The 72,089-nt window shown below is 37.9% G+C and overlaps 3 protein-coding genes across 3 annotated transcripts; 2 read left to right on the plus strand and 1 right to left on the minus strand.

Annotated features, from left to right (window-relative positions):
• Window positions 1-8,892: 8,892 nt before the first annotated feature.
• Window positions 8,893-17,294, plus strand: LOC114286727 (TLR4 regulator/MIR-interacting MSAP protein). Its single transcript, XM_028229952.2, has 9 exons — window positions 8,893-9,162; window positions 9,531-9,557; window positions 9,818-9,897; window positions 12,041-12,113; window positions 12,746-12,803; window positions 15,368-15,419; window positions 15,576-15,600; window positions 15,700-15,788; window positions 17,072-17,294. The coding sequence occupies exons 1-9, from the start codon at window positions 9,067-9,069 to the stop codon at window positions 17,121-17,123; spliced, it is 552 nt and encodes a 183-aa protein (XP_028085753.1). The 5' UTR covers window positions 8,893-9,066; the 3' UTR covers window positions 17,124-17,294.
• Window positions 17,295-24,919: 7,625 nt separating this feature from the next.
• Window positions 24,920-28,050, plus strand: LOC114286726 (F-box/kelch-repeat protein At5g42350). Its single transcript, XM_028229950.2, has 2 exons — window positions 24,920-25,376; window positions 26,047-28,050. The coding sequence occupies exon 2, from the start codon at window positions 26,122-26,124 to the stop codon at window positions 27,841-27,843; it is 1,722 nt and encodes a 573-aa protein (XP_028085751.2). The 5' UTR covers window positions 24,920-25,376; window positions 26,047-26,121; the 3' UTR covers window positions 27,844-28,050.
• Window positions 28,051-29,872: 1,822 nt separating this feature from the next.
• On the minus strand, window positions 29,873-39,193 carry LOC114286724 (U-box domain-containing protein 44). Its single transcript, XM_028229949.2, has 4 exons — window positions 38,822-39,193; window positions 37,102-37,670; window positions 36,702-37,011; window positions 29,873-31,822 (listed from the first exon to the last, which is right to left on the minus strand). The coding sequence occupies exons 2-4, from the start codon at window positions 37,654-37,656 to the stop codon at window positions 30,243-30,245; spliced, it is 2,445 nt and encodes an 814-aa protein (XP_028085750.1). The 5' UTR covers window positions 37,657-37,670; window positions 38,822-39,193; the 3' UTR covers window positions 29,873-30,242.
• Between the last annotated feature and the right edge of the window lie 32,896 nt (window positions 39,194-72,089).

The following is a 72,089-nucleotide window of genomic DNA, read 5'->3' on the forward strand; positions in this document are numbered from 1 at the left end:
GTGCATTGCACGGGGACTTTCTTCGGAAGAACTGGTGGTTTCGTGTCGTCCCTTCTTCCTAGGCTCTGGGGATAATGAGTCGGAGTCGCTGTCAGTGTCTTGTCGTGCTCGAGGTTGTCGACCACCTACCTTCGGAGGTTGTTCTGGATTTGGGCGCGCAGCTTGCTTGGACTTTGCCATTTCCAAGGCCAAATCTTCACGAAGACGTTCGTTCTCAAGGATCATGTTTTCTAACCTCTGTTCATTTTGCTTTGCTTGTTCCATGATTGCCTGCATTGTCTCGTGCTCCGAAGTCGAGGGTAAGGCGAAATTCAAGGCACGTCTTGCGGTGATAGTCTCTGTTCCAAGCAAGTTTGTTGGAGTGGTTTACTCTTGCAGTATAGGGTCGATAGGGACTGTCGAAGGATCTTCCGTCATGCTCGCCATGGATGTGCTTGAGTATTCCCACAGACGGCGCCAATTGTGAAGAGGTGGTTTGGAAATACTTTTCTGATACTGAGGAACGCTCGTGATCCTCTTCCGGTCACCTGAAAAGGAATATACACTCCGGCGGGGGTGCCGGAATTAGCACTCCGACGGACAAGTAAGTAACCACACTCAGGAATACTTATATTCTAAGTTAAGCACTACAATTCTCACATACCTTTCTTAGTCTGTTGTTCCTTTATTTATACTTGTTTCCTGGGCCTCATGGCCAGGCCCATTTGTGGCTCATTGTCCTCTTATTTACTCGGCTCCATGGTTCAGTATCTGTTCGGCCTATCTATTATGTTCAGCATCCTTATCGTGCAGAGTAAAGTCGTGTAATATATGTCTTCTAGAGTATGCTTCTGATTATTCAAATTATTCGGCTCCCACAACCACTGATTTACATATATATATATGTGCATAACAATTTCAGATTTTTTTATTTTTTTAAGTTGTTAATGATTGTTGTTGATGATGATTGTTAATGATGATAACGATGAAATATATTGAAAACAGATTAAATTTATTTGTTGTTCTCGTGTTGAACAAAATTCAAAAAAAAAAAAAAGGGGTCGGGGATTTTTTAGGGTCAGGAAAACTTGATCCCTATTAGGGGTAAAGGGCGGGGGCGAGGGGATTGATGGGTTCCCCGTCGAGATCGGGGGCGGGGATGAGGACGGGGATTTTTTTACCTTCAAGGATCGAGGATGGGGAGTGTAATCCCTGGCCCCACCTCGCCTTGCCCCGGCCTGTTGTCATTCATATTTTTTAGTAGCATAGTCTCCATTGGTCTACTTGACCACCAGATTAAAGTCGCCTTTGATACATAAGAGACTTACTCCTAGATGGAGTGCCTCCATAAGCCCTAGTATTAGGGCTTTATACTCTACCTCATTGTTAGAGCATCTAAAATCCAATTTATATGACAAATTGACTTCGATTTAGTATGGAGAAGTGAGGACTATTCCAGCTCCTCCCCCTTTGGAGGTGGATGATCCATCAAAACTCAAACTCTATTTTCCTTCAGTGTTTACTTCAGTGGCTTGGAATTCATCTCCCGACAGTTCATCCGAGAGAGACTCATATTCTCTGCTGGGGAAGTGAGCTAAGAGGTTGGCTAGAACTTGGCTCGTAATGGTCTTCGAAGCTTTACAAGTGATATCATATTCTACTAACGAAAGGAGACAGCGAGCCGACCTGCTAGCGAGAGCTGGTCTAGTGAGGAGGAATCGGATGGGATCACTCTTGGTCATGAGATGAATAAGGTAAGAGAGGAGGTAATGTCGGAGCTTTTTGGCGGCGAAGACTAAGGTGTGGCAATGTTGCTAGATAGGGGAATATCAGACTTTAGCCCCTTGGATAACTCTATTTATGTGGGTGTTTGGGAAGTTACTATTTTAGTAGGCTATTTTAATTTTTAGGTATTTTAGTAGACTAAAATTTTTGTGTTCAGAAAGATAGTTGGATTTTTTTATAGCTGGATGTGATGTTTGTGAGAGAAAAAGTGAAATGATTATGAGTTTGATGTGACATTTTATTTTATTGGTTATTTTAGCCTGTTTTGTCTTTCTGTGAATTTTAACCTAAAAAGCCAAAAAAAGGCCTTTACTAAACACCCCCGATGTAGTAAACATGTCATTCTAGTCTATAGATTTCCTAGGCGAGCAGAGCTTCGACTGACTTTAGTGTGGAAGTGATGTAGAGGAGTAAAGGCCTCATTAGTTGAGGAGGATTCATAGAGAGAGGGGAAATTAAAGTTGACTTCACCCCTTCTAACGCTTGGTGGTGCTCTTCATTCTATATGAACTTGACATCCTTTTTATTCAATGAGTTGAAGGGTTATGTTATTTCAGCCATAGTAAGGATAAACCGTCTCAAATAAGATGCCCTACCGAGGAAGGTTCTCAGCTCATCTATATTTGTTGGTCGTGGCATATTTCTGATGGCGGCGACCTTTGCTAGATCAGGTTCTATCCCGTGGCGGTGAACAATACGGCCATGAAACTTGTTAGCAGTGACTCCAAATGCACACTTAATCAGCTTCATTCAAAGTCTGTACTTCTTACAACGTTTAAAGACTTTTTAGAGGTCTTTGAGATGACTAGTTTCTTCTTTGGATTTTACCACCAAATCATCAATGTAACACTCCAAGGTTTTATGCAACATATCGTGGAAGATGACTGTCATAACTCTTTGGTATGTCGTTCCTACTTTTTTTAATCCAAAAGACATTACGGTATAGAAAAAGTTACCTATGAGAGTGCGAAATGTCATCTTGGGGCCATCCTCTGGAGATATCTTGATTTGGTTGTAGCCACTGAAACCATCCATGAATAAGAACATATGGTGCCCAGTTGCTGAATCAATCAAGGTGTCTATGTTTGGGAGTGGGAACTCATATTTGGGGCAAGATTTGTTCAGATCTCTAAAGTTGACGCACACTCTGATTTGTCCATTCTTTTTTATCACTGGGACGATACTAAAGAGCCATATGGGGTGTTGGATAGGTTTGATGAATCCCACTCCAAATAGCTTCACTACTTCATCTTTGATGTTGAGCTCTACCTTAGGCTTATAAAATCTTTCACCTTGCTTGATTGGGCGAGCCGGGGGGATGACATTCAAGCAGTGCATGGTAACGTCTTTGTCAAAGCCTGGCATTTTATCATATGTCCATGCAAAAACTTCCGAATATTTCTTGATTAACTCGACAAGGGGCCCACTCTGTTTTTCTGGAAAATCTTTGCAAATGAAGATAGGACGTCTGGGTTCTCCTTTAGGGGCTATATTGATTTCTTCCAGTTCTTGCTTTTGGGGCCGAGAGTCGTCTTGTAAGCATTCTAAAGCAAGCCTAACCTCTTGTAATCCATATTTCTTTGGGATTACAAGGCGGGGGGCTTGGTTAGGAGATGAAGTGGCTGCCTTAGTGAGGGATTCAACATTTGAGCCCTTAGCTCTATCCAAGTGACTTGTTGAAGGACCATTGGATTTGTCAAAATGTTTTTCTATTACTGAAAGAGCCATGGATTTCTTTTCCTTTCTACTTCTCTTGTCCTTGATTTTTTTATTGTTTGCCCTTGGAGGGCGTTGGGCCAGTGTAGACATAACACAGCAAATGTGATCTTTTTTATTTGGTTCGTGGCAGGCGATTGCTACTTCGTCTAGTTGGGGGTTGCCATTGGTGGCATTTGCCAACCCTAGGGACCGTCATAAACGGTACACTACTCTGCCATCCTCTGTTTGAATCCTGGTCACTTTAGGGAGCTTTTTTTAGGGCTCTGACCTAGTGAAGGTCTTTCTATTAGGTGGTGATGCATCTTCTTCAGAGAGGTCATCCCAATTTGGTATAGGAGTTCCTCGAAGCTACAAGAGGGGTTCGTCCTCATGCACGTGATTGTAAAACACTGTGTCAGCCATGTGAGCTTCATTTACCCGAAAGGATTTTTGAGAGACAGCTATGGCTACTACCTCATTGTTGTAAATTGCTTTGATACATTAATGGTAGGTGGAGGGGATTGCGGCATATCTGTGGAGCCAAATTCTCTCTAAGAGAGCCTAATAGGTTGTCTCAGCTTCTATGACATGAAAATTAGTGGTGGAGCGGATTGGCTCTACTACTAAGTCTAACTAGACATGCCCTATGGTTTTGATTTTTTGATTTCCAAAACTGGTGATGGAAATGGGTTGTCTGACTAGGTGTTTTTGTAAGATCCGGCTACTTGGAAAGTAGAATAAGGCATTCCATTGAGTGAAGCCCCTCCATCCATGAATCCTCTTTGAAACTCCATCTCATTGATGAACATTGGGACGTAGAGGAGACGGTTATGTGGGAACGATACTTGCTTGTTTACCTCGATAAAGGTTATTGCCAAGGAGTTATCTCGAAACACTTTCCTAACCGATTTGTTTACACTCATGCATGCCTCACTATTTTGTTTTACAAGTCTTAAAAAGACCTTGGTAGCTTCAAAACATGTTACTTTAGACAAGCCAAATTGGTCGAAGAACCACTTGAACTTTCTCAATTTCTTAAGCGCTATCGCACGCCTAGTCTCGAAGTCTGGACAAGTAGGAGCTGCGAGCTCAGAGAGCTCACACATCATCAGTTCTTCTATCTCGTCATAATGTGAAAGCATCATGACCGTCTTGTCATTATCTTTGTGACGGGGGAGAGGATCTTTCAAGATATCTTCTGCCTAGCGACCAGGTAGCTCCAAAGCATTTGGAACTGGGGATATGAGCTCCCAACATTCAGTGGTAGGATGCTTAACAGAACGGTGGTATATGCAATAGTCTGCCCGTGCTTGATCCTTCTTGGTGGCGAGTCACCTTGGTTTAGAGAGATGAACTTTTCCATCTTCTACCCAGGCATTGAGGAGTGCTTGTGCCTCATCCACCGAGATGAGTAGCGGTGGGAGAACTTGATCAAATTTTCTCTTTTTTGCTTGGAGATTTGTTCTTCTTCTAGAGGAACCTTTCGCTGCATATACGACATGGTTGCATCAGTTGGGCCTCCATGAGCAATGTGGAGGTGCCGTTGCTTGCCATAATGAGGCTATGGAGCTTTCCTTCATACCCCCGATATTACTTTTCACTTATGTTTCGAGCTGCAGCGCATAAGGCAAAAAAGTCAAGAAGGTGGTGGTTGACCAATTGGAGCTTGTAAGTCGTGAGCATCCCTTCGATGCACATTGACACCAATTGATGTTCCTCTATCGGGTCTTGAATGTCTTTTTTTCTAAAGCGGTGGACATAAACAAGGATGTCCTCCCCAAGTCGTTGTGTTTCCCTCATAAGATGAAGGGTGGTTAGCCTTTCTTCGACGTAAAAGAACTTGATATAGAACTTTTTCACCAAGTCCTCCCACAAAGAGATAGAGCTAGGGTCGAGGTTGGCATACCATGAGAATGCCCAATCTATGAGGGGCTTGGAGAACTCTCTTATGCGAACATTTCAATCTTCTCGGTGGGCACCAAGGACATTGAGAAAGCACGAAACGTGCTCCCTAGCGTTCCCTTTTCATCCGTCAAAACGGACAAACTTTGGTACAGTGTACCCTGCTGGATATGGGAGATTTGTGATATGAATAGAGTAAGGGAGATGAAGGTCTAGTTCTGGAAAGGTAGGGATGTGACCTTTGTTTGTCTGGAGTAGGTTGTATATGTGTTCTTTCACTATATCCAATGTCAAGGGTTAGACTGAAAGAACCAGGTCTGGTGGGAGAGTCGAAGAGCAAGTTGAAGCCACTGTGGCAAGGGTTTCGTCGACCAAACCGACTTGTGGCGAGGGTGCTTGGCTTAGAGCTGATGGGAGGTGCGAATGGTTGTTTGTCCTCTTGCTTGGTTTTGCAAGTTGTTTCGAGGAGCGAGGTTAGCCTCTAAGCCATTTTGAGCTGATGGTGGAACATCATTCTGTGATGATGAAAGAGAGTTAAATGATAATGGAAGTGTGAATGCCTTTTGTAAGGCTAGTAGGGCATCCATCAAGAGTTTTTGGTTCTGTTGGAGGGAGGTGACACCCTCAGCTAATGTACGAAGTTATTCCGCTATGACTGGTTGAGAGGATTATTCCTCTGGAAAGCCGTCGGGGTTGTGTTCTGAGGTCTCTACCAGAGTCTCTCTACCGCCGCCTTGGGATGTCGCTGTATCAGTTCCAGTGTTCTTTTTGGGTGCCATGTGAAATGGGCACCACTCTTCCCCAATGAAGTATAATTTGGGAGACAGAGATTTGAGGCGATCAGTCATTAACCTCTGGGAAGATAGTAGGGACTTCAATGGCTTGAGATCACCGGAGATGGATGAGAAGAAAACCAAGGCAAGCTTAGAGAGGGAAATGGTGGCAGTAAGAGACCTTGAACACTTAGTATATGTTACATGATTCTTGTTGCTCTTGTTGTGTTATTATGGCTGCACTTATGATGCCGTTATGTAGACTCTAGGAGTATTAGAGCCCAAGTAACCTCAAGACAGGTGGCGAGTCCTATGATTCAGGTCCTTGGGAAGGTTGCATCATAGGAGCTGCAGCTGTAAGTATGATATCTTGAGAGGCGTATCATATGTGCATCAGATATAAGTGTAAGGTCAACGTCCCTTTCTCCAAGCCAGGTCAAAGGGAGAGCTATCTCTGTAGGGAGACAGCTACACAACCTTGACAATCTCGAGGTCTTAGCCTCCAATCCACAATCCTCCAATGATCCCAAAGGGAAGTGCCTAGGTCCTGCTCCCAACCTAGGCAACCAAAAGAGGGCTCATCCTAAGAAACAAGGTAAACATAGGTGAGCCAAGAGTCTAATTATGTTGTAATGGAGTTGGAGTGAGTGGGTAGAGAATATATTTCTTGAGTTATGAAGGGCCATGGAGAGCTCTAGGTGAGCCAGCTTTATCAAAGTGAGTTGTGGCCTTATTTTCATACTTGGTGGTGTGCATACCCTCGCTTAGGCTAGGCATATGACCCCGACTCATTGTGGTGCCTTATGAGTCTGCCACGTGGATGTATGGTGGTGATGACGTGACACCCGTAGGGCTTGCCACATGCTAAGCATAATATAGATACCCACATAAGTTCAATGTGAATTTAGAGTGTATAGATCAAATTGTTTAATTAAAAAAAAAATCAAATTTTAGAGTTAAAAATAATTAACCCAAAAAAAAAAAAAAATAGAACGTAGCGAACCCATGGGTAATTTTATTTATGCACATCAACTCCTCATAGTTTACATACTTAATGAAATTTTTTTAATACAATTTTGTCTTAGAATAAAAATATCATAATACCCTTATCTTTGTCAACTCAAACCTTCATTTTAAAACACCACAGCCATCCTCCATCGCCAACACCATTTTTCTTCTCTGTCATCTCCTTCCGTTACCTCTTTTCCTTTCCACTTACGACCATCTTTCGCTATGAACCATACACTCTCACAAACCATCTGCAGTGAACCATCCACTTTTGAGATTGACTGTGGAGGTCTAGGATGGAAAATGATGAGTTAGGGAGTGACGGTGGTTGGCGATGAAGGGTTAAGAGTGGCAATAATGACAGCGAATGAGGAGTGGATGATTGGAAGAAAAATTAAGATTTTGAAATTGAAAATAAGGATATTATTAGAAATCTGGGTTCATCTATGGCATGTAGTTGAACTCTGTTGGTGCCTCAGTGGTGGATCCCTTCCTTTGGGTTATGTTAAATCAAGCCGACAGCTAGCTATCCCAGGGTTTGGGCTTACGGATGCAGTGATAACACCTCAGAGTATCCTTTTTTTTTTGTTCAAAAAAAAAGAAAAAAAAAGAATAAGGAGATGTATATTAAGAATTTTTATTTTTTATATGAAATAATATTGGAGAACCATATTTTAGACTTACAAATTCACCCATAATAATATGATAAGAAATATAAACCTTATATTATTGGGTGTGTAAATCATACTACGTTATTATGGCTCAAACTATAATATAAAGGCCTTTTTTGACAACCAAGTTAAAAGTCAACTTATTGACTTTTTGATTTTTTTTGAGTCACAACACCTCTTAACTTTTTTACATGTTTTTTTTTTTTAAAAATCAGAAATTTATTTTTTAACCTACTTTCAAAATAAGGGCTAGTTTGGCATAGTCTAAAAAAGATAAAAAGTCAAAAAGTTACTCAAAAAGTTAAAAAGTTATCACTATTCACTAAAAAAAAAAAAATCAATTTTCTAAACAAAAGTACAATTTTGGTTTGAGTTTTGTGCAGCTATTTGCTGCGTTTGTTGACAAAAATGAAATGATTTGGTGTAATTTTAGATGGTTGTCGTTCGGCCTGTGGGAGCCATCACGGGTCCTGTTTTGATAATCTGAACCGTTCAATGTGTAGAACTCATCGAGTACTATATGTTCGTAAAAAATCACATTGATCGGATATCGATAACGCCATGATCAAATCCGTTATGTACAACAAATGGATGGTGTTATAATTAACGATTGAAAAAAAATAAATCTGATCAGATAACTATCGATATTCGATCAACGTAATTTTTTATAAACATATAGTACTCGACGAGTTCTATACATTGAACGGTTCAGATTATCAAAATGGGACCCGTGATGACCCCATGGGCCGAACAAAACCGTCCAGTGCAATGTCCAAAAAATAGCCAATAATTTCTTACTCCCATTTCCCTCGTGCAGATTGTACGGCTGTGGCTCACACTTCTCAAATCTTCTCCTACACACTTCTTTATACAATTTTTTAATACACATTTTTTCATAAAAAGTCAAAAAATTAATCCAAACATCTATATTTTTTTCTCAATTTTTTAATCTAAAAAGACAAAAAAATACACTTATTTAAGACATCCAAACAACCCCTAAGCCAAACTAGGGTTTTTTTTTTTTTTTTTTTTTGTATAGGTCAAACATTTTTGGAAATACAATTACCCCGAACCCATGAAATGAAATGGGGCAATGGACCTACCGCGGGTAAACCCACCTGGGTCCAACGGAGGTTTAAGCGCAACAAAGGACTGCGGCGGTCTACGCCACAAACAGAGAGAGAGAGAGAGAGAGAGAGAGAGAGGGGGAGAGAGGATCGTTGGAGGAGGATCACGGAAAAAAGAGGAAGATGAGAAAATCGGTGTTGTGCATATTCACAATTCTGGCCATTTTCTCAGTCGCTTCTTGCATTGATGATAAATGTTCTGCCTGCAACGCCGTTGCGGTAAAGCCAACCTCTCTCTCATTTCCCCTCCTAATATTCAATCCATTATGTGCTTAGATCGACAACTCTAGATCTTTTAATTCTTCCCCTAAACTCTTTTTTTTTTTTTTTTTTTTTTTTAAATTTTTTTTTATGTTAAAGTCTTCTCCTTGTGTTAAAGTCAATTTAGTTGTGATCGATTAAGCCATTGAAATTCTTTAATAAAAAATCAGTTTTTTTTTTTTTTGGGGGGGGCGGGGGGGCCTGATATAGTAGCAGAAATTGTCTCAGAATTGAAGTTTTTAATGACTTTCTGCAGAGCTAATTTGCATGATTTTATGGGTAGGTAAAAAACCCTGGTTCTGATTTTTATATTGAATGATTTGCAGGAAGAGATAGAGCTTGGACTTTCCAATGTAAGAGTTCAATCATTTTCTATATCATTCACTTCTCCTCCAATTTTATTAGTGTTTCTAAAGATGCAAGCACAAGAACCTTATTCTTGTTTTGTAGATATATTAAATATCATGTCATTGCAACAGTCCCTTGCACTAAACTACATTCCATAAAATGTAGTCTTAGGAGCATCTGATAGAGCTGTTGAAATATGTATATATATATACATTTACATTCTTCTCTAGGTGAATAGTCCTACTATAATTCTATATTTATCCAGGAAAAACCAAGGAATCATCTGGATATGAGGCATCGACTGGACTCTAAAGGTCAGCGTAAAGGAAAGGTGATCGATTACAGGTATATCTTAGAAAATTTCTTTATCTACAGAGAAAATTGAAGTAAAAAATAAGTGGTTTTCATGACCTGTGAATGAACTTATATAGTATGTATGTTATTTTGGTACATTCATTTATCAAATATGATGTCTTATTTTTCCGTCAATTGGTACCAAGCCTAGAGATAGAAAAAGACCGGCTGCATTAGGTAGACAAGCTGGTCAAAATATATACCTAGATCTTTATGAACCTGAACTCTGTGAAATATACTTGATTTCCTGCCTGAACTAGTTGGGATAGACTTTGTTGAGTTGCTGAGTTAATTTAACTTGGGAACCACTTCGACATCATATGGTATGCGTAGATTGTAAAGTTTAGAATGTCACAGTGCAGATACTTTTACGCACCATGGTGTTACATTCTGATTTATTTCATACAGAAATGAACTGTCACTGGTAGCATTGACCTGAGTTACCCAGAAAAAGTGAATAATATAAATTATATACTGTGCATATTAGATAAAGTCATTTGAATAACAACCATTTTTCTTTTTCTTTTTCTTTTTCTTTTTTTGTTTTCCCTTTTTGTTTCGCTCAATAACCACCAGTTTTCTGGATATACCATAAATGTTGGCCCAATTCAACAAAACATTGATGATTCATATTAAAGTCATTTTTTCACAGTGGGGACTCCTGTGGCTGATCACATATTATCTTTAGTGCAAGTGCTAATGTTTCAGTTTGGAAGTAGGCCCTTGGATTTTGCAGCAATTTAAAAATAATATTGGTTTTCCTATTGTGATGCTCTAACAAGGATAGAGGATGGTGAAGATTGGATGTTAAAATTTTAAGGGCTAGTGCAGTAGGGCTGGTAAAAGGACGTACGATGAAGAAAAATCTTGTCTTGTAAAGCTTTGTATTTTTAGCATGTAAAAGGCTGTTTCGGTGTAATCGGACATATTTAATTGTGGGTTTGCTTTCTCATATAGTGGTATACAAAGTGCTACTCTGAATGTGTATGCACTCCCATATTTGTGTGTATGTATGTATGTATGTATGGGTGGGTGTTTGTGCATGCCTAGTGGATAGGCAGCTCCGTAAAAACATAGGTGGGTGCCTAGTACAATTAGCACTTGGATAGTTGTTCACCTAGTTATACTTACTGAGTGCCTCTTTGTCCAGGCGATGACCCATAACAACACTGGAATCAGTTTCTGACTTGATTGCTGCACTTTATTGAGATTTTAGTAATCATTCTTATGTTGATCCAAATTGAAGGTACTGAAATGATAAGAGGAAGGTTAAAAAAAAGGAACTGAGGCAGTGAGCGAGCAAAAGATTTACAAAAAGCTGACTAAAGAAGGTGGATCCATGTATAGCAAGTAATAGGGATTAAGGCTTATTTGGTTATTCATTTGTCATTGCATTGAGTTTTAGGTTTACATTTATCTAGGGATTTCTATTGATATTACTTTATTGCTAACCTTAATGATCTGAAATGCTCTGGTGTTGCTTTATGAATTGAGAACTGAGTTATATGAACAAATCTCTTAATCTTTCTCTTTTTTCCCCTTTATTTAATTGTCTTCTCTTGTTTAAGGTGTTATCAAGAGCATGACTCAAAGTAAACTAAGAAGAAACCTTAGAATACAACACTGAAGTTAGTAGCACTTTGTACAATAGAGTTTTGAAAAACCGTGAATCGACATTTATTTAAAAATAGAAATGTAGGCATTCAGGAAGAAATGGGACTTGCCTGATAGAACGATCCATCTAGGTAACACTGGTTTAGGTATTGGTATTATGTGAGTAAGATTATTTGGAAAAGATACTTAAATAGAATATTCTTGTTGCTGGAACCAAATAAATGAGTCAAGGACTTGATGGCTGATTGAAATTAATTTCATTACTACCAAAGGACACCTCTCTCTCTCTCTCTCTCTCTCTATGTATTTTTTTATTTAGTTTTTGGGTTAATACTACTGTCTGATGACTGCGTCCTGTGTAATTACTTAAGCTAGACTCAGAGAGCTGAGAGTTGTTGAACTCCTGGATGAGCTGTCCTCTGTGAAAAGATGCAAGTGTCTTCTTCTTCTTCCTGTTGTTTTTGTTTTTCTGCTGTTATAAGTTTCTAACGACTGCATCCTGTGCAATTGCTGAAAGTAGAGTCAGTGAGCTGAGAGTTGTTGAACTTCTGGATGGGCTCTGTGAAAAGATGCAAGACTACACTCTTACAAAGGTAAGTCTCTCTTTATATGGGTCTCCCTTTTCCCTCCTTAGATGGTGACACATCTTCCGCAAAATCAATTTCTTTGCATTGCCTGCCTTGGAAAATATTGTGGCAACTGATTTAAATAATGCATATAAAATCTCTCCGAGATAATTAGTGACTTTCATGAATGAATGTTTCAATGTAGCGACAGCTGCAAATAAACTTTCCATTCTGTTTTTGGTGCTGCTAGTTTTCCAACTACTCCCTCTGTCCCAAAATAATGGTCCCTTTTGGGAATCCAACTTTTTTTGGTAGTACAATTTGTGGATTTTAAAAAAGTTGATTTTCCAAAATTACCCTTTTGATAGTACATTTTTTGGGAATATCAATGTCATAATTGTACTTTTTATATTGTTTATTAATTTAAAAGAAAGGCAAAATAAAAAATTTATATTATTTTTGTACTTGATTTTTGAAGAGGGACTAATATTTTGGGACAATGAAAAATGGAATAAGGGACTAATATTTTGGGACGGAGAGAGTAATATTTTCTGAAATAAGACTATAAGAGATGTTGATTCAAATTCTGTGTTCATCAGAGACATTTATTCAGTATTCATGTCTCTCATTTGCTGATGGCTTTCTCTTTCCTATTGCAGATAGATTCAACCAAACAAGAATGGATCAAAGTGGATGACTGGGATAACCTCAGTACTAGTACGTATAGTATATTTTATAAACCTGTTTTTATTTCATAAGACATATAATAACAGTATTTGTGCCTAAGCAGTTTGCTGCCAAAATTTGCATAGTACTCTCCACGTGTGAGGTAGTAGCATCAATTACTTAAGTTATGATGAGAATGGGCTGATGGCTTGATGCTAAGTAACTAATTACCATTTCTCATATGTTTCTGTCTGTTAACATGTTTGGGTGGCTTTTTTCCTTTTTTCCTTTCTCATATGCTAAGAGAAACTTTATTGCAATAAGGAAAAGAAACTATGACACACACACTCCACAAGAAACACAGCAATATATGAATGTACTGCAATTATAATGATAAATGAGATGGACTTATAAAAATATATATATATATATATATATATATATTTATAGATGAGATGGATTTAAATTTTTTATTTAACTTGTCTTCCTATATTAAGGATTGTGTGATCCAAAAGATAAAACTTGACAAATATTACACCGATGGTTATATTTTGCACTACTTATATTATCTTATCATAATCTTTTGTTTAGTGCTATGTCCATTTATGTATTGAAGTGTTCTGCAATATTCTTGGTTTGTCTCAAGACTCTCAACTATGTTTACTGTATTTATTTTCTTCTTTCCAAATCTTTTGAGTGTTTTATCAGTATCCAACATGTCTATTATGTTGTCAAAGTATTGTCATGTCCATGTAGTAAAACAAGTCTCCTCTTAGAAGTTACCCTGCTACATGGTTGTTGACATAAATGAGAGATGAATGACATGCTTGGTTTAGCAAATATTGATTAAGCTTGTCTTTTGGCGATTGCAAAAATTGAACCGAAGTGGGATGGATGAAGTGAAGGGGGGCTCAAGAGTTTTGAGAGGTAGATATATCATTATTAAATGAAAACCCATGCTTCATATTACTGTTGGGTTGTTAGAAGCATGTTTGTAAAATGAGCTTGGCTTGCATCTGGATGTTGAGATGAATGTATGTCAAGAAAAGGAAAAAACAGATCTTAGAAATGATCAAATTTTCCAGAAGTTGGAGGCAGCACCAATTTATATTGATTGGAGACACTATGATCATGTAACATAGTAAATCACATGCATTGGAGATTGGGTATAGTGTGATCCATAAAGGGACATTGGTCAGATTGAAGGTCTGTTAGGGCTTGGGATGTAGTGCATCACATAATGAGAGTATGCCTCTATATAGACCAGAATGGTGAACCAACATTCATCTTGGTGACCTCAAATGTTAAGATTGAGGATTTTTTTTCTTTTCTTTTCGTTTTTTTGTACCCAATGGTTTGAAACATCTAAATCTTTAAGTTATGAAACTGGTGAAGACATATATGTAGGTTTCAATCAATATATCAATCCAAAGGAGTTCTTTTAGTTTGATTTAATTAAATCATGAAGAAAATTTTATCTTACAAGATTCTATAACAAAAGAAAATGACCTGCAAAACGGATATCTTTTAAGCAATGCAGTTTGATTTAGTTGCAAAAGAATTTTGGAGTTCTTTGAGTTGCTAAACGGTATTGAGTTGTTAACAAACTGTAGATTTACTTTTAGAAAGAAATTACACTCTTTGGAGTGTATGTTGTGTGAGGATACTAGTAATCACTAGTTTATACCTTGTCAAAAACAAAAAATTCACTAGTTTATACCTTTACATTTATGTTGATGAAACTCAACTAAACAATCTCTTAACCCCATTACTTGGGATCGGTTATAGGATCCATCTTTTCCAGTCAAACATCATGCAAAACCAAATCCTTACTTAAATTGAAGGTAAATGTTGTTATGCACCACCTCAACCCATGTCCTTTTTGGCCTTCCTTGGGATCCATGTTTGTTAGATCATGTGAATATGGGTTTGAGGTCTACCTACCACAGCCCTCCTTTCTGTGCCATAGAACTAGGTATGTAAAAGATACTAATAAAAAAAACAGGCAGATCCTTTAACAGTTCCACTAATAAATTGGTTGTGGAGTGTAATAATTTATGACATGCATTTCACAAAAGGATCGCTCAGCGCAGTGTAAGAGCATATTTCCTGGTGGCTGTATGTGAAGCATAGTTCAACATTTCCAGTCTTCCATTGATGAAAGCTTCAGAAACAAGTTGGTATCAGTGTTTTTTCACAGTATTTGATTCATTCGTTCGACAATGGTGGAACACTAAAGTGCAAATTGTTGACCCTGGAGTAATCGAATCGAAATCTTCATGTTCAATGTGCATAAGCAAATAGAAGCTTGCATAATGAAAAAATTTATGATTTCATACTTATTGAGTGATCTCACAAATATCGATTTACATCGTTTGAGGGACTTAGTTGATTTCGATTCTGGATATGCTAGATAAATGTGATACTTTCCTAGTAATTATTATTATTATTTTTTTTTTTGTATGGTTGTGATCATTTAGAGAATGTCTTCTTTTTTTCTTTTTTTTCTTTTTTGTTTGTTTGACAAGTACATCTAGACAATGGCTTCCTCTCAGCTAGTCTTCTTTTTTTTTCCCTTTCTGCTGAGGACTTTGCTTCTTTTCATGCTTTGATAGATCAACAAGAAGCCCGAGCCTATTCAAAAGATATATCAAGTTATTGTGGGAGGTGAGGCGTGTAACAAGTTATCAATTCTTGGTTTTAGGGTCATTTATGAAATTTCTTACCTTTTGACTTGGCTCCTATATTTTTAATTGTTTTGAATGTCAATTAGTTTGTATTAGAAAATAATTATGTTAACCATTGTTTATTTTTGTGACACAGGTTGCTCGAGGAAATAGAAGATGAGGTGAGTTGTCGTTCCCTACTCATTTTCTGTTATGCATAAAGGTGGGTTTATGCTGTACAATATTAATCGTGTCAAATTTGCTGGAATTGGTTTACCCAGTTTGCAGAATTGATAAAGAAAGGATCTGTTAAAGTAGGAGAAGTGAGTGAAGTTATTTGTCAAGATCTCAGCAAGCACTGCCAGACAAGGTAAATTTGGACCCATATATAGAATTTTAACTAGGTGAAAGAAGTCCTTATATAATCTCGTCTACTGTCAATTCAGAGTTCTTTGTTATTGCTAGCACTAATCATGGCATAGCATGCTCTGTTACTCTACTAGCAATAGTATGTCCACTGTTTTTGTTACCAAATCAAATTAAGTTTTTGCATTCCAATCAGGTAGAGTTTGATCACATGAATCTTTTTTTGCTATTTCACTCAGCCAAATTATATGCTTAGTTAAATTAAATAAAATTCATTTCATTTTTTACAACTGTGTCTCAAGTTAGTTTGAGTCTTTCCCACCCCTTAACATTTCTTTTGATGGTACTGTTGCATTAATTTACGGGTATTCGTTGTACATAACCTAACCATATTAGTATATTCTCTCTCAATGTATGTTCAGTTGGTGCTACACCTAACATTTCACAAATATATGCATTTTTAGTTTTATTTGTTCTAGTCACTAGACATCCATTTAAGACTCGTTGTTTCAACTCTCAACTACACTTATTTTATTAACGTGTTATTTCATATTTAGTTCTGTAAAATTTGTCTTTAATTTGTTTGTGTTCGTCGTTCACATAATATGCCAGAAACATTCCTCCACTTAATGAACCATTTTTTTATTCTATGGACCATGTCATCTCCTACATCTCCATCCTAATTTTTATTGAATTTAAGTAACAGAAATGTTAATTTTTTGTTATCTTTTGATTTTCGATTTTCACTTCTCTATTAATTCCTCCTTTAATTTCATCTGCTTACAACATATTATACCCCTTGGTTAAGTACATATTTCTAGGTATTCTATTATAAGTTTTTTTTTAAATCTATAAAAATCATATGCAATCCCCTCCTTTTCTCTTTGTAGTTTTTTTATTTATCTTGTTAATAAATATGCTCACTCACTCTCTCCTACAATTCATTGTATCACTCGTCAACTTAATGCCTCTATAATTGTTGTAATTTTAGATATTTCCTTTATTTGTATGTATAGATACTAAAATAAATTCTCCACTTGTCAGGTATTTTTTAGCCATTAGAATGTTGTTAAATAATTTTCCAATCTGCTGGTGAGACTAGAAAATATCTTAATTTCCATACACGCACATGCGCGCACACCCAATAAAAACACAAAAACCCCAACTGCATCTTGCATGAATGGTGAAAAATCATCTGCTTGAGAATCTACCATCAGCAATTGGGCTACTGGGGAGTATGATTTCTGTTTTATACAGGACTGACACCTTTTTTGCTTTCATTTACAGTGGTTACCATCACACAGGTGGTGCCGAGGACGAGACTGACAAAGAACTTTAAAATCACTTTTGGATACTTTGTTACAAGCCATTTGTTTTTGTAATCCCAGATTTTTTATTTTCTGGATGTAAGTCCATGAATTAATGCTTCTAATTTACTCCCGGGGACTCTCAATCAGTGTGTTATTTCTTTTCTAAAACAAATGAAAGTTTATTAACATGACTTCATTAATATTCTTTTTGTAGTTGCTTTTTTCTTTTTCTTTCTTTCTTTTTTTTTTTTTTGGGGTACAGAATGATCAATCTCTTTCATGGTATAAAAAGATTCTTAAATTACAGGTATTTGTTGGCTTGCTTTCTTCTTTGTTATCCCCCCCCAACCCACCCACGATCGGTCTCCTTCCAAAGAGGGACCTCTCTCTGCACCATGAAAGGTCAGGCAAAGTATTGTTTTTAATGGCCATGGGTTGGCGCTATTGACTCCGTGCCCCCCCCCCCCCCCCCCCCCCCCCAAACAATCTACAAAAACAAAGCGCAGAACTCAACCCTGTTTATGTTGGGCAGCTAATTGATATGCTTAACTGAAATGAACTTTACTCTATTTGGTCCACATTTTGTACTACCACTGCATGAGTAAAAGGGAGATTTTGTGTCCATTGAAAAAATAAAAATAAATAAATAAATAAAATCTAGTGTGTTTAGATTTTAAATTTGTGAAGGAAAAACTAAGTAAAAAGGAATTTGTTTTTTAAAAAAAGAAGTTTTATCTTATTATTATTATTATTAATTTTTTTTTTTTTTTTTGGGTTCAGGATGAGGGTTCATGTTGTATCCAAATGTGGGGATCATCTCGGATAAGTTTCATTGAGTAAATCATTCATGTGATAAAGTAAATTGATTGGATATTTGTATTTACAAAATATAAACGGTTTATTTTCAAAATTACATTTGTCGTTCGTTTATGTTTTGATCATACGACTACAAATGTATGCTCAATCTAATTTTTTGTATAAGTAAATTAGTAAAATGCTTTACGAGATGAATGATTTATATCATAGAAATGAACCCGAGATGTACCCTGCATTTAGGCACAATAGGCTCGGTTTCTGCCCAAAGGTACAACATGCATCCCACCCCTTTTTTTAACCGCACATATTTAAGATCCAAACACAATATTAATTGATAATTATATTGCTTAAGTTTCATTGAAATTTTACTAAATTGGTCTTGTCATGAGAGAAAAATTAAGTAGTGTAAGAGTATCATGTATGAGTAATCATAACCCACACTAAATAGATCCATCATTGTTTTTTAACTGTCTAAAAAAATTGAGTCATCATATCTCACCTATAATAGGAGTATTTCTTACTACACTAGGGGTGAGTATGGTTCAGATCGAGGTAAAATCAGGACCAATTCGTTATTTACGGTTTTTGAAAAATTAGAATCAATCCAATCCGTTTAAATCATGGAACTAATCTGAACCAATCCATTTAAACACAGATTGGATTGGTTTAGAACCACGGATTTACATAATTAAATAACAAAAAAATATATATATATAGCACTTTAATTTCATAAAAACATTAACATAACGCTATATTAGTTTCACAATTGCAACATGTTTTTCTATAATAGCGACATACTATTCTAGAATTTAAACAATCATAAGAAAACTGGTTTCACCACAAGTATTTAAACCATTACAAATTAAAACTAAACTAACAAACAAAAGTAATAAAAGAAAATATTATATGAGTTTAGCTTTGAATTTAGGTTTTATATAGAATAAGAGAAGATACTATGGGGAAGATGTATAATAAAAATATAGACTATTTGTATACTGTCCGGATCGGTTCTAATCCAGAACCGTGGGGTTCAATCTGGAATCAATCCGTGGACTATGGATTTTTAATTCTTCAATCCAAAACCGAACCACAGATTCAAAAAACCAATCCAAACCTATCAGATTGAACTAAACTGAATCAAATTACGGATTTTACGGATTCCTTGCTCAGGCCCTACACTACACCGTCAAAGTATTTTTGATGTTTTGGTTTCAATATATTATTATTTATAAATTGGTGGGATTGCATTTATTGGCGTAAAATAAAATGGATAATGTTGGAATTGAAACTATGCCTTCGTTCGGCAATTTAGGTTGGGTTGGGTTGAATTTGAAACTATTTTAGTCCAAAATAAATTTTTTAGTTTAATAAGGTAAAACATCACATCTAACCTATACTCATTACATTCTTTCGCTCACAAAAAGTTAAAAAAAAATTAAAACACTTATCTCAAACGAGACTTTTTAACTCCAAATTAAAATAATTAAAAAATTAAAAAATCAAAAAACTAACTTACTTCTCGAAAGAACCCTATTTTATTTGTCTCCTTGACCATATTTGAATGATTGTCAATATTTGTCCTCACTCATTATTCTAATTTATACATATACTGCAATCAATTTCATTATTCGTAAGTTTTTCACACCCAACAATGGCGCACACTAAATTAGAAATTTGGAAGTAGTTGGAATGGCATAATCATCCTCTCGAGTCATGTTGACCCAACAAAAAAAGGTCAGGGGACCACCCCTACCTACACTTATACATAAGCATTTAATATATTTGGGTGTTTGAGAAATTGTTATTTGAATAGGTTATTTTAATTTTTAATTATTTTAGGAGGTTAAAATTTTTATATTTGAAAAGATAGTTTGATTTTTTTGTAATTAAATATAATATTTGTGAAATAAAAAGTAAAATAATTATAGATTTGATGTGACATTTTATATTATTAACTATTTTAATTTATTTTATTTTTTAATACTATTTTAACCCCAAAAAAATCAAAAAGGTTGCTTCCCAAACACCTCTATCTAAAATTGAAAATAGAGGAGCTCGGTTGGACTTGTAGAGTATATTATGTTTTCGTTTCGATAATTTAAATTATTTATTTTGTTAAGTGTTTTATATATTTTATTTAGAAAAAAAATTAATTTAATATCTATAACTTGCTCAATTCATTATTTTTGTCATTAAAAAAATATATAATTTATTTTTTTAAAACACAATTATCGTTCATTTTTTGATAAAAAATATTATAAAATGAACGGTTCAGATCATCATTTTTTGATAAATTATAATTATCGAATCGACCTAACCTTTTTTGTGACTGAAATACACAAAGTGTCCTACAAAATGAACGGTTCAGATCATCAAAACAGGACTTATAATGAACTCTACGGGCCTAAACAGCACCCTTCAGTTCAGATTTTGGACTGTAAAAAATTCTTCTCCTAATATAATTTAGGGTAAATTACACTGACACCCCTTGAGATTTATGTTTATTACAATTTCCCCCCTCACATTTGAAAAATTACACTGATCCCCCTGTTAATTTAATTTTATGTATGATGATCATTACGGTGAGGGGAGAAATGTTATGCAACTTTAAACTTCAAGGGACAATCTGTAATGAAACTTTAAAGCTCAGGGAGGGGATGTAATTTCTAAAAGGTGAGGAGGGAAACTATAATAAATATAAACCTCAGGGGATGTCAATGTAATATACCCTATAATTTATTTCCTTCACAGTTTGCATTAAAACTTAGTATTTATTTATTATTTATTTACAATTTTCAAAAATACTTTAAATATTTATTTTTTAAAATAAAATTATAAAAAAAATTCGTGTAACAAAATAAATCTAAAATTTTTAATTTTATTAATTTACAATTTAATTTTTAAATTTATTTTCAATATAAACCATATATCTATTTCCGTTTAGTAAAATTGTCGAAAAAATAATACTTTAGTCATTAAACTCAACAAAAAATAATATTTTAGTCATTTTGGCCACGTTTGTTTGGCCGATTAAGTTGGATGAGATTGTTAATGAGAAAATGGTTAGTGAAAATATTATTAATGTGAGGATTGTTAGTGATAAGACTAAGTAAAAGTGTATTTATTTTGATGATAGTATGGAAGATGGTTAGTGATGGGATTGTTCAATTATTTTTATATAAAATAAATATAAAAAAAATTATTTCTATATTAAAAAAAAACTAAAACAAATATTAAAATAAACAAGTGCACTTGATAAAAAAAATAAAATTAAAAAAATAAATTTTTTATATAAAATAGACTTAATTCATTCATTATTTTTCTAATGCTATCAATATCTAAGCAAGCTAATCCCCTTCCTGACGGAATAACTAAGTTCCTCACACTGTTAATTTCCCCTCACAAATCATCCCCAAACGAGGTGTAGGTGGAACCCACACCCATACTAATCCAATCTGCCCCTACCCTACTAAACAAACATATTGAGTTTTATGGCTAAAATATATATATATATATATATATATATTTTTCGTCGGTGTTACTTAAACAAAAATAAGTGAATGACTTAAATGGAAAACAAATTAAAATATTAAAAATTAAATTGAAAAACTTAAAATTTAATTGTGTTACAAGAACTCTAAAAAAAATTTAAAATAAAATTTTCATATTTTAATGTTGTAATTTTATTTTATCTACCATCCCTTTCCTAGTAATTATTGATTACTCACTACGACCACTTTCTTTCGTTACCGTATATAGACATTTTGTATATTTCATGCTTACAAAGAATTAGATTAATTTGATAATTATAATTTATTTAATTTATCATGAACCAGATCATGCGATAAATTTCATAAATCAAACAATACTCTCTAATTTAAAATCTGGCCGGAGGGATCCTCCCTATCATAAAAACCAACACGTGGGTGCAATGTATATGCATAGGCATCCACATAAGGTCATTCATCATTTTATGTTTCTTTTAAAATTTTAATTTCAAACTTCGTCTTTTTTAATTTTTATTTTTTTAAACAGCACATTTTTAAAAGCTTGACTAGTTGGATTTAGAGAATAGATTTTTTTTTTTTTTTACACGTAAAATTTGGAGTATAGGATTTAGAACGATTTAGCAATATAACTTTCACCATAATTTGAATATGAAATTAAAAAGCATGGCTACTTTTTCCAAAACAAAACATATATATTTACTTTGTTTCCAAGTAGTTTGAAAAATAAAAAACATAACTTGTCTCCAATCACTTGAACTGTCCAATTCGGATTTATACGTGCACTTTAAAACTTACTTCGATAATTAAATTTGTTAACTTTTTAGTACATGTAAAAAACTCATTTTTAGAGAATAAAAGTGTACTTTACTTTATTTTTGTCACAAAATATAACGATCATTAGATGCTTGGCCAAAGTTTGCAAAATTTGATAATTTGAGGACTAAAGTGAAAAAATAATCATACTTTTGGGGATGAAAATGGGAACTAATAAACAAACCAAGTTACTAGAATTCGACTCGCATTTGATTCATTAAAAACTTGTTTCAGATGGACTTCTTAAAAACTTGTTTCAGATAAACCTTTTAGTTAAACAAGTCAAGCTTGAACATAATTCAAAACTCGTTAAGTTTTCAAACAAAATTTTAACAATCTACTATTTGATTCGATAAATTTATATGCACCGTAGTTACTTGAATTTTTTTACTCGCCCCTCGATTAGTCCTAGGACCCATCCAAAGTGCTCTCTCCATATGAATTAGGCAAATCTTATGCATGTGTGGCATCGAAGAGTTGATAGCACCTAATTTGAATTAACCTCAAGTTACACCCACTAGGCCAATCCCTTGGGGTTAAGTTACTTAAACTTGACTTGTGTTTGGCTCATTAAAAACTTGTTCGAGATCGGGTCATTATCTAAACAAGTCTAGTTTGAACAACTTATTACTCGACTTGTTTTCAACCTTAATGAAAATATAATTTACCCCAAAAAAATAATCCGTCTATTTTTAAAATCATACAAATGTTCCACAAATTTAATGAATTAATGTGATTATAATTATCAAATTAATTTAATTTTTATTATAAACAATATATCTAAAGACAAAAAATCAACAAATTAAATCATCAAAGATAAATGTTAAAATTTAAATTTTGTGAGTAAAAATAAACGGGCCTATAACAAATTAAATCATCAAAGATAAATGTTAAAATTTAAATTTTGTAAGTAAAAATAAACGGGCCTGCATATACATGCATAGGACTTGTTTGGGAATTTACTTTTAGTTAAAATAGACAATAAAGATTAAAAAAAGGATTAAAAAAATAATAAGACAAAATATTACATCTTAGATATCAATCAATTATTTTTTTCTTTCACAACTATCTATTCAACTATAAAAAGAAAAATTACAAATAATTCTAAACATAACTTCTTATTTTATTTTTAAAAATAAAAAATAAAAAAATAGCTATAATAATCAAATTTCCAAATGAGGTCACGAAGATCTCTCGGCCGCTGATGAAAATAGAATTTTGAGCCCAAAAGATATCAATAACAGATATGCCTCCGCTCCAAATTCGCAAAAAGAGAACACGCTTTGTACTCCTCTCGACAACTTGTCCTCTGCTGGGGCTTGTGGTTGCGCTCCATTGGTGTCCTGGTGGTGAGTCTCTCACTTGGTGGGGGTTAATTCTTGACTGGCAACCGATTACCCCAGGATCAGGGTCCACGGGGCGGTGATGACACCACATAATCCTTTTTTATCCTGTTAAAAAAAAAAAAAAAAAAAGATTTGCAAAAGTGTTTAATCCAACGGCTGTATTCTAACTTGGCCATTATAAAGTTTAGCTGGGACGCTCCTTTGCGTTGATCATTATTTCCATATTATTTATTTATTTATTTTTTTTGGTAAACTATAGTAAACCACTTAAGGGTTCGTTTGGCAAGAAGAGTTTGGGGTTTTTTTGGCTATTTTAGTCACAAAAGATAAAATAGACTATTTTAGCCATAAAAAATAAAACATTACATTCAACTCATAATCATTACACTCTTCTCTCACAAAAAAAAAATCAAAAAAGCCAAAAAGCCAAAAAATCCTTCCCAAACCAAGCTTTTTAGCCCAGGCTAAAATAGCCAAAAAAGTCAAAAAGTCAAAAAGTCAACCCACTTCCCAAACGGAGGCTAAATTATGATTTATTTATGAGAAACCTAGTTTATCTCCATAAATTTTAAAACTCAAGAGTAAACTTTTTTGAAAATATTATATTATTACTAATAACTATTCTTGTTAAAAAAAAATAAAAATTTATAAAAAAAAATCAGATCATGTATAAAGCATATAACACATTTATTAAATTTTTAAGATAATAATATTCTTATCTGATAATTTCGTTTATACTTTGCCACTAAGATAAGAAAAACAAAATGGAAGTGAAATCACTAGATAAGAGTATTATTATTCTAAAACAATCAATGACAAATAAATTAGATCATTTTTATTTAAGAAAGTGCAAATATAATTTATTTTTTATTTATTTGTTTATTTAACAGGTAAATTATAGTAAAACTCAATCGTTAATCATTTTAAAATATTATCTTATTAGAGTTAATCATTTCTATCAAAATCTACATAAAATGAGATCATATGCAAGTTACATAACATATATATTGAATTTTTAAGACAATAAAACGCTTATATAGTGATTTCCTTTATATTTTGCCACTAAAATAAGAAAGATAAAGTGCAAATGAAATTATTAAATAAAGATATTATTGTCTTAAAAGATCAATAATAAATACTATTGTTCTAAAAATTCAATAAAGATGTCTATGCTTTACCTATGATCTGATTGGGTGTAAAATTTTAACAAAATAATACTTTAAGATGATTAATAATTGAATTTTAAAGTTTAAAATGTAAATACATCATAGTTTAAGGGAGTATACTTTAATTTGCCCTTATTTAATAGAATAAAAATAAATAAATAAAAAGTAGATGAGCTGAGTCATGAAAAAACAAAATAAACAAAATGAAACAACAAAAGGCAGAGAGAGAGAGAGAGAGAGAGAGAATGGCATAAGGGGAAAGGAAGAAGAAGAACTGTCGCTTTTGTTAACCCCAGTGCATTAATATTTCTTCATTTTAATTATTATTATTATTACTTTACAAAGCAAAAAGAAAGCAAAGTATTGCGAAATCTCCACCTTCGTGTTTACACACACACACCCAGAGAGAGAGAGAGAGAGAGAGAGAGAGAGAGAGATTGATTACATATTCATCGTTTTTGATATCATTCATTCATTCCTTTTCATTTATATAGCAAATGAGTTGAATTACAACAAACGTAATCATTCAAGCTCGAATCTTGTGAAGATGATTTCCATATTCTGTTAATGCCGTTCGTTCGATCTCTTCTCCGATTTACCTTTTCATCTCTCTTAATCCATCCATAAAATAGGTATTTTTTTTTGTTTTACACACACTCTCTCTCTCTCTCTCTCGCTACATTTATATATATATGTATATGTATATGTATGTATGTATGTATGTATGTATGATTTATACAGTTTTATCGTAATGATTTGTGGAGTGTTATGAGTTTTGATGTTGGAGGAGACATTTAATTTTTGCCTGATTTGATCTGGATTTGATGATGTGTAGAGATAGGGATCTGGATACTTTTTAATTCTTGCGTTACAGGGGACTAGTGTTTGCGTCCGTGAATGTGCTTTCCGCAACTCGTTAAAATGCTAATAATATGCACTCATTTTTTTTTTTTTTTTCCCTTTTTCGTTCAACTTTCCTGATCGCAAGGAGAAAAATGTAGGAATGTGGAGATTTCTTTTTTTGCTATCAAAATCTTTGATTTTTCATTATTTTGGATCCAAGAAATCAGATTTATTCCAGTCAACTTTACTCCTACGAAAAATTATCATAAAAAAATGGCTCCAATATGGAAATTCTTAAATTTTCCTCTCAATCTTGCATTTTTTCGTCAAACAAGTAGACAATAATGTTTTTAACTCTCTCCTATGGAATACATTTTATATATTTGTTCAATGTCTATAAATTAGTTACCCTAACAGGTTGTGAGCCTAACTTTCCAAAATGATTGTTTTTTGTCGTAGGTGAATTATGAGTTAGGGATGATGATGGATGCAAATTGTGATATAGAAATGTTTTAATTGCTCTACGAGAGATTAATGGGAGAAGGATCTCTTTGTCGGGATTTTGAGGCTTTAAGTTTGTCTCGACGTCTTCTCAGAAGTTTTAGCCAGAAGTTCAAAAAAAAGAACCACAGCGTTGAAGGGGAGGAAGAAGAGGATGATGCGAGAGGGATTTCCTTGGGATGCCTTACTTTGTATGGTAGGGGTGGTGGTTGCAAGGTAGGAGCTGACACAAGCGAAGAGTTTGGGGATCCAAGTGGTAGAAGGCGGTCAAGTGCCAGTGAAGAAGGCAAGGGGTACACAGCACTATGCGGGACTGAGGATACCACTGTGGATTGCTTCTCATATGGAGTAGAGAAGTTTTGGAGGAGGAATAACCGGAAGGTTCTTGAACTTGAAGAATCACAACAGAACAGTAGAATGCATGTGTTTCTTCCTGATGACATTCTGGAAATGTGCTTGGTGAGACTCCCATTGACCAGTCTCATGAATGCCCGTCTTGTGTGCAGAAAATGGAGAAATCTAACCACAACTCCTCGGTTCATGCAGATGAGACGGGAAGGTTTGTATCAGAGCCCGTGGTTGTTTGTGTTTGGTGTTGTTAATGATGGTTATTGCTCTGGGGAGATACATGCACTAGACGTCTCTCTTAATCAGTGGCATAGATTAGATGCTGAAGTTCTCAAAGGAAGGTTCCTGTTTTCCGTTGCCAGCGTTCTTGATGATATTTACATTGTTGGAGGTTGTTCGAGCTTGACCAATTATGGAAAGTTGGATAGGAGCTCATTTAAGACACACAAAGGAGCGCTTGTATTTAGCCCCATAACTAGATCATGGCATAAAGTTGCATCCATGAAGCATGCGAGGTCAAAGCCAGTTTTAGGAATATGTGAGATCAGTTCGGATTGTTTGATTATCCGAAACCAGCAAAATCGTCAAGAGACACGTTTCTCCAAGTCAAGGGTTGGTGGGGCATCTGATGTTTATGAGGATCCCCATAGGCTTTCAGTGAGGCGTCAGTTCAGAAGTGCTCTTGACGAGACTGATGTTTCATTGCTGCCGAATGTAAAGCCATACAAATTTGTACAAAAAGGTGATCACTCAAACACAAAAGATTGTAAAAGGTGTGTGTTGATTGCTGTTGGAGGGCTTGGATCCTGGGACGAGCCTTTGGATTCTGGGGAAATTTATGATCCTGTTTCAAATAAATGGATGGAGATTCAGAGGCTGCCTGTAGATTTTGGTGTTGTTTGTTCAGGGGTTGTTTGTAATGGGATGTTTTACGTTTTTTCTGAAACTGACAAGCTTGCAGGGTATGACACAGAAAGGAGTTATTGGGTTCGAATTCAAACCTGTCCATCCCCTCCTCGTGTACATGAGTACTACCCAAAACTCATATCTTGTAATGGCCGGCTTTTCATGCTCTCTGTCTCGTGGTGCGAAGGGGATGGTCAAATAGGTAGGAGAAACAAGGCCGTTAGAAAGCTGTGGGAGCTAGATCTCATGCATCTTTCTTGGACAGAGATTTCAACACATCCTGATGCTCCAATGGACTGGAATGCCGCATTTATTTCTGATAGAAATCTGATATTTGGGGTCGAAATGTTCAAAATATTTGGACAAGTCTTAGACTTCTTGACTATGTGTGATGTGTCTGATGAAAGAATGACGTGGAGCCATATCTCCAGGAATCACGCAACACATGAACTGGATGCTTCTTCCTGCATGACAAAATCAATGGCAGTGCTACATCTTTAATGTCACATCTATTTGCTCTCATCTGGAAGCTTTGAACATGGACGCTGACATGTGAGACTCCTTCCTGATCTCAATCAGTTCGTAATTTCCTGGTGTGATATTTCTTATTCAGATTCTTATCTGGCTATGCTTCTTTAGCTTTCATGTAATTTGTTTGCCCTCATTGAAGAAATTGATCATTCATTTATCAAGGCACTGACTTTGGTATGCTTGTTTGTTGAGTCATCCTATACTTACTGGAAAATATTCGTAAGTCATTGCTCAAAGGGCATTAGCAGGTGTACCATGTTATTCAAATCCCGGGTTGCTGTTTCAGCTATCGTCTATCTAGAAATTTCCACCCCTACTGCAATCTGTACTGAGTTTCATGAATATTTATGAAAACCAGTTGTGGATTACATTTACACCCTTTCATCCTTCAAATTTGATGAGCATCCTGGTCTTGATTCTGGTAAACAGCACATGGTGGTGCCTGGAGTCTTATTGATATGCTGAGCGATCTTACAGGGTGCTGGGTTCTTTTGGGGTTGGCACACTGATTCTGACTGTAGTTGACTTTTAGAATTGGATTACTGGCACACACGATGAACTAATAACCAACCATTGCTTAATCAGGTCTTCTTAAACATAAAACCTGCCAGGTTTTTGGGATTTAAAACCTTTATTTGATAGGCATGAACCTCATTAAGGTATCCTTGGCGAGAAATTGGTTTGATGACACTACACCTGTGCCTGTCGAATGTGTTGTCTTCTATATTGCTGGTAATAGTGCAGGAATAGTTGAAACATATTAGTTTGAAAAATCTCGCATGTGTAACACTGAAAATATGTTTTCCATGATCAGCTGAATTATATGTGCATCACATTTGAAATCTTTGGATTTCGCTGAGTCTGATAGTGAGCCTACCGGTAAGAGCATCTCCAATGGCAAATGCTATAATAGCATTGCCATTGCTATAATTTGGCAATGAATAGTAGCAAATTGGCAAATTATAGCAATAGTGCTCTAATGGTTAGATGTCATTTTGGCAGAACCAAAGACAAAAATTGTTGTGTTCAGGACAATCGACTGGACGGCCACCAGTGTTCGGCCGGTCGTCCTGAATACAACAGTTTTCATGTTTGGTTCTACAAAAATGGCAATTTTGCAAAAAATTATCTGTTTTGCAAGGAGGGAGAGAGGGAGGGAAATGGTTGGTTTTGGCTGAGTTTGTGCATATGATAATTGCCCAAACTTGTGTCAAATTTGGTAGCCATTCACCATTGGAGCATCACTTTTCAATGATAGCTGTTATATTATAGCAATGACAACTTTAATGGCAAACCATTGAAGATGCTCTAAGAAATTGGGCTTTTCTAGGGTGGAGCTGGGAGCCAACCAAATCCCAACCTCTTCCTTTCCCTAGCATATGATATAACCAACAAGCTCCGATTCAACTGTTCTCAAAAAGTTGCTCTAAAAATTTTGCAAAATTTGATTCGAGATTTTTTTTGTTTGTCTGCATATGCTTTGATTTATGTTTGGACTATAGTATCATATCATCAACTTCAACATATACTCTCTTTATGAATCATGTGACGTAGTAATGTGGTAACTGCTCTATGATAAGTGACCCTAAACCCTAGTTTCTGTCAGATTATAGCATCAACAGCTTCCTCTTAGCGACAAGGTTCATTACTTAAACCCTACTCAACCCTATTTTCGAAAAAATGCAGAGGATGCAATACCATCGTGACGTGCATATCCAAACAGTGGGTCATTGTTCAATAAACACAAAATTAAGGAAATGTGGAGATGCCCTGCTGAAATTTAATCTTGACCGGTTGAAGCACAAGCCGGAAAAGCAAATGGGGGAGAGTAGCAAACCACAATATAGGGAGTAGGAAGGTGCATATCAGATCCTGTGATTTTCAAGACAATATTCTTGCAAGAAATGAAAAAAAATGATACTGACCAGAAGGGTATAATTTGTAACAGACTGACAAATTTCCTAGAAGCAACTACCAGTGATTTAGTTGGGTCTGCATGAGAAAAACAGCTGCGCCATTTATTCTGAATCTTTTGTTGAAATCTGATATTAAAAATGTACAAAACATTGCGTCCCCACTCCAAAGCCAAGTACAAATATATGCAGTTCATGTAAAATAAACCCAAACCAGAAAGATGAAGAACAAATGAACCATAACTGAGACTGACCCTCCCTCTACAAATTATAGAACAGAAATTAACATTATCCACCTTTTCATGATGCTTCTTCACATACCAAAATCTTTGATGCAGCTCAAAAACCTCTCGATATGAAGCAAAAACCTCTCGATATTAATCGGAAGAATAATCAATAAATGTAAGGTCTTCCATTTCATCAACTGTCGTTGCAAGTGATGCATTTAAAAATGGTTCATCCCATGTTTGGAAACACACCAGAGAAATTGGGTATCTTGTCAACATGCTTTAGGGCGCGCTCAGCAATCTGTCGTGTTCTGTAGTCACCATGTTGGAAAGCGTCAACAAGTGCTGTACTAACATTTGGATCACCAGAAACTTCATAGGCTATATCATCAGAGCGCAGAAGTCTCTCAACTGCCCAAACTGCCCTCCTCTGGAGATTATCTGTTCGTTTCTCTAGCAACACATCGAGTATAGGCTTGATTCCCTCTGCATCACACAATACCATCACCCCGTGTTCAATATCAACCCCGTCATCCAATAAAGTACACAGTGCAGCAAGTGCCGCCTCAACCACCTTCTCATTTGTGTGGTCTAGAAGAGCCACCAACTTCTCCACAGCTTGACCTTCCAAGAGGCAAAAAGTTTCTTTTAATGAACAAATGCCACGGTGGATCTTACACACTCCGGTTATCACAGGTGGCTTGCCTATACACGGAAAAATTGAGGCACAAAATCTAGATTTCGGCAACTCAGGTAGTTTTGTCAAACTTTTAGATTCTTGGAATAGGTTCTCTAAGGCCATGGCGGAAACCATCTGTACATTGTCAAGCCCGTTGGTCTGAAGGAGGTCAGTGAATAACAAGGTAAGATTGTGTTCGCGACAGAGTGTAATTGCATCAGGCTCGTCGGCCAACACGAAAGTAACCCTCGAGAGAACCTGAACGAGCCCTTCTAGATACGGCGTGACAAAGCGGCTGCCTCTAGTCTCGCCTTGCCTGATCCGAATGATTCTGGAAATGACTACCTGAAAAGCACCGTCATCTAACATCTGCCTCGTGAGCCCCATGTCCCTCTCTGGAAGATCAGCTAAAAGGCCCACTGCTGCGGCTTGCTCTTCAGTGATACTGATTGTTTCTGATATGACTTTGATTAGGGTGCCGAGTTGGCCAGCTGTGCCACGTAAAGCATCGGCTAGGTCTTGACCCATGTATGGAGAGAGTTTCTGAAGAAGCTTTATGGAAGCCACACGCAAATCATTCTGAGGAGCCTCGATGAACTGAACCAAACTGATGGTAGCACCAGAGCTTTTAATGGCAGAAACAACACTCAGGACAGTAGCGGGAGAACTAGTAAGACCAACGAGGACATGGAGGAGCTTGCATTCTATTGGAGGGCCAGTGTTGCTAATAAGATGGAGTAGATTATGAACTATGTCTTCTGAGACCAAAGTCTGGTGGTCAGGTCCAATCGAGATTGAATCAAAATCGCAGCCCGAGTTAACCACGCTGGCAAGAATCGTTGCGGAGATTTCTTTTAGCCGCATTGGAAGCTGGTTCGTGCCAACAGTGAATAATAGATCCTTGACAAGTGGGGGAAGTATACCGGCATCGATCAACACCTTGGCGCTTGCCTCGCAAGATGAGATTTGATTCAGCGCTTTTAAAGCAGCTTCTCTCGACTGCATGTTACCACTTCTCATGATATTGATCAGTGATGAACCGACAGTTCTGGCCACATATACCTTCACATCATTGTTTGGAGCCAACTCACCAAGGTACGCAGCCATGGATAGCTTAGTTTCTGGTGGGCCTGCAACAGTTAGTTTGGCAACAAAACAACATTAAAAGAGAACATAGCAACCCTTTATGAGATAGAAGGAAATAAATAAAGTTCAAATAAAAATGATGAAGTCTATTCAATCAACACAAGAACTACAGCCCAAACAAATATATACCACGTATCTTTAGAAAAACCACCATTGCCCCTAGCGCTTTCATGTCTAAAAACAAATGAAGTTTTTCAGTTGTAATAAGTATAATCAGATTCATTTGTGAAAGAGTTACTATAGAAAAAAGGAAAATGTGTTTCAATTGCAAAATTTAGTCTAAGCTTGCAATTTTCTTGCTCAACTTTCAAATTCAAAGGAAAGGGTAATCATCTAATGTTCTTTGGTACATTCATTTTCCAGTCCTCTCGATTAGAAATTTTGAGCAAAGAGATGCGTACGTAGCATAGCTTTTCACTACATTTTTGTCCTTACTACACTAGAAAATATGTCCCTATTATGTTTATGGTGAAAAGCATATACTCAAGTGCCTAAGAACACTTTTCCAAATACACCATATTGTTGTCATATTAAAAGTTTCATGTTTCGTTCATCCAATTTTATTCTATACCATGTAAATTTTCTTAAGTTGTAAGACAAGAAGCACGCTGAAACAAGTTTAGTGGTTCTACTCATAAATTATGCCCCACAAATATGAACCTCTGTGAGCCAATTGATTATATTGTATGACTATGCAAAATAATATAAAACACAACACATTGTTTCACTAGACTCAAAAGGTAGAAAATACGACACGAATATATGAAGACGTGGAATAATGAATCTAAAACAATATGCATTGCAAGACCTAGACAATAGCGGGAAATTAACAGGTATCCACAACATGCAGTACAGAAACTTTCCACAGAAATGATTGCATCTTGATCTATAATTTTGCTTTTGAACCACAGGCAAAGTAGGGAAGAAAAAAGGCGCTTTCACAGAAAACACATGCTTTGTTTTGGAAGAAGAAAAGGATAGATTAAAAAAAATGAATTATATGACCATCAAGGATTAGACCTATCATTCCCATGTTTAAGAAATCGATTGGGATGTAAACCACTTTAGTATTCATTTTATTTTTGGTTTCTTATCCTTGTTATTTGTTGCACAACTGATATCAACTCAGGCAATCCTCACTCAATGTTCACCCGTGATGCAACACATAGTAGGAGAGAAGTAGTGAAGGGTAAGTAGAGAGGGAAGAAAAGGGGAAAAACAAAGAAGAGGGAAGAAGAGGAAGAACAAAAGAGCACAAGACAAGAGGCTGCTGGAGAGAGAGAGAGAGAGGGGGGGGGGGGGGGGGGGGGGGGCGGGTGGGGGGTAATACAAAAACTCTAATTATTCAATACGCTCAAGCCCTATATATAGGAAGACCAAAATGAAGGAACAATCCAATAAGGAAACAAATAAAAATTAGGAAATACAATTCTTACTAAACTTAAAAGTCCTAAAATAAACTAAAATCTCAATTTTTTCCGCCTCTACAATCTCCATCAATTCTCCCTTGTTGAGAAGTACTCTCTTCCAAAGAGTAAAGGCAGTGATATTTCTCAAACAAATCAGTATCTGAGCAGCGAAATTCGTACACAAATAACCCAAGGGGCATTGGTGTCTATAGATGATTTTTCCAAATGCTCAAGTCATCTGCCAAATCCATCACACAAAGAAGCAACAAGTTGTATTGCAAGAACATCATTTGATCCTCATGTTGCACTAGAAGGGGTGTCAATGAGGTAAGGGTACTGAAACAGATGTAGACAGAACACCACGTGTAGGCAAATCTTCCAAGCAAATGAGGCTCAAAGGTGCCTCAATAACGAAACAAATTCTTAATGGTGAAGATAGGACTAATATTGAATCAAGATGCCTTTTTTGGCCAAAAAGAGGATACTTACTAGAGGACAAATATAAACTAGAATCAGCTTGTTTGGTATTAGTTTTCATAAAACAGTTTTCAGAAAATTCTATTTTTTTATTTTTCGTATTTTAATGTTTTCAATGAATTTTTTAAATATTTTAAGCAATTTTTTTTAAAAAATTTTTAGACACATTTAACATAAATACACTTAAAAAGCATAATATTTGTGAAAAAAAAAATCTTTAAAAAATACACTAAATACCAAAAAATACAAAAAAAACAAAAAACAAAAACAAAATTCAATACATGTTTCGTATTTTCGTGTATTATTAATTTTAAAAAATATTTTTTCACAAATATTTTACTATTTAGATACGTCTAAGTAACGTGCATCTAAAAAAGTAAAAAAATTGCTTAAAATTTAAAAAATATTCACTAAAAAAAAAACACGAAAAACAAAAAACTCAATTTTTAAAAAACTGAAACTGAAACTAAATACACTTATTATTATTCTCTTTTTTTTAGGGGGTGCTAGGAGTAAGCACGTTGGGGGGTGTAAGGTTTAAAAGGTCCATTAGTATAATTTATTGACTCACAAAAAAATGTATATAAATTAATCAAGTCTTCAAGAGAGGATGCCTGAATTGGCAAGCTCAACCTGAACCCATAAATCCGCCCGATTACACCAATTTAAAATCCGTTTAAATCTATCCAAATCTATAAATGGGTTACTCCTTGCCTAAGAAGTACAGGCATAGATACAGACACGGACATGGACATAGATGCAGACACGGCAATTACAAAAAAATGAAGATACGAATATGGCGGGGACACGGCAATAAAAATATTTTTATTTGCTATATAAATTAATATTATATCCACAAACAATCAATATTAACAAAAATAACTCTAATTCTATGTTTTTTTTAATAATTTTTTTTAAAAAAAATTAATACTTACAATTTCTATCTTCTTTTTATGAATGATCTATTAAGTATTTAAATATAGAAAAAAATAATAAATATTCAACGTTCATCAAAAGCACTAAAGAAAATGGAGGAAAAGACAATTTGACATGTCCCTAGTGTATCCCCGAAGTGTCCCTTGAAAATAAATTAATTAAATAAGAGGCCATGCCATATGTCCTCGCCGTGTCCGGATGTCCTGAAGTGTCCATGTGTCTGATATAGATATGACACTTTTTTTGAAGTGTCGGTGCTTCATAACTCCTTGCGAACCCAATTAAAATCGAGCTTAAATTGATTGGACATGAGTACTTGTTTAAACACATTTAAATGGGTATAACTTCCTCCAGCACCATCACCACCCCAACCATCGCTCCACCACCACCACCACCACCGGCACCGCCACATCCACCGCCCCTTTTTTTTGAAGTGTCGGTGCTTTTTTTTTATTGGACATGAGTACTTGTTTAAACCTGTTTAAATGGGTATCCCAACCACCACTCCACTACCACTACCACTACCACCACCACCACCACCACCACCACCACCTCCTCCTCCTCCTCCTCCTCCTCCACATCCACTGCCCCTGCGGCATCACTCCACCACCACCACCACCTCTACCAACACCACCATCTTCCACAAAATGAAGATTTGAATCTAAAGCATCAGGTCATTGTGGTTCACAGTGAATCTATTAGTTGTAATTGTAACTGATGGAGAACTCATTGAAATAAACGGAGGTTCATATGACTGGACTTTTTTGTATTGTTGTGGTTTGTGTATAAATAAGCTAGGCGAGATTCATATTGGAGCAGTTAGTGAGGATTTTAACAATAATTTTCCTGATTCAAGTATTTGTTCAACTGGGTTTTTTGTTTCTGGGGAAATTAACATATGAGAACTACTTCTCTGAGACAGTTAGTTCAGAGTCTTTGCCACAATTCTTTTCGGAATTATGCAGTTTTTTGGAAGCTTTAGCAACACCCCCACCCCCACCCCCACCCTCACCGCCAGTTCTTCCATCACAAGCTGCACTGCTGCCACCCTCAACCCCGCCCCCACCCAAAAGCTACAAAGTGTATGCAATAATTTTTTTTGATAAACAAAAAAATTTTATTAGACAAGCATCGAGACGATGCAAATAATACAAAAATGAAGCCTAGAACAGCCCAAAGCCTAACTAATCAAATCATCTACAAAATCAACAAAAGCTAACACGTCTGGATCTACCATAACCGTAACCCGACTATGAAGCACAGTGAGCATCCGCCGCTCCAACCACAGAACCAACTAAGACACACCCTGAAAAATGCGCCTATTCCGCTCCAACCATATCAACCACATCAAACAATTTTATCTTTTATTTTTATTTTTTTTAAACTGGTTTAGATTGGGTTGGGTTTGGCTGTTCCAAGGCTGTTCTGGTTCTAATCTGGCCTGATTTTTGGTGTGGTCCGATGGGCTGGGTGGATTGTCTGATACCAAAATTGATGAAAAAGGATTGTGGATTGTCTGATACCAAATGGATGCAGCAAACAGTAGAAGGAAAGAAGAAGCAGAAAAGGGAAAGTAGCCAGACAAGAGTAGGGCAAGAAGAGAAGAATAAGAAGACGAGACGTCCTGAGAGAGAGGGGTGAAGTATATAAGTTCTGTTCTCAATATTATGGCAATAACTCTAATAATTCAATACACTCAAGTCCTATACATAGACAGACCAAAGTAAAGGAACAATCCAATAAGGCAACAAAAAAAATATTAAGATATAAAAACCTAATTAAACTTTAACTCCTAAATAAACTAAGTTCTTAATTGTTGCCTCATTCCCGATCTCCATTAACCCCCTTAATTATTCTACCTCGTCAGTTTTATAAAGTTGTACCACAGGACCTCTTGTCAACAACGGACTTTCATTCCACGTGGAAAATTGTTATGTCCATTCTAAATATCAAAGAATAAAACTTATGTTCTGCTTTTTGCAAAAAAGGGACATTTTTTGCAAGCAAATCAGCGCGTAACTAATGATGATAGTGGAAATACCTTCAAGGAGTAGTGTCAAAAGAGGTTGCAATCTACCATTTTCAGCCATTTGCCTTACATTATTCTCACACTTAGCGAGATTGTCCAAAGTTTGCTCAGCCTTCTCAACAGTCAACAAATTTTCTGATTTGCTGCTAGTCATTCCAACCAATATAAGAATTGCTCCATTAACAGAACCAATCTTTTCACACAAAGTTTCAGACTTGGAGAGCTCAAACAGCAGAGAGACAGCCTCTTCCCTCTCTTTCGATTGCTCATGAGACAAGAACTTAACTATTGTTCGTACTGTGTCCCCTTCAGCCATTATCTCCTACATAAAATTAAAATAAAAAAAGTCATAAATAAGACGCATTAATTGCATCCATGCCCTGATTGTTGGATAATTTGAACAATGACCCACCTTATTATCAGAGTCTTCCTCTGCTACAATTCGAAGAGTTTCCAAAGCTTTGCAACGAACTCTACGACTGCTGCTCTTCAACATGTCAACAATCATAGGTATCAGCTCCTCGTTCCGAATAACATGTTTATTTGACCGGCTTTTATGGCAGAGGTACTGGACAAACTTCAAACTCTGCATAATTTCATTCTCTGGACTGGTCAGATATAATGACTTTCGAGCCATATCAAGTTGAACAGCTTCATTCCTGGCATTCCATTCTTCAATAGTGTTCCGCAGAGCTATACTCGGGTTCATTTCTGTACTTCTTAATTCTTTTAGAGTCAACGGACAAAGCAGCGTTTTTCCGCTCTCCTTGCATTCTTTGAACCACTTTTCAATGGCTTCTCGCTCAAAAGTTTGTCCATTTTCTAAGGTAACAGGATCGCGCATAATTTGTTTTGTTAAAGGGCATATAAATGCATCATATATAGGCTCTATGTGTACTCTCTCAAAATGATAGCTCTCATCTGACTGGCTACCAAGGTCATAACTTCCATCGTAGCTTCCAGCCATCAGATATTAAGTACCTGTTGACAAAAAAATAAAAATAAAATTCAAAACTACTAGACCACTGGGGATTATACATAGAAAGGCGAAAAATATTCAATTCCTAAAAGGAAAAAATAAAGCATTGGCAACAACAATATATAAATGAGGCCTACATAAATTTGTGATTCGAAGAGAATAATTCTAGGGGAAAAAAAATAAAAAGGTGGCTTGCAAGGATGTCAAAAAGTCTAGTAGCATTAACTGTTACAACTATTAAAGGGTCATCATGCATGTTCCAAGTCTTGACAATTGCTCTCACTCCATTTCCTCAGAAACCCCCCCCCCCCCCTTTTCCAAAAAAAAAAAAAAAGAGCATAAATATATAATATTTAGTAGGAAAAAGGTGCATGAGGAAGGATCAAAACAATATTGGAATTAAAGTGAACCTACATGAGAAAAAGCAAAGAGGAATGTAAAATATAACAAATAAGTCTTTGTTAAAAGCTCAAGAATTCAGTTGCAAACCAACTTAGACCCTACTGTTAAATTTGGAAGGGTTTCTGGTAACAATGGATTGGTGATCGTTAAGAATCAAATAATGCCAAAAAAAAGTTAGAATTCCAATTCAAATTTCACATATTCTCATACACTTTTACATATTTCTATACATTTTTCACATATTTCAATACACTTTATATACAAACATTAACCACCTCCCCTTGAACTCAATTTGGAATTAGACAGCCAAAGGTAGACAACATTGAACTCTCTCTCTCTCTCTCTCTCTCTCTCTCTCTACACACACACACACACACACACACATGCTTTCCATTTAAATTACCCACTGTTATGATGAGTATAGTATTCAATCAAAAGGCCATGCTACTAATTGTTGAACAAACAAACTGACTCAACATCACCAAATTTGGCAAGAATCTGAAGAACATTGAAATCAGTTGAGCATCATCATAGCAGATGCAGACTAAAATTCACATCTTTCATCGTAAAACATGTATTTTAAATAATGAGACTGAAATTCAACCACAATTGAACACAAAATCACAAGCATACATGAATTAAAGCAGTGCAAAAAAACCAATTATCAGGAAGAACACACACACACACACACAGTCCTCCAAAAGAAAAGGGGGGGAAAAAAAAAAAGCAAACAAACAAACACAATGATTACCTTTGACTTGGATCTCGAAACCTTTAGGAGAAATTATCAGGAAAACCCAACTCTCATCAGACGATTGGGCATCGTCTGGAACTGAAAAAGCTCCAACCCAATAAAGAGTTTGGAGATGGATGAATTGTGGAATTAGGGTTTCTTTCTCTTTTTCCTCTTCTAATTTGGAATCGGCAGATAAGTAAAAAAAAATTGGTGAAATTGTATTGTATAAACAGTTGAAGAAAACAACAAGGGGAAGACGACGAAAATGGTTTTAGAGGTGGAGAGAGAAGGTTGACTGAGAGCCAACAGTCATCGGTGTATACCAACATTAGGAGAGAGAAAGTAGAGAGAGAAAGAGCGACAATGGGGTCTTATGGAAATTGCCAGAAAAGCCAATTTTTTTACTTTAAACAACCTAATTTTTTATCAAAAAAAAATTAAAAAATTAACTTTTTATCACATTTTCAAAACGCTACAATGTCTTTTCTCTCACTCTCACGGACACGTTCCAGGAAAACGGTTTTATGTTCGTTCACACTGGGCAATGTAAATTTTTGGTCAAAAAGTTGAGTTTAATTACATCAGACAGTTAAAAAAAATTATTGATAAAAATTATTAAATATAAATTTTTTATTGGTAAGAATTATAAAAAGAGATTTATAACCAATAAAAGTTTATAAAAATATAATTCAGTTAAATTTTTTCGAAAAATTTTACCTACAAAAATCTTCCGTAAAAGTATTTCTTTTAATGATTTTTACCAGTTAAAACACTCAACTGTATGATCTAACTAAAATTTCAACTGAAAATGAGTTAATCCAAAACAAAAAAAAAACAAATTAAAAAAATAGAATTGACATTATGTGAATTTTCACTACTTTTCAACATTCGACACTTTAATATTTAAATTTCAATCTTTTAGAATCAATAAAGTTATGAAAAATGCTCAACTATCAGAATTTTTTTTTATATATAGAATTTATTATTACAAAAATGATATGATAATTGTGGGGATATATTTTCTGAGTATCAACACGTGGCAAGGTGACGCCGGAGTGTCAGCCGAGGTGCCACGTGTCCTGGTCGTAACGCCGAGGTGATCTCGACAAGGCTGAGGTTATCTCCGAAGATATCGGAATCCGAGATAAAGCGAATAAAGGACAAGAGTTCTAAGACGAAGAGGGGACTTAACCAAGATAAGGATAAAGCTCTTAGGGAGTTTATCTTTATCTCTTAAAGAGTCCAGAGTAAGCACTAAATTGGAGTTCGTAGAAGTCATACTTCTAGTAGGACTTGGATTGAGTATATTATAAAAGAGAGGCACCCCCGTGGGTCTAAGGTATGCAATTTATGTTTTGAGTATTAAGTTTTGCACTTGATTATCTTTGAGAGATATACTGACTTGATCGTCGGAGTGCCCCCGGGTGGAAGAATCACCGTCGGAGCCTTTTCTTTCTATTTCAGGTTGCTAAAGCCATCTATTCTGCCTGTGCTCTCTAGTTGATCACTAAGCAGGCAGTGTGGTCAGATTTTCACCCACACAATTTGGCACCGTCTATGGGAACGAAGGAAGAATAGATGGCCAGTAACGGAGAGCAGGAAAATATTGGGGATGACGCTCCCGCTAGGAGTGGCAGACCAATTGACCTTGACATTGAAGGAGACAACCACAATACAGAAGCCCGTGACTAGGGTCACAGAGAGAAAGACGTCATCCCGGAAGGCGACACGTCAAAAAGGACAGACCAAGGAAAGTACTACAATGAAGATAACCTCCAGGTATGGAGGGACAGATGCCTACGGAGGGATGAGGAAGTAAAAGAATTGGCAAACAAGTTGGCAGACCTTCAGTCAATCGTCAACTTCATGATGCAGAATAATGTTATGCAGCCACCATACCCGCTGCAAGATACGCCGATGCCAGCAACCAACGCCCAGAACGGCGGAAGAAAAACAATCCCCGACGTCCCTCAGCATACCAGGAGCGGAAGGCATTCTCACCGGCCTTCCAGAGAAGTCGGACGAGAAGAGCCGAGGCAAGAGGAGTCCCGAAGGACGCACCACATGAAGAATCCAGAGCCCAAAGAACATCGGCATGTTCAAAGGCAAGCACTCTGCTTTGACACAACCCATGGAGAAAGATCCAAACGGGCCCACCATGAGGCCGAAAGCAGCGTACCAAAAAGACTAAAATCCATAGACAGCCGAGCTCCAGGGAGGAGTAAAGAAGACCTAAGGGACTACCTAAAAAGGAGGCAGCAGAATGTTGAAGCCGAGGTAAACTCTCCAGTAAAATCGAAGACAGCCTTCTCGGTGGAACTGGACAAATTCGAACCACCAAAGAGATTCAGTATGCCGAGGTTTCAAATTTATGATGGTAAGTCAGACCCAAACTTTCATGTTGGACTATACCTGAATTCAATGGCGTTATATAGCGGGAACGAGCCGTTGCTCTGCAAAGTATTCCCCTCATCCTTTGGGGAAATTGCATCTGATTGATTCCATAAATTACCAAAGAGAAGCATAAAGACATGGGAAGGCCTGGCCAAGATGTTTGTGGCCAGGTTCGTGACCAACAAGCTGCAACCCCTGAGGGTTGATGCTTTGATGGCTCTAAGAATCACCAAGGAAGAAGGCCTTAGGGCCTATGCGAAGAGGTACTACGAGGTGTTCAACCGAATACCCGAATGCAACCAAGAGGTAGCGGTCGTGTCTTTCAAGAACGGCCTGAAAGATGACTGCCCGCTACGGAAGTCTTTGGCAAAAACATTGCCAAAAAGCATGGAAGAACTCATGGCAAGAATTGAGAAGTATGCCAGAGCCGAAGAAGATACATCGGGAAACAAAGAGATAAAGAAAGAAAAGGGAAATGGCTCGCCGAAGCGAAGCTGAGGCAACAATGGGCCGACCAAACAAGAAACAGAGTTGAGAAATAAACAGGCGGTAACGACGGTATTCCGGATCCCAATCCATAAAGTCTTAGATCAGATTCGAAATCAACCTTATTTCAGGGCTCCGACAAGAGCACCAGGGGAATTCATGGGAAGGAATGTTGGTAGACGTTGTGCCTACCACAATGAAGAAGGGCACCCAACTCAAGGTTGCAGAGCCTTGAAAGCACACTTAGAGGACCTGGTAAGACAAGGCCTTCTGAGGGACCTGGTCGATGAGGCCAGGACAAGGGAAGAACAGGCAAGGTTGCCTCAAGCACCAGCAGCACCGCCTCCCCTAGCACAACTACCACAAGCAGGAGGACCGAGGGTAGTTAATGTGATCCACTCAAGGGTTAACGAAAGCGAAGTCAGAGGAGAGACCCAGAGGGTAAGACATTTACAGCATATCTACCAAGTCGGGGAGAAGAGACATCGGCCAGAAGAATGCCAAGGGCCGATGATAGCCTTTACTGAAGCCGACCTGGAATTGGTCCAACATCCGCATAATGATGCCTTGGTAGTATCCCTCCAGGTTGGGGAGTGCCAAGTGAAACGCATCCTAATAGATTAAGGCAGCTCCTGTGACATCATGTATGTCAGATGTTACAAGGAGCTGGGCCTTCACCCTGATGACTTAGAACAATCCAGCGGCCCGATGGTCGGCTTTAATGGAACGCCGACATGGCCACTGGGCGCAACAAGCTTGGAGGTACAAGCCGGCACTAAGAAGATCCAGACGGAATTTCTGGTAATTGACACGCCCTTACCATACAACATCATCTTGGGAAGGCCGTGGTTGCACGCAATGGGGGCAGTTCCCTCAACGTTGCATCAACTACTGCGGTTCCCAACAGAGCATGGGATTGAAGAAGTCAGAGGGGATCAACTGCAAGCAAAAAATTGCTCCATGACAGCAATGAAATCCACCTGTAGTATACGGGAGCCAAGGAAAGCAGAAGTTGAAAATGAGAACATGGAGGTCCTAGAAGACGTCGGGAAAGAACCAGCCGAAAAGAGCGAAGAGGCGCTAAAAAAAGTTTTCATCCAAGAGGACGACGAAGAACGTTTCTTTCTTCTCGGCTCAGGCTTAGCTAGAGAAGAAGAGAAAGAACTGGAAGATTTTTTAAGGGCAAACATAGAGGTGTTCGCCTGGACACCTTATGAAATGCCAGGCATTGACCCCGAGGTCACTTGCCACAAACTGAATGTCGACAGATCGGCAAAACCTGTGATTCAACGAGCCAGAAGACCGACGTTGATGCACGTCGAAGCAGTAGAAGAAGAGGTAGACAGACTCCTGGAGGCCAGGGCCATCCGAGAAGTTCAGTACCCAACATGGCTGTCCAACACAGTAGTTGTAAAAAAGAAGAATGGCAAGTGGAGGGTTTGTATAGACTTTACCAGCCTCAACAAAGCTTGCCCCAAAGACAGCTTTCCTCTGCCCAAAATCGACCAACTGGTAGACGCCACTTCAGGACATGAAAGGATGAGTTTTTTGGATGCGTACAGAGGGTACCACCAGATTGCCATGTACCCTCCAGACGAGGAGAAGACCGCGTTCATCACCCCTAAAGGCCTGTACTGTTACAAGGTAATGCCTTTTGGGTTGAAAAATACAGGAGCAACCTATCAGAGGTTAGTAACAAAGATGTTTAAGCACCTGATTGGCAAAACAGTAGAAGTCTACATCGACGACATGGTCGTGAAGACCAAGGAATCAAAGGGTCATCTTGCCGACCTAAAAGAGGTCTTTGACATACTCAAAAGATATCGGCTCCGACTCAACGCCTCAAAGTGCGCCTTTGGAGTTGGATCAGGTAAATTTTTAGGATATCTGGTGACAAGAAAGGGCATTGAGGCCAGCCCAGACCAAATCAAGGCCATCCTGGACTTACAGAGTCTGATATCGGCAAAGCAAGTTCAAGTGCTTACTGGAAGGGCCGCAGCCCTAAACAGATTCATCAGCAGAAGCTCAGATAAGTGCAGACCCTTCTTCAACCTGCTGAAAAAAGCCACGGACTTCCTATGGACAGAAGAATGTGAAGCCGCCTTAACCGACCTAAAAAAGTACTTGACCACAACTCCGGTTCTTTCCAACCCAGTACCAGGGGAGGAACTATTTTTGTACTTAGCAGTCTCAGAACACGCAGTCAGTGCAGTGCTAATCCGAGAGGAAAAAGGAGAACAAAAGGCTATTTATTATGTAAGTAAAACTTTGGCCGACGCAGAAACAAGATACCTACCATTGGAAAAATTAATGCTGGCCTTAGTAATGGCTTCAAAGAAATTGAGCCATTACTTTCAGGCACACAAGATTGTGGTCCTAACAGAGCACCCACTGAAGTCCTTGTTGCAACAAGGAGACTTAACAGGAAGGATAGCAAAATGGGCAGTAACCCTGGGCCAGTTTGACCTGGAGTTTAGGCCGAGAACAGCAATAAAGGGCCAAGTTTTGGCCGATTTCGTCGTAGAACTCACACCTGAAGCCATCGCACATCAAGCTCCGTCAAACAAAGATGAGCATTGTCCCAACAAGCAAAAAGAATCCCAACCAAAGACAAAAAAGCAAGAGAAAGAGAAGCTCAGACCCTGCAGCATCTACATCGGCGATTCATTCAGACTATTCGTCGATGGAAGTTCAAACCGCCAGGGAGCAGGGGCAGGAGTACTGCTGATATCTCCAGATGGAGAAATAGTAGAACAGTCCATCCGTTTGGGGTTCAAAGCCTCCAACAATAAAGCAGAATACGAAGCATTAATTGCAGGGCTAAAACTGGCAGCAGCAGCAGAAGCAGACGAGGTAATTTTTTTTTGTGATTCACAACTCATTGTTAACCAGTCAACAGGAGAATTTGCAGCCAGAGACGAAAGAATGTCGGCATATGCAAAGGAAGTCATCAGACTGGCAGCCCTATTTCAGAACTGCAGATTACTCCAAGTTAGCCGAGATGACAACACCCACGCCGACGCGTTGGCTAACCTGGCCAGTTCAATTCAAACTGGAAGAACAAGGACAATTATGATCGACTACATGTCGGCCCCGAGCATAGATAAACAGAGCACCGAACAAGAAGCAATGTGCGTAGACTTGGGACCAAGCTGGATGGATGCAATCATTGCATTCCTAAAAGAGGGGAAGCTGCCAGAAAACCATAAGGAAGCACATAAAATCAGACTGAAGTCGGCCAGATTCAGTCTAACAGCAGAAGGCCATCTCTACAGAAGGTCCTTCACTGGGCCGCTTTTAAGGTGCGTACACCCTTTGCAGGTTGAAGATTTTCTTTACGAAATTTATGAAGGAATTTGTGGAAGCCATGCTGGGGGCAGATCATTAGCCCACAGGGCCATTACCCAGGGGTATTGGTGGCCCTACATGCAAAAGGATGCCGAAGCCTATGTGAAGAAGTGTGAACAATGCCAAAGGTTTGCACCTTTGATACATCAGCCAGCTACTGACCTGAACCCAGTATCCAGCCCTTGGCCGTTTGCCCAATGGGGCATGGATCTGGTTGGACAACTTCCCCAGGCAACTGGACAGAGAAAATACTTGCTAGTAGCAACAGACTACTTTACAAAATGGATAGAGGCAAAACCTCTTGCCAAAATCCGAGATGTGGACGTCAAGAATTTTATATGGAGAAACATTATCACCAGATTTGGGATTCCAAGAGCAATAATTGCCGACAACGGAACACAGTTTGACAGCAAACTCATCAAGAACTTTTGTGCAAAATTCAAAATCAAGAATTATTTCTCAACACCAAGTTTTCCTCAAAGCAATGGGCAAGCAGAGGCATCCAACAAAGCAATACTGGATGGAATAAAGAAGAGGCTACAGGCAGCAAAAGGAAAGTGGGTAGACGAGTTGCCCAACGTACTTTGGGCATATCGGACTATGCCGAGAAGATCGACAGGAGAATCCCCCTTTGCCATGGCTTATGGCACAGAAGCAGTCATCCCATTGGAGATCGGCATCCCAGGGATCAGAACCCAGGGAGTAGAGAATGGCACCAATGACGTACTCTTAGCCCGAAATCTAGATTTGTTGGAAGAACGAAGAGAGAAAGCTGCAATTCAGCTTGCAGTATACCAGCAACAGCTTGCCAGAGCTTACAACAAGAAGGTCAATCCAAGAGATTTTCAAGTCGGCGACCTAGTCCTGAGAAAAGTCGTCGGGAACAAGAAGGATCCTAAGGAAGGCAAGCTTGGCCCAAACTGGGAAGGACCCTACAGAATTACTTCAGTACTAGGCAATGGAGCTTATCGGCTTGAGGACAATGAGGGCAAAGCATTGCCCAGACCTTAGAATACTTGTAATTTGAAATTTTTCTATCATTAGATGTACATCATATTTTGGCCGATATCATCAATAAAGTCTTTTCAGAATTCTTTCAACACATATGATTGAGAAAGTTATGCATTGATGTTTATTGAAGACATAATTAATGTGAACCCAAGTCAAACTCAGGTTCACATTGGGAGCAAAGAAAAGGCAGAGATTATTCCTTATCTTCACTTGTTGAAATTTGTAGCAATTTACAAGTTGAAGTTAAGCCAAGATTATTCCTTAATTCACTTGTTGAAATTTGTAGCAATTTACAAGTTGAAGTTAAGCCAAAATTATTCCTTAATTCACTTGTTGAAATTTGTAGCAATTTACAAGTTGGAATTAGGCTGATTCCTTATCTTCACTTGTTGAAATTTGTAGCAATTTACAAGTTGAAGTTAAGCCGAGATTATTCCTTAATTCACTTGTTGAAATTTGTAGTAATTTACAAGTTGGAATTAAGCTGATTCCTTATCTTCACTTGTTGAAATTTGTAGCAATTTACAAGTTGAAGTTAAGCCGAGATTATTCCTTAATTCACTTGTTGAAATTTGTAGCAATTTACAAGTTGGAATTAAGCTGATTCCTTATCTTCACTTGTTGAAATTTGTAGCAATTTACAAGTTGAAGTTAAGCCGAGATTATTCCTTAATTCACTTGTTGAAATTTGTAGCAATTTACAAGTTGGAATTAAGCTGATTCCTTATCTTCACTTGTTGAAATTTGTAGCAATTTACAAGTTGAAGTTAAGCCGAGATTATTGCTTAAGTTCTCATAGCAATATGTGGGTTGTTTAAACCCAAAGGAAGATGCTTAACACTTGTTGAAATTCGTAGCAATTTACAAGTTCATGTTATGCTGACATATGGTCACCAGCCGAGGTATACAGAAACTTACAAGTTGAAGTAAAGGCTAAGTATATTGTTTAAACACTTGTTGAAATTTATTTAACACTTAGAAAAGCTTACAGTATATGTTAACACTTGTTGAAATTTGTAGCAATTTACAAGTAAGTCAGACCGAAGTCCCTGCTTAATACTTGTTGAAACTTGAGAAGAAGCCTGCAAAGTTTACATTGAGTTGTATATGTTTTATACTTGTTAAAATTTATGCAAGGTTTGCAGGTCAGTATCTTGCCGAAGTAAAAGTTTTACAGTTATACCCGAGGTATGTAACCCCGAGAAGATTGCACAAAGGAAAATTTCTAAATATAGAACCATGACAGAAGCAATCAACAGAACATCACAAGATTAAAAACATCTGTAAAAAGCACAGTTGCAGTTACATATTGAAAAGGCTATGTCGGCCATAAAAAGGAGTTTTACATTGTCTAGAAATTAAAAGAAAGTACAAAGTACAAAGTGCAGAAAAAAGAAGAAAAAAGTACAAAAGACGTTATCAAGACTCCTCAGTACTAGCAGCTGCAGGGATTGGGACCTCGGACGATTCTGGAAGAACCTCCTCGGCCACTTTTTCCGCTTGTATCTCGGCATCAATCTCTGCTAATGTTTTCTCAACACTTCTTTCTACCAAGAGAAGATCGGACGATAGCTGCTCAACAACAATTTCCTTGGCTGCCTTCTCACCAAGGCTTCTTCATTGATCTGCTTATCTTCATCCTCAGCATCAGCCTCAGACTCTAATTCGCCTTCAGGTGGAGGTGGAGGAAATGGTAAAGGAATAGCGTCGGCCTGGCGCAATGGCGAGTCAGCAGGAAGATCAAGCTTCTTTATCAGGGACATCCAACCAAGAGAAAATCCCCTGTTGCATGCCTGCCTGACTTGAAGTTTATAATCCTCTGCGACGTCGGCCATACCCTGGGCATAGGCCTTTTCGTCGGCCTCTTTGACTTCGGCCTCCTTGGTGGCCAGAGCTTGCTGAAGTTCTTTCTCCGCTTGGGCCTTCTTAGCCTCAGCCTCTCTTTTCTCGGCCTCAGCAACTTTTTTAACGGCCTCAGCGGATTCGGCCTTCTCAAGAGCTAAAGTTTGGGCCTTAATAGCCGCCTCGGCCTGATCTTCCAATTTTTTCATCCTTGATTCAAGAGATTTGATCTCCTTCTTCATGGAAGATGCTTCCCTCTTCATATCAACCAATCTTTGCCTGTTTTCAAAAGATTGCATTGAAAATGAATGGGCATGCTGAATGGCCTAAGGAAAAACAGAAGTGTTAGAAAATATTCTCAGTAGGAAACAGAAGGAAAAATCGCAAGTGCAAACAGGAACACTTACTTGAACGGAGTGTTGGAGCATGAGAGCGTAATTCTCATACTCGCTAAGCTTAGCATTTCGCTCCAAATCATTCGGAAGGAGAAGAGCAGTGTTGAGGGCGACACCAACGTTAATATCGTCGGCACTTTCACTAGCCATAATAGGCCTATCCTCCAGGGTTAGATCAGGGGCCCATGGAACGTCGGGTTTCTTGGATGCCGAGGTCGTCGCAGATGATGACCTTGGCCTCTTTGATTGTGTGGACCCCGAGGGTTGGGTTCCAGCAGACCTCTTGGTGGAAGCAGAGGTTGATTTTTTGCTTTCTGCCAGCTGGGAGATAGGCAAAGCATCCTCAACCTCCGCGTCAGTAGCCTTGGGCTTGGGCTGAGCCTTTTTTACTCTCTTTGGCTTTGGTGGGAGCATCGCATGCGATGGTTCAGCATCAGCGTCGGTTGGAAGGTCGGTAAGAAGATCTTGAACGACAGGCCTTGGACGGACCATCTCGGCAGTCTTTACAAGTCTTCATCGACGTTTACGTTCTGGAATAGGTATTAAGTAGGGGGCCGAAGTGGATGGAAGATCGGCTGGGTCAGAGGTGGATCCTTGATCTGTTCGGGATGAAGACGCAGTTACAGTTGTGGCAGTAGGAGGGGAAAGACTCTTTTTCTTCCTTCTCGGGACATCGGGTAAAGTGGATGTATATGTTGGAATGAAGTTCAGCAACAGGGGAGCCTTCCGCTTATGGATTGGAAGACCAAGAAGCTTCTTTAAATCTTGACCAGGGAAGAAGAATTGACGGAAGTTCTTTGGTGGTTGATGAAGATCTGCAGGACAAGCAAACAGACATTAGAAACAGACAAATTTTAAAGACTTAAATAAAAACAACTAAGCATTGGCACTGGGCTCTTACCCTTGCCCTCTGTAATTGTTTGAGGAAGAGGGTAGAGGTGGACATCTTCATATGGGCCAAATTCCCAATTTCCCGAAGCAATAAGAAAGTCATCCCCAGCCCCCTTGTTGGAGTCTGGGAGGTCGGCTACAATCTTAAACTCAGTAGACCTCGGCTTAAGGTAATAAACGAAGCCCCTATCTTTCAGGTTAAGGGGGCACATTGTGTAACAGTACTGAAGGTTGGCCAGGGTGATCCTAAGATTTTCCTGCCTAGCTAAAGCTATAATACCGTTAATCACTCTAAAGGACAAGAGTCCTAAGACGAAGAGGGGACTTAACCAAGATAAGGATAAAGCTCTTAGGGAGTTTATCTTTATCTCTTAAAGAGTCCAGAGTAAGCACTAAATTGGAGTTCGTAGAAGTAATACTTCTAGTAGGACTTGGATTGAGTATATTATAAAAGATAGACACCCCCGTGGGTCTAAGGTATGCAATTTATGTTTTGAGTATTAAGTTTTGCACTTGATTATCTTTGAGAGATATACTGACTTGATCGTCGGAGTGCCCCCGGGTGGAAGAACCACCGCCGGAGCCTTTTCTTTCTGTTTCAGGTTGCTAAAGCCATCTATTCTGCCTGTGCTCTCCAGTTGATCACTAAGCAGGCAGTGTGGTCAGATTTTCACCCACACAATAATGATATTTTAATAAATTATAATTAAAGTGATAAGTATTATATTTTGGGAAAATTACACATCAAGTTATTTTTATAAAAATAATTATAGATTAGTGAAAAAATTTATCAATATTAATAATTAAAATCATAAGTAATTTTTTTTGACATTGCACTGGGTTGTATTTTCCCCTCATATTTTCAAATGAAAATAGGAGATTTTTTTTTTTGGATCCCTGATATTAAGATTTTATAATTTAAAGGACCTTCAATACTTAATAATATCTAAGGTCTCTCAACATCAATCTAGATAGGGACGACAATTTGAACACGGCCCGACGGGGACCCGACCCCCCTTCCCCGATTAAAATGGTTTTTCCTCGAAAAATACTCCCCACGGGTTGGGGATGGTATTCAAAAATGCATCCCCGATCAGTTTCAGCCCGAGGACGGGGATAGCTGTCACAGCCCCAGACCCGGCCCGTTCCCGGCCAGCCCAATTTACCCCTGAAGTAAAATTACTTGTATATCCCTTATCCTTTCATATATATATATATATATACCTACATACCCCTTTCAATTTTGGATCATTCTCAGATTTAGAGATCACTCTTAGATTTGGATCTCTCTCTCTCTCTCTCTCTCTCTCTCTCAGACCTCTGTTACTCTCTCCCTCTCTTTCACATTCGAACCCCTAAACTCTCAAACCCACTTCGATCGAAGCAAATAATCGTCGATCGAAGCAAATAATCAATTACAAAGACGACATAGACGAGAGTCGAACACAGAGAGTCGATTGCAGAGATGACGACGCAGAAACGATGCAGAGAGTCGATCATCGCAGCTCCTCTCCTCATCTCTCTCTCACCCGTTGCTCCACCACCACCTCTGCTATTCCACCATTGCAGCTCCTCTTCCCTCATTCTCTTTCTCGTCGTTTCTATTCTACTCTATCTCTTTATTTTTTTTAATCTGTTTTGTTGTTGCTGTTATTGAATGTTATTGAATCTGTCAGATCTATTGTTGTTATTTTTTATTTTTTTTATTGAATCTGTTGGTGTTGTTATTGAATATGTTGGTGGTGTTGTTAAATCACAAATCTGTTGTTGCCGATTTTTTTTTTCACCGGGGAATTTTCGGGGTTGAGGAAACCCGATCCCCGTTAGGGGATGGAGGCGGGGGCAGCGATAGGTTCCCCATTGGGGATCGGGGCCAGGGACGGGGAAATTTCCACCGTCAGGAATCGGGAACAAGGAGTGTGATCCCCGGCCCCGCCGCGCCCCGTTGCCATTCCTAAATCTAGAGAAAATTCGATTCAGAGAATTTCTCTGGACTCTCCAGACATCCAGAGAAAATTTAGACATCCAGAGAAAATTCAAACAGTTCAGGGAACTTTGCATCATCATGGATTTTATGTCTTCTCTTACAAATATCTTTTCATGGAGGGTTGCTATCAAAATTTTGTTTGCTAATAATCCCAGTGCTCCTTGCAGGTCAAGTCCAACAAGATGAGGTGGTTGATAGTAAGATTTTGCCATGTTGTAGCATAGACAATAAAGAGAAAAAGTCATTGGGCGAGCTTGAACAAGAATTTCTTCAAGCACTACAAGTAATAAAACAGATTATTTTTAGTTTGTTTTGTTTTTTTAAATACACAAATTTATTGTATCTTAGAATTCTGCTTAGACTACAGTTCTATTGTGATTAAAATACTTCTGATTGTAGAATCAGAAGTATTATGCAGCGTTCTAGATTTTGGAAAAAAGAAAAAAAAGAAAAAAAGAGTAATGATCTAGAGAAAATTCACACATTTAGAGAAAATTCACACAGTCCAGAGAAAATTTACATATCCAGAGAAAATTCAATCTAATTTCCTCACATACTCGACGTTGGGGCACTCATTCCTCAGCCTCTAAACCTTGCGAAGTCATCAACCTTGTAGAACTGCAAGACTACAAGCTTGACCTTATTCTTCTTGTGTTTGATCTTCAGCCGTCCTCTAGTTGCTTTTTGATGAAGTAATCAATTTTTGATAATGTGAGATCACTACCAACAGAGATTTGAGAAATAGATGCAAATCAAGTATTTTCGAAATAGAAAGAGAGCAAAGAAAGTGCAAAATAAGAAATCCTAGACCATACTGACACATAGTGAATTCAAAACGAGAGAGAGAGAGAGAAGTGACCTTGTCAAAGTCTTGAGGAGTGACACCAGGAAGGTAGAAGGAATAAGCATTGTAGGAAAGAAGAAGAAGAATGATTGCTGAGATCAATGAACGAATCACCAAGGATCAATGAGCTTTCATAGAGTTAGAGAGAGAGAGAGAGAGAGAGAGAGAGAGAGAGAAAGATAGGGGTTTTGGAAGTTGGCATGGAAGATAATCAAATTTCTCTGTGATATACGGGGTTAGGGTTGAGGGACCTTAGATATCACAAAATGATATTGTGAACCTTATCTATTACTAAAAATGGGATAAGGACCTTAGACTAATTTTCCCATGAAAGTATCCCAATTTGTCACATTATTTTGTATAATATTTTTATAAAATTTCACTTATAAATTATACCGCCCTATATTTTATTCAAGTGATGCTACAAACCTAAAACTTTATGCCTAGAATTTATTCAAAATTTTCAATATGTGATCTAAATTTATTCTTTACATAACCGCACAATACACTCATTCAATTTAAAATAAAAAAATTGTTACTTATTTTCTGGATTTCCAAACTAATCCATTTTATTTGCATACATGTACTAATCTCACCTAAATTATGGATCAATATTTGTAAAAGACATATAAAAATATATTAAAGTGTTTTGGAATATGTTAAAAATGTATTAGAATTATAAATAGTCTGACACTTGTGATTTTTATTGACAATTCTTAAGTTGTCATTAGCAAGACTCCCTTAAACAATTACAAATTAGGGTTTATTATACTTTCTATGCCTAAACTATTTTCAAATTGTCTACTCAGTCCCTAAACTATTGATTGAATTTATTAAGTTCTTAAACTATATAAATAAAATTCTATTTAGCCCCTAAACTATCGATTGAATCTATCAAGTCTCTAAATATTTAATTGAAACCTATTTAGTCCCTGAAAGGATTACAAAAATAAAATATAAATTCATAAGTATTATAAATTAGTAATAGACCATACTTAGTTAAGATTTTATTCCAAAAAAATCTTAAATTTCTATTTTATTTTAAAAAGTGTTTTATTTTGCTATGTTTTTAAATTAGTATCAGAGTCTTGTTTCTCAGTCTTGTCAATAAAATTACACAAGTATTAGATATACTAAAATTGTCACGACCCAAGCATATCCCTATAGGTTTAGTGTCGTAACCGGCCAGTTATAGCGATTCTGATATTGACCCGTCTCTTGGGGTAGTTCGGACTTAGATTGGTGTGGTTTCGAATTGTGATTCATATCTTGTTTCTCTTGTCTCCCCTCTATTTTGATTATCGGGTTGTGGTTGTGTGTTCGAAACAAGTTGGTTGCTTATTTTTTTTCCAAACCTGTGTTGTCCAGAATTTTGATCTTCCGCTCGAGCGGGCCTTCTTGCGCTTGAACGGGATGTGCAAACTCTCAGTACTTTGCACGTCTGCAAAAGTACTAGAGGGATGTTTTTAACGCTCGAGCGGCATTTCCTACGCTTGAGCGGGTGGACGCTCGAGCGGCCTTCCTTGCATTCAAACGGGTTGTCTGTTGTCTGCATAAGTACTGGATGTTTGTATTCAGCGCTCAAGCTGGCTCTTCTTGCGCTTATGCAGAACCAAACTTTGTGTTTGACGCTCAAGCATCAACTTATTCGCTTGACCGGACTGGGCGTATATCAAATCGCGAAAAGCACTTTTTACATCACTTTTTCAAATCCATTTGCTCCAAAACCCTAAAGTGAGACTGTCACGACCCAAACCTGCCCCTAAAAATTTGGTCCATGACTGGCCTGCACTTAGGCCTCAAACAATATTTCACGAATATCTATTCAAATATGGGGCCTTAAACGGAAACAAATACCAACATAAAGATAATGCTCATTGAGGTTGTGAATGCATGAAGATTAATTTAAGCATTTAAATACACCTTCCATATTTACATATATAAACACAGAACTTATACAGATCTCACACACATATACATAAGACGTAACAAAATACATAATTCTTCAATACAAAGTTAAAGCCACGACACAGTGGCGTAACCAGACGGCTTGACAAAGAGATGAACCTCGATACAACTCTAGTGTTGGTCCCCGATGGCTCACCTACATATATATAAAATAAAAGGGTGAGCTAATGCCCAATGAGTAATATTAAAGTAAAGAGGTTAATGAATGATGTCCATAACATTAGGAAAACATATTTCACAATTCTGAAACGTATCTTAAATCATTACAAAAAAAACATTCATTGTATCATAATCCATGTCTTTCCAAATGGAATACATATTTGAAACTATTACAAAACATTTTACGTGATACGTGGTACGCCCACTTATACAAAAGGTTAGAAGCACATTTCAAAATAGGACATCCATTCATGCAAAGAAAATAACACATCGTAACATGAGTCATATAGTGATGTAAAAACATTTGTATTCATATCATATGTTCTGAACGACCTCGAGTCCATATATAACAAAACAGCCTCAGGCCCAATCATATATCAAAACGACCTTAGGTCCAAACATATCATATCGTATCACTGTATCTGATCATGGAGTAGATGGAACATCGACATGTCTCTACCTCTCCTTGGGCCCAATTCATGTATGTATGGACCCAAGAGGTGACTTGTACGGACTTTAGAGGTGACTCTTACTGTAACACTTAATTTCGTACAACACTTTGTTCCATACCAAAAGTCAATAGGTCTTGAAGACCGAACAATTTATATCATGTCATAGCATAAACGAAACAGATAAACGGAACAGCCTTGGGCCCATCATATCATATTATAAATAATTCATAATTCTTGTTCATAACTTATTTCACATTTCTTGGAAACTTGTGCATTTAGATAAAATGTAACATTTAGAGAATCATGTCATACATAAATCAAGATAGATAATGAAAAACATATCGTTGCTATACTATTACTCACAATGATGGGCTTTTGGTAGCAGTTGGACGACGTCCTCGTCTTGATCTACAATCACAATTACATAACACAACATATGAATATAACTGATCCCTTTCTTTGTTCTCTTTAATAAATTAGTTATGTTGATTCTAAACTCATTAGTCCTCAATAGGTCATAATCTGTGTCAAGGAAAATAGGAGGAAACGAAAGGAAAATGGGTTAGAAGAAGAAATGCTATAAAACCGGTACACAGAAAGTGAACAACTTTCACTAATTTGAGCATATCTATTTGTGTACTTAGAATTTGGATATGAGACCACCACCATTGCAAACTAGACTTCCGGGGTTTAAATTTAGGCTAAAAAATACCTTAAAACGGAGTCTGGATGAGAGAGATATGCGTATTTGAAAGTGGGCTAAAACAGGGATGCCCCGCACCTGTGGGAAACAGGGCCGCACGTGCTGGAATTGAGCCGCACGTAGGAGACAAGGTGCTTTTATTTCAGAATCAATTTAGGTGCTAGAAGTGGATTGCTGCACATACGGGAAGCCTCGCCACACATGTGGCTCTGGGTAAAATCTGCTGTCCGAAAATCCCTGTTGGCTCTAATACTTGTTTTTCCACTCTCTAAGCTAGGTTTCAACTCTAATCACTCAAAAACATGTAAAATTACCCCACAACATGATAAACTAACATCATTCAAGTGTACTTTCATCTCAAACAAATCAATCTTTGCCTCAAGTTCAAGATCAATGTTTCATCTTCCATAATCTTGAAAGTTCCCAAAACACAACCCACAAACACACTTGATCATTCCATAAATCTTGTTCTATGGACAATCTAGAGTTCATTTCATATGTTATTCACAAGATTGAGCTCCAATCATAAACAAAATCAAAGGACCCAAGTTCTAATTTCTTAAATTTAGCTCAATTAAATACATAACACAAAACCCTAACCTAAATGGGTTTCAAATCTTCCAATCTCACTATGACTTCTTGAAATTGATAAATTAATCATAAGGATTCAAGATAAATTTCCATACCTTAGTTCAATTTTTGCTTTTCCCTTGACTCTCTTCAATTTTCCCAAGCTTTCATGGTTGATCTTCTTCATTTCTCTTAAATCTCTTCAATTTGTCTTCAAATCCCATAAATGTTGAGCTCTCTCTCTCTTTTTCAGTTCTCTCCCTCTTCCTTAGATATTTTTGGGCTCAAAAGTGATGAGTTCAACTCATATATCATATATATATATATATATAAGCTTATCATAATTAGGGAGAGCCAAACGCACCCTTACGAATCGAACAAAATCAAATTTCAATTAAACTTTCCAGATGACTCTAAAAATCATGTTGATCATAACTATGTACTTCGTTCTGGTTTCTGAAGCCTTTAAGGCCTTTAATTTGCAGTGCAAAGTTAACCACCCAAACACACCTTAACGAATCAGACAAAATAAATTTTCAATTAACTTTTCCAAATAGCTCTAAAAATTCCCATTAGCGTACCCATGTACTCAATTTCGGTTTCTGAACTCTTAAAAGTCGGCAATTTCAGTTTCAAGGTCGTAACTCAACAGATAATTCCTCAATTCACACAGATATAATTAAATTAAAGTACATTAACCCATAATTAAATAGAGATAATTTATGATACGCATTTTGGGGTCGTTACATTCTCCCCACCTTAAGAAGTTTGGTCCTCCAAACTTGATTTATCCTATTACAAGTCCAGTTCATAAATCTCAGTCTCTTATCATTGTCCAATTCGTCTCAGATATACATCAGCCCTAAATCATTTAACAGTTCACAGTCCTATACGGTCAATCTCAATGAAGTTTGTTCCAAGAATCACAATTACTTCGTCATTTACTAGCCCATTGGTAACCCAATAAACATCATTTTATTATTCACAACCCTCGTGCATTTCAATTTATTGATCCACAAATCATATACCCCAAATGGTAAAACCTTAACCTCGTGGGTGTTCATAATCTAATTCTCTTCAAGTAATCGTTTGCATGCAACTCGTAAACCATCAATCATAGTTCAAATTCATTAGTTCCACAAACAGTCCCAAATATTATAATTCTTCAAAGATTAAAGAAATATTCACTACTTAATCGTGCTCTCAATGGCACATGCATCCTATAACAATTGAACCAAAATAAACAAATGTGTTCTAAATCAAGGAACTTTATGGCTCTTTGCTCACTAATGATTTAAGTATTCACCACAATGCTCTTGGTAATTCAAAGTATCCCCAGTTTATTTATTTTCATAACGGATGGGATATATGAGGTCTAAACTGTTTACCAGCCAAATTTAGATTCAAGTCCTCTTGTCTTCACTCAATATAAATATACTTATCGATTACTTTTACCACAAAATTTCCTTTCGCAGTCCTTGTCAATTTCATACTTACCTTTTCTACTTAACAGTTCTTACCAATTGATTTTCTCATCACCAGAGTTTAACTCGTTATCATATATGTATAGATTATTAATCCAAATTGATTTAGTCACCAAAAATTATCTTGCAATGTCATAATGATCACAAAGTCAACTTCATAGTAGTAAAACACAAAGCACATTGTCTATGAACTCATATAGCTTTGTGTTACTATCCACATATTTCCTATCCACATTTTTCCAATTCATATAATTCCCAATAATCATAGCTCAACTTCAAATGCCACCCATGCTTACACTTCTTTGTTTTTCCATAACTTCAAAGTAGACTATACATCTAATATAATCTTAATATCAGATGCAAACCTTGGTCCACAAATTTCTTAACCACATTAGTCCAAATAATAGTTCCCATACAACTCATATACCTCATTGATAATCAATTAGGTGGGTCCGAAAGTCGAAGGTCGCAAATAACTTATACAGGCATGCTAATAATGTTTTCTTATCTTACCAATATTTTACATTAAGGCACTAAATCAAATTCGTATAACATTTCCAATAAAATAGATCCTTTAAGTAATAAAAAAATTCTTAACACATACTATTAGCCCGCTGATCCACTCGTTCTATAGCTAAATGATTCAAATAAACGAATGGGCTCCAACTAACATTTTGCTCACAAATAGCTCAAATACATAAAACACCCATCGAAGTGTCCCTACTTATCATAACATTTAGCTCAAGTTCCATTTACCAACTTAAAAGGATTCTGCACTCTCCAATAGTCATTCAAACATACATAAGACTTTCTACCACATTCTTTGATTCTTTTGTCGAGTTAACACCTTACTTCTTTTGATCTTATTTCTCATGACATGTCCACATAAGTCTCATCATATTTGGAAATATTCCTTCCACTTTATCCAGTTGTCTCAACAAGGATTCAACTTCTATTTCATCCCTACTTCTCATCATCTACTTCTAAGGTCATAAGATGCAGACCGTTAACACGTAGGGTATCATTTACTAACTACACCATAGCACATAGTGTCACATACTTAATCATGACACATACAAGCATACAAAGATATGGGTAGAGTAATTTCTTCATCTTTACTTCTTATATCAAACCGTTTCCTAACTCTCAAGTCTCATACTCGTTATCAATCATGAAATTTCTCAATTGCCTTAATTCCATACACTTTATTGATTAACAACAACCCCAGTTTCCCAAAATTCCTCATGGTCTAGTTCCACATGTAACCCATATAGAAGCTAAGTTTAATCTCTTTTCATATCACGTTTCCACAAATATGCTTATACTTACCAATTTTAATATCCTGATAACACCAATATTCCACATCTTTCATAATTTTGGCCTCAATATCATGCTTATTACATTAATCCATTCTCATTTCATAACAATTATCAAATCTTCCTTAGTCTCAAACTCAATCTCTGAAACAACACATCTTGATCTCCTTTTATTACCCAAAGTCCATGAGAACTTCTAATTCTCAGCTCCAATACTTAACTTATTGTACAAGTTCACATACATCTTTCAAAATGCACAGCATATCATTTCGTTACTAAATATATGCAACTTAAATGCATTCTAGACACTCTAATGCTCAATGGACATGTGTGTAAGATCATAACTCATGCTCTGATACCAACTGTCATAACCCAAACTCGTCCTTGAAAGTTTGGTCCATGACTGGCTTGCACTTAGGCCTCAAACAACATTTCACGAATATTTATTCAAATATGGGGCCTTAAGCAAAAGCAAATACCAACATAAAAATAATGCCCAGTGAGCTTGTGCATGCATGAAGACTTAGATTAATTTAAGCATTTAAATATACCTTCCATATTTACATATATAAACACAAAACTTATACAGATCTCACACACATATACATAAGACTCAATAAAATACATAATTCTTCAATACAAAGTTAAAGCCTCGACACAGAGGCATAACCCGGACGGCTTGACAGAGAGACAAACCTCGATACAACTCTAGTGTTGGTCCTCAATGGCTCACCTACATATATATAAAATAAAAGGGTGAGCTAACGCCCAGTGAGTAATATTAAAGTAAAGAGAGGTTAATGAATGATGCCCTTAACATTAGGAAAACATATTTCACAATTCTGAAATGTATCTTAAATCATTTCAAAAGAAACATTTATCGTATCATGATCCATGTCTTTTCAAATGGAATACATATTTGAAACTATTAAAAAACATTTTACGTGGTACGTGGTACGCCCACTTATACAAAAGGTCAGAAGCACATTTCAAAATAAGACATCCATTCATGCATATAAAATAACACATCGTAACATGAGTCATATAGCGATGTAAAAACATTTGTATTCATATCATATGTTCTGCACGACCTCGGATCCATGTATAACAAAATGGCCTCGGGCCCAATCATTTATCAAAACGACCTTAGGTCCAAACGTATCATATCGTATCATTGTATCTGATCATGGAGTAGATGGAACATCAACATGTCTCCACCTCTCCTTGGGCACAATTCATATATGTAGGGACCCAAGAGGTGACTCGTACGGACTCTAGAGGTGACTCCCACTGTAATACTTAGTTTCATACAACACTTTGTTCCATACCAAAAGTCAATAGGTCTTAAAGACTGAACAATTTATATCATGTCATAGCATAAACGAAACAGATAAACGAAACGGCCTTGGGCCCGCCATATCATATTATAAATAATTCATATTTCTTGTTCATAACTTATTTCACACTTCTTAGAAACTTGTGCATTTAGATAAAATGTAACATTTAGAGAATCATGTCATACATAAATCAAGATAGATAATGAAAAACATATCTTTACTATACTATTACTCACAGTGATGGGCTTTTGGTACCAGTTGGACGATGTCCTCGTCTTGACCTACAATCGCAATTACATAACACAACATATGAATATAACCGATCCTTTTCTTTGTTCTCTTTAATCAATTAGTTATGTTGGTTCTAAACTCATTAGTCCTTAATAGGTCATAATCTGTGTCAAGGAAAATAGGAGGAAACGAAAGGAAAATGGGTTAGAAGAAGAAATGCTATAAAACTGGTAGACAGAAAGTGAAGAACCTTCACTAATTTGAGCATATCTATTTTTGTACTTAGAATTTGGATATGAGACCCCCACCATTGGAAACTAGGCTTCGGGGGCTTAAATTAGCCACAAGAATACCTTAAAACGAAGTCCGGATCAGCCCACTTTCAAATAAGCATATCTCCCTCATCCGGAAAATTTGTTGTCTGAAAATCTCTGTTGGCTCTAACACTTGTTTTTCCACTTTCTAAGCTAGGTTTCAACTATAATCACTCAAAACATGTAAAATTAACCCACAATCGGATAAACTAACATCATTCAAGTGTAATTTCATCTCAAACAAATCAATCTTTGCCTCAAGTTCAAGATCAATGTTTCATTTTCCATAATCTTGAAAGTTCCCAAAACACAACCCACAAACACACTTGATCCTTGCATAAATCTTGTTCTATGGACAATCTAGAGTTCATTTCATATGTTATTCACAAGATTGAGCTCCAATCATAAACAAAATCAAAGGACCCAAGTTCTAATTTCTTAAATTTAGCTCAATTAAATACATAACACAAAACCCTAACCCAAATGGGTTTCAAATCTTCCAATCTCATTATGACTTCTTGAAATTGATGAATTAATCACAAGGATTCAAGATAGATTTCCATACCTTAGTTCAATCTTTGCTTTTCCCTTAACTTTCTTCAATTTTCCCAAGCTTTCATGGTTGATCTTCTTCATTTCTCTTAAATCTCTTCAATTTGTCTTCAAATCCCATAAATGTTGAGCTCTCTCTCTTAGAGAAGCTTTCTCTCTGTTTCTCTCTCTCTCTCTCAGTTCTCTCACTTTCCCTCAGATATTTTTGGGCTCAAAAGTGATAAGTTCAACTCATATATCATATATCATATATCATATATATATATATATATATATATATATATACACATAAGCTTATCACAATTAGCGAGTGCCAAACGCACCCTTACGAATCGAACGAAATCAAATTTCAATTAAACTTACCAAATGACTCTAAAAATCATGTTGATCATAACTATATACTTCATTCTGGTTTCTCAAGCCTCTAAGGCTTTTAATTTGCAGTGCAAAGTTAACCACCAAAACACACCTTAACGAATCAAACAAAATAAATTTTCAATTAACTTTCCCAAATAGCTCTAAAAATTCCCATTAGTATACCCATGTATTCAATTTCGGTTTCTGAACTCTTAAAAGTCGGCAATTTTAGTTTCAAGGTTGTAACTCAACAGATAATTCCTCAATTCAAACAGATATAATTAAATTAAAGCATATTAACCCATAATTAAATAGAGATAATTTATGATACGCATTTTGGGGTCGTTACAAAGACCTTCTCTCTCTAATACTCACCATCTCTCTAGATTTCCACCTAGATCTAGTGATCTATCCACCCTACTTCCTTTGATAAAAAAGTAGAGCTTCTCAAGATTTTTATTTTGAATCGATTGAAGTTGGATTTCGACATTTTTGAAGTTCCATCCTTGCTTGGCTCATCTTCTCTCTTTGAGGTAGGGATTTTCTACACTTTACTATGAGCTTTAACTTAGTTATTTGTGATTGTGTAGCAATTGTGGTATTTGGGAGTAATTTGAGCAAACCTAGGGTTTGGGTGAAATGTAAAAGAGGGGTTTTTGGTGAAATGAAATAAAGGAACATGGGGTTTGAAAATGAAGTCTTGCGGTGTCAAAATGGATGATTTTGGTACTTATGTTGATATTTTGAAAAGGGGGATTTTTGCCCTAAATTGACTATCATATCTATTTTGTATAAATAGTTGAAATTGGTGTTGTAAACTTGGAATTGAGCGAGTGTTGGAATGGATGGTGGAATTCAATATGAAATACTTCATATCCTCAGAAATTTTGATTAAATAATTTGTCTTGAGATTGTATATCTGTTTAGAAATATCTGTATTAGGCTATCGGTGAAGGATAGCTTTGATTTTTATAGAAATTGCATGTGGATTAGGTGAATTGAAACTAGTCCATGGTTGATTATCATTGAATATGATCATGCTGTGAATACATTGTATATATATGATTATTTGGGAGGAGAAAGGGGATGTACTCCATGTGTGATTATGTGTTTATATACATTGTATATGTATGATCGTTTAGGAGGAGAAAGGGGATGGACTCCATTATAATTAAGTTGGCTGAAAGTCCTGAAATTATACATGGATACCGATCCCGCGAATGAAATATCCATAAAATGGCAAGATTGAAGTGTTTGTGTGTTAATAATGTGATTGTAGAACCTTTGAGTTGTAGTCTCATTTAGGTATTGAAAATAATGGAATTAGCTCATGTATTGAGATGAATTGGGGGAAATGAAATAAGATATGGACTTGGTATTCTATGACTATATAAAATGTGAATATTTTATCCCAGGCATTGTATATACACCTTGCACTTATATCTTTGTTAAGCCTCATATATTGTGTTAGATTATTTCTACTGGGTTGTGGCTCACCCTATTTGGGAAAAACATTTTCAGGAAATGATGGCATGCCATCACCAAGGCAATAGCATTTAAGGGACTTTTGGGAAGCAAGAGCTTCTTGTTTTGACTATGTATTTTTGTATAGCCAAGGGCTTTATTTGTAAGGGTTAGTCCCATTTTTGTTATAACCAAGTCAAGACTTGAAAAGGTGTATGCCTATAGGACATTTATTTCAATTAAACTCCTTTGTACTCTTAATGTCATGTAATGAAAAGACTTTATACTCTGATTGATGTAATTCTCTGATTGATGTAATTCTTAATTATGCTTTGGATCATATTTATTGTATCTTTATTTGGGGGGGTTACACCAATAATCCTAATATTACCGAAGGCCTCTTAACAGAATCACAAAATAAGGGGCTAGCGGAAGCTAATACATAAAATATAGTATCCATTGAGCTGTGTAGACTTATATGAAACAGAAAATCTTTAAACCTTATATACATATAATCATCATTATCATCATCATCATCATTCTTACACCAACCATATACATATGAAACAAAAAGGGACTTAGCCCTGTAAATAAAATAAACAAAAGACAAAATGAGTTTAAGACTTGGTCATAACACATCTTCCTAAGAACCTCCTCATGAGGCGCAATGGTTGGCTTGACAAAATAAAACTAGACAAAAACTCTTAGGCCTGATCTTGCACTCGCTCACCTACATATATATATAAACAGTGAGCTATAACCCAGCTATAGACACCCCATTTTTGACCGACCTTAAGACTCAGACGTCATCGATTGAGCGCTCGGTGATTGTGCATGTTGTGCTCGTTCTGAGGTTACGGAGTCTCGACTGAGAGCCTTGCCTCCGGACTTCGGAACTCTTTTGTGCTTTACCTCAGTTTGCGAAACAGGTTTTGTTTTCTCTTCCTGAAGGGAGGAGAGGTCTCGTAGACCATCTCTCAGTGGTTGTAGGCTACGTTTCGTGGTCATAGGCCACTGTTCCCGTTTGGAGGCCAGTTTCTAGTTTTTGGAGCCGTCGGTCGTGCGCCTCGGTTCGGGACCGCTTAACTTTCTCCGTTTGCTCCGGTTTTTGGCACACACCTTGTTTCCTCTCTCTAGAGGGACATTGTGGCCCGGGAGACCACCTTCGTGGTCGCACACCACTTTCGATGCTTAACAATCAGTTTTCGGGGCACCCTGCTGCGCGTTTTGGCCCCCGAACCCTCGTTCCGTCTTGGTTCATTTTTGGTATGGACCCTATTTTCATTGTTTGGAAGGTGGTACAAGGGTGGAAGACCACTTTTTCTCCTTGGAGACCACTTTCCTCCCGCCGGCCAGTTTTCTTGTCAGGTAACTGGTCTCCCTCACTTTTGGGCCATAATTGCGGGTCTCCCACCATACCACTTGCTTGCATTTCATGTGGAGACCCTCATTAGAGGCTGCTGACCAGCTTTTGTGCATTGACCCTTTTGACCCTGGTCGGGCGACCAGGGCAAGTGGTCGGCCGACCACTTGAACTGGTCGGCCAGCTTTCCCCTTTTCTGTCTCACTGAGTTGATTCCAGCTGTGCCAGCTGGAGGGCACAGACTGGATCCTCCATACACGTGTATGGAGGATCTTCACTCTTGGTTTTAAGCTTCTAGGAGAAGCTTTGGACCCTTGGCTCTATAAAGGAAGGGCTCCTCATCCTTTGTAAGGGTTCAAGAGTTGGCTAAGGCTCATACATACATATCCCTCTATATTTATCCCTTTAGTCCTTGAAAGGTTGAAGTTCTTGACCCCTTTGCATACCATCTCCTAGCACAAAACCTGCACTATCAACCTAAGCACCTTGGAGCTTGTTTTCAGAGGCTAAGGAGTTGCTATTTTAGTCCAAAAGCTGCTGGAGTGCTTGAGCTTCAAGGGTAACACCCTATTCCCTCTTTTGGTCTTTATTTTGCTTCATCTTTTAGCTATACTTGCAAGAATATTTGGGCTTTGTCATAAACTGAAAAAAGTCTTATTTTGAGGTCCTTAACATGTTTGTTTAAGACCATTTTTCTGTTGGGGGTCATCTACCCCCTTTGCATGCTTCATTTCATCTTATTTTGAGCCATGCCTTAGGGCCTTTGCATTGACCTTTGTTTGGTCTCTTAGCCACTGAAATTCAGTGGATTTTCAATGGCTAGTATGCTTTTTTGAGCACCAAAATCAGAGAGGGGTGACCCTCTCACCCCTTATCTTGTTTACTAGCATATTTGGCCTAACAAAGGAGCCCTTATTTGCATGCTTCCAAGACATGTTTTAGGCCATTTTTAGTGGGTTTTAGGACCTGCATAGGCTCTCTCTAGAGCCCATTTTTCCATTTTGGGTGTCCATCTTGCATGTGTAGAGCAACCCTCTTTATAGCCTATCAAAGGAGTCTATCATTCTTGCATGCATAGACCATGTTTCAGTGGTTTTTTGGGCTTTATTTGGCATTTCATACCTCTAGCTTTTTCTGATTTGGTGACCTCTTGATTGCCTCACATGCTTGTAGTGCAAATCCTCTTTACTAGCTTACATTGCATGCTATTTTGGCCTTTGATTCTAGCACTTTTTGGCCATGCTTTAAACTGATTTTGTGCATGTTTTGGACTGTCTTAGCTCTGTTTTTATGCCTCATGGTCGAATGATGCTTGCCATGCATGGTTGTAGTTCAATACCCTTGCCTAGCTTTGAGTTTTGAAGCCTATTGCATGCTTATGTGGAGGTGTTTCCATGTTTTGGACCATTGTGCATCATATTTCAGAGCTTACATGTATGTCATATTCCCATGTTTTCCACTCTTTAAATACGTTTGAGAGTCGTGCTTGTATGCCTCGTTTTTGGACCATTGCATGAGCTTCATTTCCATGCCTTTCGAGCCATCATTTTAGTCCACTTTTCCCACTATCTTGGACCTTCCTAGGGGCTGTTTGGGGCTAGTTTTTCCATTTGTGCATTGCCTTGTGCACCTCTAGTGTAATGCGCTTCACTAGTTTCGATATTCGAGCCATCTAGCATGCATTGTGTGAGGTGTTTGCATGATTCGGGACCATCTTGCATGTCATTTCAGAGCTGGAAAATGTATGATTGTATGCCATATTTCATCCCTTGCCATGCTTTGGTAGAGTGGCATTTGATGCCTTAAGTTCGGTCCCTTGCATTGGGCATGTTTGCATGAGTGTTCCTGCCTTTAATTTCATCATGTTTAGCCACTGATTTGGGAGTGGCCGAGGCCCATCCATCTTGGTTTAAGTCCATCTTGCATTGTATATGCCTTATAGTTCATGTTATCGCATGTTTGATTATTGCATTGTGTATGCCTCGTTCATAACATTGCGTATGTTAGTGCATTGTGTATACATGCCATATAATTCATGTGCATTGAGTATGCCATTGATTAGTTCATAGCATTGTGTATGCCATTTGCATGCTTGCATGTCATTCCGTGCATCTTCGCATCACTTAGTTGCATTGCATTTAGATCGCATGCTAGAGTTGCATTTGTCCATACATTGTTTGTTGTATTGTGTTTGGAGTAGGGTTTAGTCCAAACACGGGAAACGAGAGACGTTTCGTACTCAAAGTCACGAAACGTGCCTCCATTCTTGGTCACCGACACTCTTGACTATCCATGATAGAGTTGTTGATTTTAGTTGCTTATATGTGCATTCATGTCCCATTGAGTCGTGCAATTCGACTCCTCGGCCATCATGTATCGAGATGGATGATTGATGGCGCGAGGATCGAGGACTACACTCCCAAGAGCTTATGCAATGACGGGGAGAGTGGTCGTGCACACATATGTTGAAAATACTTTGCCATGCCCATTTCTTGCTCTCTGTTGCAGCAAACCGGAAACTAGTAGCAAAAACCGGTCGGTAGTATCCTTATAGCATGGTGGAGTTTCAGCCTTCTGGAGTTTTGTACAGTGTTCTGGGACTAGTTGCAAACAGAGGCAAATCGGGGCATCGCGATGGATTTTCCGGCAAGGCGACTTGAGCATGCATGCATTCCTTGTCATTCAAGACCGAGCTGAGGCAGTCCATTTCATATGTGTTTGCATGCTAGCTTATTTATTTTAGTTAATTTGTTAATTAATTAGGGTTGTGTAATAATTAGCTGTAATTCGTTATTCATTCAGTTGTGTATTATTTATTCGGACCCTCCGAGGAGGGCAATATTGTAATAAGTGTGCGTGTGTGTGATGTATGTCTTCCAACCCCACGTCTTTCTCCCTTTTATTTACCAGCTTATGATGGTTAGTTTTAGGGCACGTTTAAATTAGCATCCTTATGCTCGTATGTTTGCATCCATTCATCTGTTTTGCATACACGGGGCTTGGCACATCATGCTAACTGCATTGTATTTCAATTCCAAGTTGAATACATGTATCGATTGTTGCATCTCATATGCCATCTTAGAATAGCCGAGCCTATTGTAGTTGCATTTTTACATGTGTTGCATTAGGCATCTCAGCATAGTTAGGATTCATGCATGTTTTCTAATTAGCTTCTTTCTTTGGCTCAGAGTACTCGGTAAGTGTTTATGCTTTAGCATCCTTGCATGCGTGTGAGTGACTACCATGATAGCATGCTTACCACGAGGCTATGTACTTATGTGATATAACTGCTTGAATGCCTCTGGGTGAAGGTTGGGTTGCTTGAGTTGGAATAATTCGTCGAAACCCGTGTTTTAGCCTACTTGCGAGTAGCAAACTTCAATCCATTTTCAAAACAAATGGATATGCGATGCTTTGTTCCAACTTAGGCAATCTAGTCTATACTTGTATGTTGTGCGCATCACATAGTAATTCTAGGCTAATAACCGGAATAAGAGCACATAATGTTTTCAAAACTCGATATCATGGTTAGTAGAGGTCGATCTTTGATCGGGTGAGCGGGGGTGCTCACGAAGTGACCTTCTCCAATCGTACCCAAGTTCCCGAGCCGAGGCAACTTTGGTGATGACGGACACGTGGCCTTAGGCACGAGTTAGGGTTTCCTAAATTCCCCCAAAATAAAATATTTAGGTGGCGACTCTGTATCTAGCAAAGCAGTCCATGTTTGGCACTTCTTTTTAAAAATCAATTTTTCAAAATGATTTTCCAGATTTGGACTCTTTGATGATTCATCGGTCTTGCATTGCACTCTACGAGATTAGATACAGGACCGTGACATTGAGTTCGAGCTGTAGTGAGCCCAATTGAGAAAACGGGATTTTTCCCTGGACGTTCGGGGACGTCTACAGTTTCTGGTGACTCTGCTGGGGATTTAGAGAACTTGACTCGAACTCATGATATCTTGTTTTGATTACACTTATGTGTTTCTTTGCATTGCATTTGCATTGGTGCGCCTAGGACACCGTGTTTGCCATCTGCTATTCCTGAACGATTTGTCGGAGGCTCACTTTGAGAAGCGTGCCATAAGGCTGACCGATTACGGGCTCTGCCACGATGGGAGCACAAACCCCGATTTTTACCAGGGCACCCCTTTTGACCATTCGACCTAGTGCATATTCAGAATCCATAGTGACCATTCCAAGCTAGGACATGTTGCTTACCCGATTATATGTTGTTTGAAACCGCTGCATGCTTAGTAAAACCTAGCTCCTGACAGAATAGGGCAGGGAAACCCTACCCCAACATAGGGGTGTTTTGGCTCTCACTTGTTTGCTATGTGCTTTTAGAGTGCGTCTCTACAGGAATGCACGTATCAGTTTACAAGTTTGGGTATCAGGCCCGCGGGCACCAGTTCAGTATTTTGGGAATTAGTTATCTGCGGGTATCAGAGATTTAGTTTTGGGGGCAGTGATTTGGGAACAATGATCAGTGTTTGAGAACAGTGTATTCAGCTTATCAACTGTGTGTTGTGTTTATTTAAGCCATTATACTGTCCGTTTTCTGGTTGTTTATTTCCTTATTATTGCTTTATTTATCTTTTTGCTAGGTAGTTTAGTACAATTGCTTCCGACCAAGCAGATATTCCCCAAGCACTCTGAACTAGAGGTCGTCGACTCCATCGATCTGAGGATTTGGTAGACGGACAACCAATGTTCTATACCTTACCCCCGGTTGTCAGGCGAAGGTTGAGAAGACGCAATGTATCGGTACCGAGATTGCCAGATCAGTGGTCTTTGAACAGTCAGGTTGAGATTTCTGAGTCTACAACAGAGATAGACATACCAGTAGTTCAGATAGATCAGGGCAGTATGGCAGGGATGGAGGAAATGATGCGTCAACTCCAAAAAAGTACGAAAGCCATGCAGGAGGATGCTGTTCGTCAAGCAAAATTTGCCAAACAGCAGGCCGTTGTCATGGCCTAACAGGCAGAGCTAACTACCCGGCTACAGCAGCAAACCGAAGCATCAGCTTCACACCAAGCTCCTCCCCCACCAAGGATCCCACTACTCGGGGAGACACCAAATGTACAGAACATCCAGGAGGATACAAACATCCCAACAGGGCCGGCTCCGCCCCCGATTCTACCTCAACTATCCAAGGCACCTACGCCTATCAATCAACCGGACTCTCCCTTTGAGTTCGAGGTGGACCCTACAGCGTTGAAGTTGAGCAAGCTTGAAAAGTTGTTTAAGAAATCCCAAGGGGTAAAGTCCATCCCAAACATTGAAGACGGGTATACCGACGCGGCTGTGACGCTGCCAGATCGGTTCAAGATGCCACAAATCGACCGCTTTGACGAGTCCGGGGATCCCATGGTGCATCTACATTTGTTTTCGGACATACTAAGGCCGATGGGCCTCACCAGACTACAGAAGCTTTCATTGTTTAGCCGGACCCTATCGGGTGTGGTAGCCATCTGGTACACAAAATTAGAAGACGATGTCAAGCGAAACTGGGATGAGATGGCCGAGGCTTTCATTACACAGTACTCCTATAACACGCAGATCGAGATTACAACCCGTGATCTCGAGACAACAAGGCAAGAGCCTAAGGAGAGTTTCTCTGAATTCGTAACCCGCTGGAGGGCCAAGGCCTCAATGATGACCATAAGGCCGACGGATAAGGATCAAATACGGATGGTTGTGCACAACCTCCAACCCAAACTGATGCAGAAAATGATCGTGCTCCCCTTTCCTACCTTTTCAGATCTGCATGAGATGGGAGTATAGATTGAGGATGCCTTGAAGTAGGGCTTGATTAACAATGACAAAGAGCAACCCAGGAGAACCTTCAACTGAAACAACAATACAGGCACAAGCAGTGCTGCAACTGCTAGAGCTTCGAAAGTAAGCGTGGTCACCACCACCCCTCCAAGAACCCTGGCAACTACACCATTCTCCGGTGCGTCTGGAAGTAACACACAAACAACCAAATACCAATCTCGAGGCCAAAGAACCTTCACTCCATTATATATGCCCCTGTCCAAAGCTCTGGGATATTAATCGGGAAAGGGCACTTGAAGCCCCTGGAGCCGAGGCCATTGCCAAATCCACTTTCTCCCTCTCCATAGCCCAGCCAAATACTGCGCATATCACCAACAACATGGTCACGACACTAACCAATGTTTTAGATTGCATCACGAGATTCAGGATCTCGTTGACAACAGGGTGATTGTGCCTCCAGAAAAACCCAACGTCACAAGCAACTCTCTCTCACCACACAACCAAGCTCCACCTCCCAAACGAATCAACTTTATCCAGATCGGGGTCATGTCATACGACCCCAGCATATATATCACCCCGTCCCACCTACCCAAGCCGGAGGTGTTCCTTCCTGACAGCACTGACTTGTGCATGTTGGACATCTCCCGAACCCAACCTGAACCAATGGTGGTGACTGTCGAGCACAGAACAGGGATGACTTCGGAGGAGAATGGGATTGTTAAGTTAGAGTCTAAGGAAGTTGTGAGCTTTGCTGAGGAGGTATACAATCCGAATGGCTATATTGCATCAGCGGGTCAGATTAGGCCAAATGTGGAATTGCTGGTGGGGGCAGAAATCTGTGTACTACGGGGGGATGAACTTGATCAGATGATAGATGACTTAGCAGTGGAAGGGGACATTGCTAACCTTCAGATTTTCAACGAACAAGATCCGGGAGACATGACAGTCAACTGGTTTGATTTTGAGAAGTCAGCAGAGGTTACATGGTGGCTTGACGACCAACCAGATATTGTTAAAGAATCTCAGCTGGAAAAGGGCCCGTCAGAGGCAAGGACATCAGTTGTGACCGGAAGGGCCGGGGATCAGAACACATCGTCGGAGAGCACTAGTGCCAAGAATTTCGCTCAGGATCTGGGCATTTTGAATACAAGAGATGTTGAACAAAAGACTACATTGATGCAGCTAGAACGGGAAGGAATTGAAGACTCTGAAAAAGCCAGAAAAGCCAAGGCCCCTGTGTGGACTGAAAGTGCTGTGTGCACAAGAACAGAGGGTGCTGCGAACACATGGACAGAAGGTACCGTGAGTACAAGGACAGTGGTAACGGAGCCAGACAGGTGTCTGTTGGCTGCCGATGGAATGTGGTGGGAGGACGATGATCTATGTCTTGTCCACACGGATGAGGACTGGGGAAGCAATCAACCAGATGATACCTGGTACATTGGTGAAGTTGACCATATGACTAGGAGTGGGCGGTATTTCAAGCCCCCACACCTAGATCAGCCAGAGGCGTCCAGGAAGGACAAGGAGGCAGAGAAACAGAAAGAGAAACAACTCGAAGATGAGGCCGTACTGAAACAATTGAAAAAGATACAAGCAGACATCTCCATCTGGCGACTGCTTATGGCTTCACGTGTTCACAGACAGGCCGTCCTTTCAGCCATGGACAAGGCCAAACTCTCGATAGACACCACACCAGAGTAGCTAGTTGGATTGGTTTTTCCGGGAGGAGGTTTCCCGACGTTAACCTTTTCTGACAAAGAACTACCGCCTGAGGGCGCAAATCGCAACAAACCTCTCTACATCTCCGTGGAATGTAGAGGCAAGTGGATACCGGTGGTTCTTGTCGACACGGGATTCGCCATTAATGTGTGCCCATCGAGGACGTCATATGCAATCGGGTTGAAGCCTGCGGACTTCGTGCCAACTACCCAGGTGATTCAGGCGTATGATAACATAAGCAGGGAGGTAATAGGGACTGTCAAAATTCAGACCCAGGTTGGTCCAGGACAACACGAGATCGATTTCCATG

The sequence above is a fragment of the Camellia sinensis genome, chromosome 6 (genome assembly GCF_055761805.1).
Source record: "Camellia sinensis isolate YWXY chromosome 6, ASM5576180v1, whole genome shotgun sequence".
NCBI classification, from domain to species: domain Eukaryota; kingdom Viridiplantae; phylum Streptophyta; class Magnoliopsida; order Ericales; family Theaceae; genus Camellia; species Camellia sinensis.

Bases quoted from the DNA above. Each gene is read 5' to 3' on its own strand.
- LOC114286727 (XM_028229952.2), top strand. From the start codon at position 9,067: ATGAGAAAATCGGTGTTGTGCATATTCACAATTCTGGCCATTTTCTCA. The intron at 9,558-9,817 runs GTAAGAGTTCAA...ATATTTATCCAG, and splicing joins TAGAGCTTGGACTTTCCAAT to GAAAAACCAAGGAATCATCT. The intron at 12,114-12,745 runs GTAAGTCTCTCT...TTCCTATTGCAG, and splicing joins AAGACTACACTCTTACAAAG to ATAGATTCAACCAAACAAGA.
- LOC114286726 (XM_028229950.2), top strand. From the start codon at position 26,122: ATGGGAGAAGGATCTCTTTGTCGGGATTTTGAGGCTTTAAGTTTGTCT.
- LOC114286724 (XM_028229949.2), bottom strand. From the start codon at position 37,656: ATGGCTGGAAGCTACGATGGAAGTTATGACCTTGGTAGCCAGTCAGAT. The intron at 37,012-37,101 runs GTGGGTCATTGT...AATTTTATGTAG, and splicing joins AGGAAGACTCTGATAATAAG to GAGATAATGGCTGAAGGGGA. The intron at 31,823-36,701 runs GTATTTCCACTA...TAACTGTTGCAG, and splicing joins TTTGACACTACTCCTTGAAG to GCCCACCAGAAACTAAGCTA.